This window comes from Gossypium hirsutum, chromosome D11 (assembly GCF_007990345.1).
Source record: "Gossypium hirsutum isolate 1008001.06 chromosome D11, Gossypium_hirsutum_v2.1, whole genome shotgun sequence".
Lineage (NCBI taxonomy): Eukaryota > Viridiplantae > Streptophyta > Magnoliopsida > Malvales > Malvaceae > Gossypium > Gossypium hirsutum.
Window position 1 is genome coordinate 68,220,356 of NC_053447.1, and position 60,948 is coordinate 68,281,303.

Here is a 60,948-nt window from a genome sequence, read left to right on the forward strand (position 1 = left end):
GTTCATCTCTTGTTGTTACAACGATTCGACTCCCTAAACCGAACCAATTACGCCCTCCAACCAAGCATTTCAAGTGTTGTACATTATCAACGTCATCAAGAACAATAAGAACTTTTTTACGAGACAAATTGTGGCTAATTACGGCATTCCCTTCATGGACATTGAAAAAACTAAAGCATTCATCTGGCAAGATTTGAGAAAGAAGTTGTTTTTGTAAAGAAACAAGTCCACATTTGTTTGAAACTTCTCGAATATCAGCAAGAAAGCTTTTACCTTCAAAATGAGGTGACATTTGGGTGTAAACAACCCTCGCAAGAGTTGTTTTACCGATGCCACCCATTCCGCAAATTCCTATAATGCGGACATCATCTTCCCCAATGTTTATTTTCGAATACAACTCCTTCAAAGGTAAGCTAATTCCAACCAATTCATCATGAACAATTGGATATGTCTCACGTAATCTGGCTGATATCTTCTTAACAATGTCTCCAATAAATTCCATTTCATGTCTACAAAGAAATAAAATTTAATTCTTTCAAATAATATTTTGTTGATATCTTTCAAAGGCTCTTTTTTTTCTATTTCAATGAACAATATAGTTTAGAAGCAAACAAAAAGCAAGATAACACAACTTGTTCTTCAGTAGAAAAATTAAACTTTACAATTAAACACATGTAATCCAAAGAATAACAATTTTGTAGTCATTAAAACTATAAAAGAAAGAATACCTGTTATTTAAATGCCATCCCCTGATGCTAGCCACTTCAGTCAAAGCCTTTCGCCACCTTTGGATCTTGTCTTTATCTTCCTTGCATCTCTCTTCGTGGTTGGCAAAGGCTTCATCAACTTTACCTTTCTGATTTTTAAAATCGGATGGATCAACATTGTAAAAAATTGGAAACACTTTATGACCATTTTTTCTTTGTTTAACAATCTCAGCAAGCTCCTCCAAGCAATAACCTGAAAAGGCATAAGTTTCCGAGAAAACGATTACCGAGCACCATGATTGCTGAACTGCTTTGAGAATTCCTGGTCTGATCTCTTCACCCGCCTCCAGCTTTAGATCATCTTTGAAAGTGACAATCCCACTTCTCCTTAGAGCATGATAGAGATGATCCGTGAAGTTCCAGCGGGTATCTTCACCTCTAAAACTCAAGAAAACATCATATTGCTTCCTAGAAATGGATGAGTGAATTGAAGCTAACGACATCATGACAATGTATGAGAAGAAATTTGCCGTTTAAAATCAGAGAACAAAACGCCCAATACCCAGAAAGGAACCAGCAACAATTAGTATTTATAAGCAACAGTTTTGTAAGCAAAAGTTCTCAATACATTTCTCACCTTCCCTCCTTCCAAGTAAAAACGCGTAGCAGTGGAAAGTGGGGTCATAGACGAAATATTTTCCGCGAAGAAACTCAGAAGGTGAGAGTTGACAAAGTGGAACCTACTTTAATTAAAGTGTTTGACGGTTTCTGTTGTTTTTTATTACAAACAATAATAAGTGAAGATATAATATTCTTCCGTATTAAAAAACAATAAAAAATTAAATATCTTTTATAGAAATTATTTTATGGTCATTTTTTAATTGTTTAATTTTTTATTATTGACATATAATTTTAATAATTTTTTAAGTTAAATTTCGAATTTAAACCTTGACCCTTAAACTTAGACTTAGAACCTTGAGCCTCAAATATGAACATGAACTCTGAATCTCAAATTGTAAACTTGTCTAAAGTTCAAGATTTTAAATTTGAGGTTTAGAGTTTATGATTCGAGTATGGGTTCGGGATTCAATATTTAAATTTATTATTTAGAGTTTAAGATTTAAAATTCAAGGTCAATGTTGTAAGTTCTTAGTTCAAGATTCAGTGTTTTAAGTTTAGAGTTCAAGGTAAAAAAAATTATCAAAATTATGCATCAATAACATTAAAAAAATTACTAAAGTATCATTATATAATTAGGAAGAGACCATGAATGATATGATGAGAAGGGTTCATAAAATAATTTCAAATATTTTAAGGATGACAAAACCCAAACCGTCCAATGATTCAAAACTGATGCTAAAAAAACTAGTCCAAAAAAACAGATTGAATGACTAATTGAACCAATTTTTTCAATTTTAATAATTTATTTAATTAAACCATGGAACGAAAATTGTTGGTCTAATCAATTCAACCAACAGACTAATTCAGAAAATCTTTCCTTTTGCAGGTTTCTGTAGAGACCAAAGTGAAAAGCAGATAGTATCACAGTTTCAATGCAGGCGTGAGAGGATTAATTATTTTAACATCGCAATCAAATCATTTTCACCAATAATCATTGCATGAACATTTTCCATCAACAAAGTGATGGAAACGGTTAGCATCTCTTACGATAATCTCCCTCTTTACCACCTTTGATATATATTTAGTCACTGTATGGCAATCACCACATACACGGAGGTTCTTACTGATCCTTATCAAGCTTCCTGCCGGTGTATGTAAAAGTCCGAAAGCGATAGCTAACCTCTCACTATGCCTCCACAGTGATTTGATCTTCATCGCCTCATCTACGTCACGAAGAACACAACTTGTATCCGGTACATAACCTAAAGCTTCAAGTTCTGATTTCAAGTTCTCAAGAATCCGATCGATTTCAACTGAGTTCGGATGTGAATCTTCACCAGCAAAAAATGCATGGAGCTGTTTTCCAACTTCAATCAGGCTGTATCCTGGTGTTTTTTTCAGTCCGCGTCCCCTCATGAGACCTCGAATATGATCTACTGCATCCCATCTCCTTGCTTCAGCATATATGTTTGATAACATGATGTAAATACCCGGGTTTGTTGCGTCCAAACTTAATAAATAGTCTGCAGCTTTTATGCCGATATCAATGTTCTTGTGCATTCTACATCCATTTAGCAATGCTTCGAAAACTTCACGGCTTGATTGAAAGGGCATCTGTTTGATCAATACCTCCGCTTCTTTGATATGTCCTGCTCTGCTAAGAAGATCGACATAGCAAGCATAGTGCTTCTCATTAGCCCTGATGTTATGGTCGCTTTCCATGCTCAGAAACAAACTTCTTCCTTGGTCCACAAGCCCCGAGTGACTACAAGCAGATAGAAGAGAGACAAATGTAGTTTTATTCGGCTTGAGTCCCTCCTCTAACATTCGGCGATAAAGATCAAGAGCTTTGTGTCCTTGACCATGCATGCCATAGCCTGTGATCATAGAATTCCATGATATAACATCTTTAAAAAAGGACACATCTTCGAACACCCTCTCAGCATAGTTAATGTTTCCACACTTAGCATACATATCGATCAAGGCTGTCCTGTTAACTACATCGAAAGCATAACCATACCGTAACAGTCGAGCATGGACACTCCTTCCTTTCTTCAACAAACCCAAGTGTGCACAACAGTGGACTAAACTAACCAGAGTTGTAGAATTTGCAGTGACTCCCTCTTCTTGCATCTTACCAAATAATCTTATGGCATCTTCGGCATGGCCATTTTGTGCTAATCCGACAAGCATAGCAGTCCATGTAATCACATTTCGATTCTTCATCCTATCAAACATAAAAGTTGCCTCCTTTAAGGCACCACACTTGGAATACAAATCTACCAATGCTGTACACAAAATAACGTTTATGTCGAGGCCTTTCCGGAAAATATAACCATGGAGAACCTTCCCACTTTCCAAATCTGCTACTTGAGCACAAGATTGGAGGAGGCTAATTATGGTTCCTGAATCGAAACCACCACCAGTTAATACTAATTTCTGAAACAGATCGAAAGCTTCATATACCAAACAATTCTGAACATACCCTGAGATGATAACATTCCATGAAACCAGAGTTTTTGCAGGCATGATATCGAAAACCGATCGAGCTCTTTCATGTTCACCCAACTTACTATACATATCAATCAATGCAGTATGCACCAAAACATCAGTTCCCAATCCGAATACGAGAACCAATCCATGAACACGTTTCCCTAGTTCTAAATCCCTCATTCCTCCACAAGCTTGAACCAAACTGACCATAGTTATAGCACTTGGCCTAACACCACAAAGAATCATCTCAAGAAACAAATCAAAAGCTGCAACATAGTAACATCCCTTTACATAACCACCAATCATTGAATTCCAACAAACAACATCTCTGCCGATCATCTGATTAAAAACCCGTCTCGCACTATTGAAATCACCGAATTTCATAAAGAAATTAATCATTGAACTTCCCAAAAACTTATCACCATCCACTCTATGATCCACAGCTCTCTTGATTATTTCCGTTCCCCTCTCATAATCTTCTAGTTCCATGCAAGCCTTCAACACAAAATTACACGAATAACTATCGAATCCCCAATCCGAAGCCCCCATTAATTCAAACAACTCAATAGTTTCCTTATAACACTGATTTCTCAAATACCCATTAAGCATTGAATTACAAAGAATGGGTTTTGGTTGAGGAATTTTATCGAACACTTTCCTGGCAAGCCCCAAACAACCCAGTTCGCTATAACTTCTAACCAAATTGGATGACAAAAACTGGTGTTTAGATACAGAATTCGTGATAATCTGGGCATGGATAGATTTAACAGACAAAAGGGTATTTGAGAATTCATGTAAAAGTGACAAGAATCTCTGAATATCGAGAGGGAGATGATTAAAGTTGGCATTTTTTATACTTGAAAAAGAGTGCAAAGAGAGAAACTTGAAGGGTACTTTGTGAAGAAAATTATGAGTATTAAGATTGGGGGAAGGCATAATGGAGATCATAAGAGAGTGGAATTTGAGTTAAAGTGCTTTCTTTTTAACTAAAGCCATTGAATTTCTTAAAGTTCTAAGGCCTAATAGTTTCATAGCAACCTAGGATTCATCCAACAACTGAATTTAGTGGATGAATTAACAATGAATTACTCTTATTAATGGTGCCGAAGAAAATAAGTGTATATAAGCTTCTTTTTTTTCATTAAAATTCTTATTTGAATTATTTTAATGCAGTTGAAACTCAATATGGTCACCAAATACTGAGATTTTAAGCAAAAGAAAACTAATACCATGGCCTACTTGTGTTTTTTAATGAGTTTTAAGTTGGTTGTGTTGGTCAAATATATCGTCTTTAGTACTCTCTTAAATTTATTATGATTAGCTAATCAGGGTTAGTTGTACTTATTAATTTTGATTAGAGTCTTTAATATAATTTTAACTTAATTTTTTATTTAACCGAAAATAATACTTACATGACCAATTTTGTCTTAATTTAATAATAATAAAAAACAATATCAAATGAGATATGGTAGTTCTTATTAGACACCATACTTTTTTTTCGAATAAAATGCGTACTTTTCAAGTAAAATATGCACCTTTTGAGTAAAATAAAACAAAATTGATAGTTTATTTACTTATATAAGAATTGAAGCATCGTAGTTATATCATAGTTTTTAGAGTAAACTATATTTAAAGTCACCGAATTACTAGTAAGTTAACGTTTTGGTTACTCAATTTCAAAAAGTTATAAAATTATCACTAAACCGTTCAAAAATTTTCGTTTAAATCATCCAGTTGTTCGAATTGTTATTGTATGATCTTCTCTATTCTCACCTCCAACACTAATTAAAAGTGCAGATTTCCCCTCCTCTTTTATGCTTTAGTTTTTTCTTTTTATAAAATAGTTTTAAAAGTTACAAATTTACAAACTAAAATCTAAATGATTTTCTTCTCCAATCTTCGATACCGACCATCAAATCAGCTTAAATTTGAGATATATTTTTCTACTCATTGATGGATATTATTTCACTATATCGATTGTCGAATAGTCACTCAAAACTTACTGATCGGACTTTTAAAAAATAAGCTTAACAATCCAATAACTTAAATGGACACATTTAAATAGTTCAATGATTATTTTATAACTTTTTAAAATTAAGTATATTTATTAATAGTTTAGCCACCTTTGAGTAATTTACCCTACTTTTTATTTTACTTTCAAATATAGGGTTGAACTTTTATTTTCAAAATGGATTGCCTTCTTTGGTCAGGAACCATAGGAGAGTGGGGAATTTAGTATTTTCTGTATTAATTTCATGTTCGTATTATTTTCGCGGACACGAATACATTTACGGTTGCTTCAATTTTATCAATATTGAAGAAATAAAGAATGCTACAATGGTCAATTACGATTAATATTGATGGTATATCGATAACAAAGAGAGCGTCGAAACCACGAAAAGACCTAAAATCACATTTCAACTGTGATTTAAATTCCGGGTTGTAAACCGATTGAATCTTAGCTCAATTGTTATCGACATTGTTGTCAGTGCAAAACGTGAATTCAAGTGCACTGAAGCGCATTATCCTCCTATTTAAGGGTTGAGAATGGGCTATGAGTAACTCTAGACATTGTATTAAAAATAGCAAATATGATAAAAATCTATAATGAGATTATTGTTAAAAAAAACCGGATTCTAAAATTAGGGTGAAAACAAAATCCAAGGAAAATCATATCTATTTCAATCCAGTAACATTCCAGTACAGTATCCTTCTTTCGATATAAGATTTTAAAAAAAAGTTACAAACAGAAATAATTAGAGCACCAAAAATGTCTTGAGAAAAGATGTATATACCAGGAATAGGGAACAGGGGTAACAAAAATTACGACTTAATTCCTTCTACCTTTGTTTTTCCGGGATGAGACTACAACCCAACCGTCTTCAGCTTCAGCTGACTGGTTTTGCTTTGGCTCATCTGTCAGCATACTGACTGGATTCAAACTTGACTGAGAGTTTGGTACATCCACCATCATGTTTGCCGCGATGTCTGCACTCATGCTATCATCTTCATCATCATCCTCATCCTCATCTTCGTCGTTACTCTAGGATAAAAATAATATGAATCCATGAGAAGAAGAATAAACAATTTCAACCCATAAATCTACATCTTATACGATGACTCGGTAATCTTTTGTTGGTAAGCAAAGAATCCATCATGTAAGAACCGATCATGGGAAGAATATTTGAGAGAGAGAACTGTAGGTGAAACCTTTTTAATAGTTCCATCATCCAAATGCAGTTGTTATTTTATGAGAGGCCATGCCATGCCGTTAAAATGGGGGGACAAGCAGAATAAACCATTCCATTTCAGAATATACCATCCATCATAAGAGATCTAAGGTTTTAATAGTATAAACCTTTCCACATCGAGAAGGGGATTGGAAGATGCGGAGTTGAAGGTAACCCCAGAAGTAGCAAGTATGAACCAACACTTTTTCTTTTCCTTTTTCATCTATTAATTTTATGTCAAGTTTTTAATATTAAGAAACAGAACTAAACTCGGAAAAGCAATAAAATAATCAGACTTCACAAATCAAATTGATGGTGAGACTCTGATCTCCTTGAAAATCACATAGTAATTGGTATCTTGCACCCTCTAAGACCACTGAAGAAATCTTTTTCATATGAACAATGCGACTTTCCTAACATGTCAATGTAGCTGCTAAGCATTGGAAACAAAAACAAAACAAAATCTAAAGAAAGCAAAGATAAACAGAAGCAAAATTCAACAGAGATAGTATGTAGTATATTATCTTTAAAACGAAACATATTAATAGGCATTAAAGGGTTTAAACAAGAAAATACCGGTCGGACATGAGCGACTGGAGGAGGATTCGTTGTCCTCAGTTTTTCAACAGATTGATAGTTACCTTCCAAACACTCTTCATGCATAATCATTAATTTCTCAGCCACCTGTAACAAGTCGAAGGAATTGAATTATCTCTAATGCATAATCATTATAGGAACTTGATAAGCCATTTTTTTGGCAATCTCCTATATCAATGTGAAGTGTCCAAGGTGAGCCGAACATAGACATGCTAGGTAAATAACAATTAAAAGTTGCATATTGAATAAATGAAAATATATATTCCGACAAAACACCACAAAGAACAACTCAAAATGTCTTAAACTTAGCTTGAACAAAGAATTTGACCTAAAATGTTGGCTTTTTAAATGTTAAAAACTGCCCCTTGGTATAGCTTACTCTGTAAAAAAACATTCAGAGACTAGTATGTCACAATGAGTTAAGGTGGCAACAACATCGAATAACAAAATTAGGAGGAACCAACCCGATTAAATCAATCATCAAAGGAAAGTATATATTCCGAAAAACACCCCGAAAGAACAATTCAACAAGTTGTTAAACTTAATTTGATCAAAGAATTTGAACCTAAACCGTTGGTTTTTAAAAAATCAAATTAAAAAAAAAAAAATACCCCTTGTTATAGTTCACTCTGTAAAATACACTAAAAAACCAAAGGAGCATCCATACTGTACACATTCATAAACTAATATATCACAATGTTCTTTAAGTGTCAGCAACATAGATTCGATTTGATTAAATTAAGGCAATTTTTGTATCAGTTGTACCAGATTTATAGCATCGAACATCATAAATAAGAGATTGAAATGACTATGGTATCCTGAATTGAAGCCAAGCCAAGATTAAGATTGAATATACCTCCTCAATGCTGCCATCTTCAACCAACGTATTAAGACTAAGCAAACCTTCCTCTAAAAGATTTTCCAAATCATCTATATAAAGCGGCTCCGCTGAGATAGTAAAAAAAATCAAATTTAATTACTGAATTTGGAAAATAAAAAAAGAAAATAACTGATTATAATATACATAAAAGTTACCTCTGGCTTCAGTGAAGAATGAGAAGACGTCGGTGCAGATGGCGTTGGCTTTGCCGAGAGAATCACGGCCGCCCCACTCGTTTTCAACGGCGGCGGTGAGAGCCGACCACCGAGTGAGGATTAAGCTTATTCCTTCCTGGAATACCGGGGCTGATTCCGCCGTTAGTTTCTTCGATTCCATTGATTTTTTTTTTTAATCCTTCTTTTCTTTTTCTCTGTTCGCCTTCTGTTTCTTTGCAATTTTAGTTTGTCTATGAGAGAACTAAAACCCTACGAGTTTTCAAAGTGATCGAAGATGGGATTGTTTGGATTTGAGGATAAAAGTATTCGGGTTATGGATAGAGGTGGAGTTTTAATGAAAATGGATTGGACCGGGTGTTAAAGTTGGGTTTTAATTGGGCTTTCGGAATTTAAAATTTCAATCTAAGCCCAACTAGGTGGAGCTATAGACGGTTCAGTTCAGTTCAATTTGATTTTTTTTAAAATTTACGATTAATTAGAAGTTTTATTACATGCATATGTGTGGAAACCAAAAATTTAAAACATAAATATGTGTTTAAAAATAACATACAATAAATAATGAAATATATGATTTGAAATTAATTTATAATAACACATGAAATATGTAAGTTATTAAAATGAAAAAATTAAATTGAATTGTTTATCATGGTATTTTTATCAATCTTGAGTCGGTGTCGAGTTAATTTATTGCACCAACTCAGTCAAATATATTATTAATATATACAATTGATGGAGGTAAAAAAGTGTGCATAATAAAATTAAAAAGTATAAGAATATCAAAATAAAGTTTTAGTAGAGTGGTGAATTAAAGGGTTTATTAATGCAATTGGAGTCCGTTTGAATCCCACTATATGTATATTTTTATTGGTTAAGTTTGTTTTAAAGTGAAAAGACTAAAATACTATTAAATACTATTACTTATTTTAATTACGGAAGGGTATTATTGTAATTTTTTAATCGAGTGGTGACCTAGTTGAGGGTGACACCAACTCAATTAAGAGTTTAAATAATAGTAAGTATAGATACACAACTGATGCAGATAATAAAGTGTGCATATTAAAATTAAAATGTATAAAAATAACAAAGTAAAACTTTAGTAGAATGGTAAATTAAAGGTTTTATTAATACAATTGATGTGGGTGTGAATCTTATACCATATGTATATTTTTATTGGTTTGTTTTAAAATGAAAAAAACTAAAATACCCTCAAATAGTATTATTTATTTTAATTACGAAAGGGCATTCCCATAATTTTTTAACCAAGTCAGTGACTCGATTGAGGGCAGAGACAGGTCTAGAAATACGATTTAGGGGAGGCAGGGGCAAAGTCAAAAAAATTTTTGGGGGGCGGAATTAAATTATATTTTTTTATTATAGTAAAAATGAAAATTCATCATTTTTATCTTTATAATTTTTAGAGGATTGAATTAATTTTTTATCATTTTAGGGGGACAAAGTGCAATTTTATCAGTACTAATTTCAAATTTTATAAATTATAAAGGGCTTAAAAGAAATTTTTTTTCATTTTAGGAGGAGTTGGGAGCCCTTCCAGCTCCCCCTAGATCCGCCCTTGATTAAGGGTGACACCAACGTTATCAAAAGTTTAAATAATAGTATAAATATCATTGGCCAATTTCATATCAATATTGCATGTATCAATTAGAATGTTTTGTTTTGATAGTAAATTAGAACAACAAAGTCTAGGTTTCATTTTGATATAAATTTTAATCGATACCTATTATATCAGTCATAACAATAGATTTCACTCATATCACTCGTAATACAACACATTTTTTTCTTCTATGTATGATTTTATGGAACTTGAATCTTGTATGTTTAGTATGGGATGATCTTGTTGTTTATTGTATATAACAATTTTTTTTCTTATTTATTTTAAATTTATTAAATAATGGATTATATTTATAAATATTTTGTATTTAAAATTTAATTAATCTCGTTTATATTCATTTGATATTTATAAATATTAATCATAAAAACTCATTTAAGAAATAATTGAGATTCCTATTAATTATATAAACTCATCTAAACCGAGTCCTCGCCTTTAAAGCAAAACTTGTGGAATATATTACATGGTCATATCCATTTTTATATTTAAATGTATGTTGGTAAATAAAATCCCGAGTCCAAGGAAATAGGAAATAATTAAGATGAATGTCATCAATCCATCTCACAATATACTCAAATATATATATATATATATATTTCTGTACTTTCCCGCAACTCTTTCATATTTATAAGGTATGGTTTTCTGATATGACATATTAGGGGATAATTAGGTGTCATATATATGACACGTTCTCTCTTTAGGTTTGACACATACCCTTAGACGTGTTTTCTGATGGTATTCGCACTCAAGTATCATTATAGGAAGCAAGACATGTGCTCCACCTTGTGAGGTGGTGACACGCGAGATGGGATCACCTCACGAGGTTGCCCTTATTGATGGGGTGCGAGGAGTGCTCGCACGTGAGGTGGCGAGATACGATGGGACGATCCATCTCGCGTGCTCAACCTCGCGAGGTGATGAGATGCGATGGGATCACTTCACGGGGTTGCCCTTATTGATGGGGGTATGAGGAGTGCTCGCACGTGAGATGACAAAATATAACAGGGAGATCTCCGCATCTTACAAGGACGTGATGAGGCATTCCACCTCATGATAAGAGTCGAATTCCAAGTCACAAAGATGAGTCGAATTTCGGGTCATGAAATATTCTATAACAACATTTAAATGTCAATAAATGAAACTTTTAAGTCATAATAACATACATATTTATGTATGTAATCATCAATCCATCTCAATATCAAGACCTTAACCTTACGAGAAAACACACATATACTAAATTATATATATTTATAAGATCGTATTCATTTCATGTTTAAATATATATCGATAAATGAAAATTTTAGTCTGGATAACATAAGTAAAGAGATAATCAAGATTTCTATGTTTGTAACAAACATATATATATATTTAAATCTCAAATTCAAGTAACATAGACCAAGTCATGATTATAACAAACACCAGTTGTCTTTGTCTTAATGGTCTTTGCTATTTCTGATCTCCAAACACAGACATTACACCATTTGTCCATTGAACCCAAACCCTCGTCTCATCACTTCGTAGCCACCCACGTTATCCAACTATTTGCATGATCCATGCACCTTATAAAACTAATTTTCTTCTAATAATTCCCGAAAATCTCTTTTACTTTCACAGTAAACCTTAAAAAAACCGAAATTTACAAATCAAAACTCTGAACAAAATTACTTAAATGCTAAGAAAATGAGCCAACAACAACCGGAGAGGCCCCAAGAACCAATCAATTACGGAGATAGCTTCTCCGGAAAAGGCGAGCTTGCCGAGAAGGCAGTGGCACCTAAAGCTGTTGCCATGATGCAGAAGGCGGGGAACTCCGTGATTGGTCAAACCCGGAAGGGTGGTGTCGATGCATCTATGCAATCTGCAACGTCGAAGAATGAGAGTTCGGGATTGGTTGGCCGCGAAAGAGTCAGTGCTGATTCCGGTGTTTATATTAAAGAGACCGAGTCCCCTAGAAAACGTGTAATCTCGGAGCACTTTGGTAAAGAGGTAAGAGGAGCAATCTACAGAGAGAGCTCTAATTTAATTTATGTTACCGCTTTTTAATTATATTTGTGGAGTTAAAAAATTATACCGTTAATATATTAAAAAATTATTCTTATATTATAGAAATGTCTGTTCGAATTAGGTTGGGCTAAGACTAAATACTGAGTCTATACTTAGTATTAATTTAATTCGACATATGAATTTTAAATTTTACTCAAATCTATTAATATTTATATGGCTAACTTACATATATTTACATCATCCATTTTCTTTAAATATGTTATTTTATTTAATTTATCTTTTTTATTAATTTTTAAAAATAAACAACCTTAAAATATTTTTAATATTTTTTATAATATTATATATTTATTTTTTATATGATATAAACTAAATAATATATAAAAAAATACCTTATAAATTAAAAAAAGAGCCCATTACATTTTATTTAACAATCTAATTTTTGTGTCCAACCCAAGGTTTTTAGAATTAGACAAGTAATCAGGTCGGTCAAAATATTGGTTCATTGATCCGATTGATTTGGTTAAAAAATCATTAAAATTTCATAAAATATTTAAAAATTTATTTCAGTTAGTCGGTTCTAATTCACAATTCAACTAATATGATACTATTCTCTAGATTAATACTTAATCTTATTTCTAGATTAATACTTAATCTTATTCGTGGGTCAATTAATCTAAACGACGAATCTAATCCGATTCAAAAATCATTGGTGGTACACAATTTCTAAGTCTAATACCTATGTCAAAACTCTCTTAAAGGTCGAACGGGTTTTCTAATTTAGAGGAATAAAATATATTGAAACAATGATAACACTCGACATGGATTTTCTTTTTAAAGATTGTAGGACGATATAGCCAAGGAGATTCATTCGCATCGGACACCGACTCGACGTCTGAACACTATGGTGGAATCACGATTGGGGAAGCACTTGAAGCCACTGCTCTTACAGCAGGAAAAAAACCGGTGGAATGGAGTGATGCCGCTGCAATACAGGCGGCGGAAGTGAGAGCCACCGGTCGAACCTCCATAATGCCCGGTGGCGTTGCAGCGGCCGCTCAATCAGCTGCCACGCTTAATGCCAGGGCAACCAGAGATGAAGACAAGACCAAATTGGGTGCTATTCTTGCGGTAATAAAAGTTTTACTAATGACTAAATTAACTTATTCGATTCGGCTAAAGTAATAGTTAATCACAAAAAATAATTTCACTCAGCAAAAAAAGATTTTGTTTAAACGAAAATCCATCGAATTAATCGAAACAATTTTGGGTTGGTTATATGTTTTATAATTTCAGTTAATTTAATTAATGAAAATTCGGTATAATTATTAATCAAATTGATTATGTCAATTAATGATCTGTTATAGAACGCGACAGCAAAGTTGCCGGCAGATAAGCCGGCAACACGGAAAGATGCAGAAGGGGTAATGGGTGCCGAGATGAGGAATGATCCTAACCTGACCACACATCCAGCCGGTGTTGCCGCCTCTGTGGCTGCCGCTGCAAGACTCAACCAGAGTCACAAATGAAAGTATAGCAAACACCAATGACTGTCATGCATGTCATATAATTTTGATATTTTTTTCGATGAAAGAATATAATTTTGATGTTGGTATACGTGTAATTACAAGAACTTCACTCGGCTTTGAATTGAGCTGGGTGAAGTCGAAATTGTTGATTAATTTTGTAATCATTTTCTAAAAATATATGTGAATAAACTGACTTGAGGAAATTGGAAAACAATTATGAGGCAAAATTAAGTAATTTGAATTTTTTTATTTATATCGAAAATTAAATATATATTATAGAATTATGTAAATATTAAAAATATGTTAAGTTGTTGATATTTAAAATTTTAATAAAATATATAATAGTAGTAAAATTTATATAGTAAATAAATATAATTATATTTTTAAAAGATAAAAAAAAATAGTAGGTGTAAATCAGTTTAGATTAATTATTTAAAAATATAGACAGATTTAGATAAAACTTAATATTCATATTTCGTGTCAAACTATGCTTAGCAAATATGTATGGTATTAATATCATGCATTCACCTGACCTGAACTCGATTTAGCTTAACCCATGAACATTTCTAAGCATATTTGACGATAAGTAAATTTTGACGAAAAATACAAACAATATAAAATATTGAATTAAAATTTTCAAATTAAAAAAAATGGTAAAAGGATTTATTTTTCACATTTTAAGTACAAAGAAATGGTTAATATGTTAGTTGGTGCTTGAATTTAGTTAGGGAAATAAGCCGATTTTGAAGAGAGAAAGTGAAAACTTGTCCCGCGTCACTTTCTTAAAAATTATTTTGTTTTTTTTTTCTTTTTTGGTTGCTGAAAATTTTGGATTTAAAGATTTATTTTTGTATGTGTTTGAGATAAACATTGTTATAGTTTTAAGGTATGTTTGAGTTTACGGTGATATGTGATGGCCCTCAAAGACTCACAAATTTCATCTGTCGGGTGAGGATGGAGTCATCACCTGAGAAGTCGGATCGCATTGCAACTCAAGCTCTCAATTCAAGGTGATTATACGGTCACGGGTTGAAGTGTAACTAAGGCTTAAAGTTTACAAAGGTTTTGCTATCAAGGGATGGAGTATAACTCAAGCCTCCAGTTGTTAGTGGTTTTGCAGGGACAAGATCAAGTTTTTCCTCATCAAAAGAAGATGATGCTTTATAAACCCCATGCAAAAGTCTAAGATCGTAATGATAGGGAAAAACATAGGGGTCTTCCAGTATAATCAGGTTATTCATTTTCCCCGTCTCCACTAAGGGCGGTGAGCCTATTACTATAACCTATGACAAACTTGGGGGCAAGAACACTTTCAAGGGGAAGGACTTATTGTGATGCTGGAGAAAAGATGAAACGCAACTCAGGACGGCAACAATTGTAGTTATTAATCATAGCAATCATTGCCGCCCCGAGTTGTGTTTCATCTTTTATCAACCGTCACAATAACTCCACCCTGCTGAAAGTCTTAGTTGCCCCCAACTTTGTCACAGGTTATTGAAACAAGGTCATCACCTTTAATGGAGATGTAAAAAATTAGTAAGTTGATTACACCAGAAAGCCCTTGTGTTTTTTCTTGTAAGTATGATCTTAAGCTTCTATATGAGATTTATAAAACATCATTTGCCTTTGATGAGGAGAAACTCAATCCTATGCTCGCATAACCACTACCGACTGTGGCCCAAGTTATACTTAATCCTTGACAGCAAAACATTTGCAAACTTTAAGCACTAGTTACATTTCAACCCGTGATCGTATAATCACCATCAACAAGGACCCTGAGTTGCAATGCGATCTTGGCTTCTAAGGTGTTGGTTCCATCCTCAAACAAATAAGCAGAATTGTCATTTAAAAAATTAAATTAAATATAATAAAATCGAAGAGATTAAGTTGAGAGAAAAAAATTAAAATGAAATTGTAGAGAGAATATGATCAAGAGAATTGAGATATTGGGGTTTGAATGAAAAATAATGGAATTGAAAGGGGTTTATATAGGAAAAAATATGGCTGTTGGGAATTCACTAGTTGGAATTTAGCCTTTGGAGGGGAAGTGACCGTTACCTGAAAACGTGTCTTATAGGGCGCGTTTTCACATTCTCTCTCTAAAAACAACCTATTTCCCTAAATAAAAAATATATAAAAATGATTTCTTTTATAACTCAATAAATTTATGGTAAAAGTGCCATAACCCATTTGCTAGGAATTGAATTTTATTTTGTCCCTTTTAGTAAAAAAATGAACAAATTAGTCATTGAATATTTTTTTTTATCAATCTCATTATAGGTGCTTTAGCATACTTGAACCCTTGTTCTCCTACATTGGCAATAATGCCCATGCCAATCGGGCTAAGACTCAAGTAACAATTAGTCATTGTATGTTAGATTAAAGGTTAAATTTGTTATTCTGTTAAAAAGATCATCTATTTCTACTGCTAAAATTTGGTCCCTATACATCATAATGAGGTACATCTAACACAACACGTGTAATTGTTTGATTATTCTATTAACCACGTTAATTTTTAACAATAGAAATGGATTAAATCTTTAATAGAAATGACCAGTTTGCACTTTGATCTAACGTACAAAGATTAATTTACCTTTTTTTAGTAAAAAGGTCAAAATATAATCTGACCCCTAATATAGGGGCCTCTATAATACTTTTACCAAAAAAATTAACATATGACGTCACTACATTAGTAATCATAATTCAGTACTGCAATATTGACATATTTAATTTTTATGGTCCAGAAATATATTTAATTTAAGTTAAAATATGACTCAAGTCTATATACTTTTAAAAAATTTGAGATTTAGTCTCTATATTTTTATTTTTAAGAATTTAGTTCATTTTAGATTTTAAAATTTTGATCCAAGTTTTAACATTGTTAAATCTTTTTGTTAAATTTATTGGTGTGATATTTTGAAATAAAAAAAAACTTACTTAATAGCCATGTAATTAAAAAATGACGTTGTAATGAATCTTAATTTAACAAAAAAAGTTTAACAATAGTTAGAACTGAACTTCAAAATTTGAAAAGTAAAAATAAAAGTAAAGAAACTAAATTCTAAGTTCCCAAAAAGTATAAGGACTTATTGCATATTTTACGTAAAATTTTAATTTTAATAAAAAATAAACTAAAAATTTAAGATAAGGTTTATAAAATAAAACCGTCTCCAGTTTTCTGGCCACAAAGAATATCCCCCCCCCCCCCACGCCCCCTCTAATTTCAGCATCACTCAGATTTTTCTTCCTTCAATTCTAAACCAAAAAAACAATAATAATAACATTTGTCTCACAAATATCTCCAATGGCGGCAACTACATCATCTTTGCTTCAAACCGACCCTTTAAAGCTAAAACAATGTCTTCCTCTTCGTTTACACCTCCCTACCCCCCCTCGCTTCACTAAATTCACCGGGAACTTCACTTTTCAAAGCCAAGACTTTGCTAAGTTTAACCTCAGATGTTTCTTCTCCAAGAGAAACCATTTAACGAGCTCGAATTTCAATACCAACCATTTTAATTTCACCCCAGATGATAAAACTAAAACCCCATTTGAGATCATTGCTGAAACGGTTTTGAAAGCTTTAAAGGCCTTGAAAAGGCCTGTTATAGCCGCGATTTTATTGGGTTTGTTGTTAATGTATGATCCTAATAGCACAGCATTAGCTGCTTCTGGTGGGAGGATGGGAGGGAGGTCTTTTTCTTCGAGGAGTTATTCAGTGCCTAGTAATGGAGGGTCGAGTTTTTCTTCTTATTCCGTTCCTTATTATGCGCCGGCTTCGTTTGGCGGCGGCGGTGGGTTTTATGTTGGGACTGCTGTTGGGGTCGGAGTTGGTGCTGGGTCGGGTTTTATGTTGATTATGATTGGGTTTTTTGCGTTTGTTTTGGTTTCCGGGTTTCTTTCGGATAGGTCCGAAAGTGGCGTGCTTACTGATATTGAAAGGACCAGTGTTCTTAAGCTTCAAGTGAGTGTTTCTTTTCTGTTGCGGGTTTATATATATATATATATCATAAATACAAGATTGGTCAACATGTGGAAAATTAGGAATGGAAATTGCATAGCTTGGATGTGAAGCAACATATAGGAGTGTTGCTTATATGTGGATTTTGGTTTGAGTCTTTAGATTCAGAAAATGCTAATTGAGTTTCTTCTTTGATTATATGAAGCTATGTTGCTCGGATTTAAGTTTGAGCATGGTACAAAAATGTGTCCAACATGAATATGTTCTGTTTTTTCTAAATTTTTTTGTGTACTTGGAGGGTTGTATCTTGGTAGTCATGTTCATATATGTGGACATGGGTATCGGATTCAAGTATTTCAAGAAAAATAAAGAGCTGGTGAAACATGTCATGGATTGGAGATCAACCGACACTGGCTAATTACGAATATTACTCAAATGTGAATTTTGGGCGAGCCTTTAGACTTAGATTCTGCTAATATGAATTGCTTCTTTTATCAAGTTTGAGACTTGATTTTATGAGAATAATCAAGAAGGTATGAGTTAGACAAGAAAATGAGATGGACATGAAGTTGTGCTGATTACCATCATAATTAGTGATTTATGGATTTGCAGTCTCACCATTTTTTTTTCCGCTTTTAGGTTGGGTTGTTGGGTACGGGACGATCTCTTCAAAGGGATCTGAATCGGATTGCTGAAGTTGCCGATACTTCTACATCTGAGGGGCTAGGCTTTGTATTAACAGGTAATGCTCTCTAAAATTGGTTACAGATAAAGCATTTTAAGTGATATATGGGATTAACTGGTAGATGTTTTGCATGATACGCACATTATGAATGGCAACGAATGAAAATGCTCTTCCCTTGTGATCATTGTAGCAATCAAATCCCTTGACACTTATCTCCCATCACCAATCCTTGTGTAACACAGACTTCAGTGTATGTGTCAGATACAACTAGTATTTGTCTCATAAGAGAAATGTTCAATTTTTTTCCGAAGGTTTTTCATTTATTTGAAGGATCTTTGGAAGAACATATCCCCATAGCCAATGCCATGTGCGGATATACGGCAAACATTTGCATGGGTCATGGATACTTCAAGAAAAGCAAAGAATCGGAGTAACTTAGATCAACCCTAATCACAAAAGAAAGATAATAACTTAAGAGGCAACGTATGAGCCTTATAGCTCTATAGCACAGGTATGATTGCTTGTTGTTCTGAAATCAGCTTAGAAAATAACAAATGTATGATATCTAATGAAATAGTTGATGTACAATTACAAGCAATAAGAGGTATAGACTTTGTCCCCCCTTTAGTAATTTATTTAGATTGGGATGGACATTGATGCCATTCATTGCATTGCTTTGTTTTATTTTTCTGTAAGTGTGAGCCTGTGATCCTTCTTCATTCTGTTTTTCTTTAGCAATACTTGTAGATTTATAAGGTACCTGGCAAGTTTATGTTCCACTAATTTCTTAAACATGCAAAGTCAGATGTCTGTTAGATAGATTATGTGTACCGAGGAAGTTTTTTAATGTGCCTTCGGTTTTTTGTAGAGACCTCGTTAGCTTTGCTTCGCCATCCTGATTATTGCATCTCGGGTTATTCATCTGTAAGTTTACCCTTTCTGAAATGGTTAGTTTTGTCTCTTTCAGTGAATGAATGTAGCTTGTGACTACGCTTTTTCTGACCTTTTGATTCTAGGAAAAATGTTCAACGATAGTCACATGCTTTACAATAGATATTAATATTTCTTTTTTGCCCGCCCATAATTCTCAACAAAATATAAGCCGTCATAGCTTCCTAGGCATTGAAAATTTATTAAGTTGGTAGGTTATAGGTTGAAACTCTTCAGCATGCTTTGTTAACTGGAATGTAAGAGTAGGGATTTACTCGGATTCAGATCCGAGTGATAAATGTGTCCTGGCAAAAAGAGTTGAATGTGTCTCACGTATATACCTTTACTAATTCGAAAGAAAAAAGAGAGAGAGAGAGAGAGAGAGTGAGAGAGATGGAGAGAATATGTTTGATTATCTAACAAATTGGGATGATTATATGAGGTATATTCTACAGGTGGATGTGAAACAGAGCATGGACAATGGTGAGAAACGCTTCAATCAACTCTCGATCGAAGAACGTGGTAAATTTGATGAGGAGACTCTAGTGAATGTGAGCAATATTAGAAGGCTAAGTACAACATTTCAGAAAGCTAGTGTATTTAACAACGAGTACATAGTGGTAAGGCCTAATTCCTTGCGTTAAAGCTACTGCAAACGTATTGTGTTGATGACATCATTTTGTTTTATGTGCTTACTTGGACTTGTAAGTGTTGGATATGGTATGTTTCCGTCACAGGCAACTTTTTCCAAGTTTCTTCTTTCATATATTTGGAGAATGATACCCCATACCCATGTCCAAATACGTGTCAAATACTGGCATTTTAGGAGACCTAAAGAGTCGAGCAACATACAGTACAAAGAGACATAGATGGCTTCATTAGGAATACTAATTAATTAGCACTGCAATTAAGGTATAAGGTACTTCAGCATTCGTATTGTCTATATTACAAACCTGTTATTCAAGATGCATAAACTACAGAACGAAAAACATATGAAAAGATCTTTCGGTTTTAAGTTTTTGGTAGAAGTAATTCAACTCACATCCGATTTCTATAATGTCAGATAACAATTTTGGTGGCTGCCGAAGGAGTGCATAAATTGCCCCTCATCAAAGGAAGTGGTGACTTAGCAGTGGCCTTGCAAAAGCTTGCATCCATTCCAACAAGCAAAATACTGGTAAGAATCGATTTATCCATAAATAATTACGTGTCAATATTGTTTATATGCTTAGTAGTGGATTAATGAGCCTAGCTCAAATCCTAAGAAGTTCGAGTTTGTGCTTGACTTGAATCTCAAGGCTTGAAGTTGGATATGATCTCAATCGAGTTTTACTTTTAAAACAAGCTTATTCGAGGTAAAACTGAATTTCTCAAGGTTGCACAGTTAGGCTTCAAGCATTAAGATACTCGAATTTATCTCACTTGAAAGTTTGTGCTCAACTAGACAATAACTGAGCCAAAATTGAGTTTCTTTCGAGTTTGGCTCAAGTAACTTGTGAGCACAGATGTCTCAATTACGATGTTGGAAATGCTGATATATCTTCAATTGTAATTCAGGCGGTCGAGATCTTATGGACGCCCCAGAACGAGAATGACACGTTATCGGAGCGGGAATTACTTGAAGACTACCCTCTTTTGAGGCCTCTTTAAAATTTTACAACTACATAGGTACTAATTAGTTGTTTGTAAATAATAATAGGGTATTGGGAATTTAGCATAAGAAGGTTCTCTAATAAATTGATTTTGTTACCATATAAAGAGATTTATAGAGGGTATATTTCAAAATAGGAGGATGTTTCGAGTGTGTTGAAATTCATTATATTTCTAAAGGTTGGCGAGGGGACTATAGGTAGTTCTAAACATTATATCAAAAAATAACATATATGATAATAACCTATAATGAGATTAAAGTTTAAAATTGAAGGTTAAATCAGTGGAATTGTCTCATTTCATTTGAGTCCTTGAAAATAAATCCAAAAAATTAGTTAAGCTTTTTGACATGGATGTATAAATTTATAAACTCACAGTTTTAAATGTAGAACCTAATTTTGAATTAGTTAGAGGTCAATATTTTAATTATAATAATTGCCTAAACTATTTGAATTAAATTCCTAATTTGATTAAGACTTGTTTATATGAAGAATAGATTTTGTTAAGGAAGTAATTAACTATATGAATGATTATCATTAATGCTATAAAATAAGATAATTATTAGGATTAATTAATGAAAAGGACCTCTCAATTTTGTCTTTGTTTGAACTAAGTAGACATGTTCTTTGGTCGGGTCAGATTGGGCTCAACAAAAAATTTAGGCCCATTAGTTAGGTTTGGGCTTAGTCTGGATAAAAATGTTATCGGGTTCAGCTCGTCTGTATTAATTTTTTGTATATAATTTTTTATAAAAATATAATACATTAAAAAAATTTAAAAAAATAGAAGTAACATATTGTGAAATAGTAGCAAAATAGTGAAAAGAAAAAAAATTAGCAAAAAAATAAAAAATAATTTTTTATATATTTGGACGGAACCAAGCTCGGGTCTAAAAGTCTCACCCAATGCCCGTGCCATTTGTCTGGCCACATCAATGGCAAAGATTTGTCAATTTGGATGGGCGATTGGGTGCGGTGAATTTAGCTTACTTTTTGTCTAACGCTACAGTATCTAATCTCACTGCCATCGCTATTTTTACACTAACCGCAGGTAAATGCACCACCCATCCAAAACCACCCTAAAGCAATCAATTCATTTGAGTGGATAAACTATATGAATTTTTTTTTTAATTTTTGCTCTTCAAAATTTTTATTATTTATAATAGGGGAAATGAAGGTGTGAAGCAAGTTAATTCAATTTGATTAGAATTATTATTTTATAAATTAATTTTATTTAAATTTAAATATTAATATAAGGAAAAAAAAAGATATTGAGATTGTGTGAGGCCCTGTCCAGTGTCCAATTTGAAGATCCCAATAAAGCCCTAAATTGAATTTTATACATTAATATTTTGACCTTTAAATTGTCAATTTTTTAGGGATGAAAAGGTACAATAAAAATAAATAAATAAATAAAAGCTGGAAAAGTGTTTGGATGTGTAATGATAATCAGATTTCATTAGAACAATGATGGCAAATGAATTATAATTTTCTTGTCTATAAAGATAACAAAAACAGTTAAATCATACCATGGATAATTCTTTTCTCCCAATAAAAGAAATATAAAATTCCAAAACTCTACAACAACCCCACAAATTTGTATTTAATTAGGTTCGAGATTTAAGATTTAGAATTGGGGTTTAAGGTTTAATGTTTCAAGTTCATGTTCGAGGTTTAGAGTTTGAATTTAGGGTTTAGGTTAAAAAATTATTAAAATTATATATCAATGAGATAGAAAAATTATTGGAACGCCATTAGATAATTAAAAAATGATATAGAATGACGTGACGTCTCCATTTCATGCAATCTTTTCTCTTATATATGACAGATATTTACAAGGAATTTTTAAATTTTTTAATGAAATAATATCTATCAATTTAGATTAATTTGACTAAGATTCTTTATTTAAATTTAAATATAAGATATATGTTCTTTTATGTGCTATATTTTTTATATCAAAGTTCGAAATTTCTTTTTATAATTTCATGGTTTTATTAATTTATAATTTTTTTAAAATCATATAATAATTTTATTATTTTTGAGAGGCCTCCTTATACTGTAGACTTTAATTTTTTGATATTATACATGTCCATTTTACGGTCTATATTTAGGGTTAATGACTATCCCTTTTAACAATGTTGTCTCCAAGGTTCGAACTTACATTCTCAATGGGAGTAATGTGCCTTACCATTACACCCAATTACTTATGAGTATTATCGTTTTTAATTATATTTTAATATCTTTTAAATGATAAAATTAAGTTATCATATTGAAAAAGAATGATATTCCAAGTAAATCCAACTCCACCCGTAAGTAACTCTATACCAAATTTCATATTTGGTAAAGCCTTAGAATATTTAAAAGCATCAAAGCATTGCTTCTAATAAATGACAAAAATTAATGAACCAAATTTGACTTAGAAAATGGTACAAAACAAAAGGTATGATAAAAGAAAAGAGGTGTAGGAGCAAGATTGAATGATGAAAAAGGGTGTCAAATGGCAAAGGCTAGGTTGGCAAAAATAAAAGATCATAAAAAAAGCTACTTAATTATCTTGTTTGCACCTTTTCTATTCTTTTTGTCCCCCATGAATTCCTTTGCATTCCATTTTCATTATGCCCACTCTCTATCCTTCTTTTTTTTCTGCCCCTAAAATTTAAAAGTAAAAAAAAAATAATGCAGTTGAAATTGGATTCATCCGTCAATTCAATTAATTAATTGAGTTTAATCGGTCCACTATATTATATGAAACCGACCGTAACAGTTTCCCAACCCATAAATAAGAAGATAATGTCCTTTTGCATTGATAATAATACTTATACCAATCGAATTAAGACTCAATCGACGAAATTATTTTTATTTTTATTCTACTATTTTAAAGGGAAAAAACAGGTAGGGTGGAAATATTAGAAAAACAAAGTAATATTTGTTTGAAAAAGTATGAATTTCATCTATGCTTTTGAAAATAAATTCATAATCAACAACAAGACAAGACACCCTTAAGTCTCAAGTCTTATAAGTATCAAATACTTAACCAAGTGAATGATTATTATTGAGGGTTCATTTGTTGAACGCTCAAATTTTTGAAAAGTTGATAAATTTATAAAATGGAAGTGCCTCGTTGAGTGGCGGAGAAGATTAAATATATATGTTACGCATGATTAAACTTAAACTCATGTCCTATAAAAAATAAGATATTTACGAGTTGAGGTAAAATTAGAAAAAAAAAATAAGATATTTATAATAATTGAAATGAATTGTACAATTTTAATAGTTTATATTTTTATAATATTTTAAAAGATTAAATTAAAATTTTATCATTCTTTTAAGCCAAAGTGTAATTTTTTATCATATACTAATTTTTAAATTTATAAATTTTAAAGAGTCAAATGTAAAAATTTTCATTTTAAGGAAACCGAGGCCCTTGTCAACTCCCTATCTACTGGTACATGAGAACCAAGGTAGTGGCATCAGTAGAGGAGTGTGTAGGTAGGGGTCTTATCCCTTAATCCCCTAAAATGAAAATTTTGTATTTTAACCCTTTAAAATTTCAAAAAAAATAGAATTTGATAAATGATAAATTTATATTTTAGTCCTCTAAATTAATAAAAATGTGTTCTAATCTTTCTAAAATTATATAAAAAGTTACATTTTGACTCATAAAATTTTTATTTGAATTTTGAATTTTTTTAAAAAATATGATTTCTTTATACCGAGTATCTGACCCTCAACAATTATACATTTTAATGAATTAAAAATCCTAAAAATCAAACTTAGAAATCATGATGCCAATAAAAACCAACAAAATCAATCAGATCTTTTAGATTCATAAATATTAAAAATTTAATCATTTGTTTTTTTTTTCTATTTCAATGGTAAAATCACAATTTTTTATTAAAAAATGTAAAAAAAAATGGCATTTGATATAATAGGCATTTCTTGATCATGCTTTTAACCTAATTTTTTAAAGATTTCAAAGTTATAAATTAGAGAGAGATGGAGAAAATAAATAATAAATAATGTACTTTATTGATCAAAATGGAAGATTACAATGCTTCATCAGAGTCTCTATTTATAGGCGTAAGAAGTATAAAAGAAGTAGAAATCTAATTCTAATAACTATTAGAATTTAAAGTACATTAAAACTTTATATTGATCATGATAGACATCTTCTTAATAAGATATTCATAACAAACTATATATAATTATCAATAAAAGAAAATTATTATTATGTTATTTCTTTTGTTTGAAATCATAAATTAGGTTATTTGATAATAGAGTTATCATAGATAAGGTTGAGCAAAGTTTGGGCCAAGCCCATGCATAGTATTAAGATCGTATATGTTTGTCTAGACTTGGTCTAACTTAAAATATCAACCTTAAATTTTGCCCAAAAACTCACTCATATTTAGTAATTATATATATATATTGTTTTATTAAACCTTTAAACATAAACAAATTAAAGAAAAAAAAGACAAATTACCATATATTTTAATATTTGCATTATAGAATTATATATTAAATTTTACATTATCTAAATTACAGAAGTTTGATATTTCTATTCAAATATCGAGTAGTCTTTCAAATTTAAACACCTAATTCGATCCTTAAACAGATCTACTGAACAAATATAAATTCGAACCAATATAAAATTTCAACATTAAATACATTTATATTTCTAGATCCCAATCCAATAAAGAGAATAAAAAAAAAACAAACTTAGGCCTCAAGTTTTATAAGTGTCAAATCCTTAACCATATTAAAAGGTTAAATATTTTATTTATAAGTACTTTAGTACTATAATGATTCATTATTACATTAAATAAAATGATTAAATTTACAAAGTATATAAATTAGAGAGAAAATTTAGATTAAGGGGCACTTGTAATCAATCGCAATGTATTTGATGTACCATGATTTATTTTATTAATGTAAATTAGTGTTAGGATTAACTTTTTTTTTGGCCCGATGATTGCGGCTATATGTGTCGGTCCAATTATTAATCATGGCAAATGTAATAATAATTAATAAAAAAGGACTAAAGTCTAAATAAATTAAAATAATATTAATTATATAAAGGTCCTGGTTTTGGGTTCATAATGGAATCCCATGCTTCATGAAATTATTGCACATATGGTCCTCTTGCCTTTGTTCGAGACCCTTATTACGTGGGGTTTTTTAATTTTACAAATTAATTAATAAATTATTAGATGGTTTATTTTTTAAAATTTCTGCAACATTTAAAAAGACATAGCAAAATCTCAATTTATTTGTGAAGTTAAAAATTTTCACCGGAACTGTATCAAAGAATTATTTTTGAAAAAAAATATACTAGCCAAAAATCAGTTTGTTTTAACTATTTATAAATATGATTGGACTTAAATGAAATGTAAAACTCATATTTTGGGTCGAATCGAGTATAAACAAACATAAAATATTCCAATAGTATTAATAGATTCGATTTGTACCCGATGTAACCTGGCCTTTGAGCATCTCTCGATGACATCAAATTCAATTGAGAATTTTTTTTTAATATTATAGATAGATACATGCAAACACCAATTATCCAAATTATGAATGACGATAAATAATGCGACTTCAAATACTTGTAGAGATTGGATTTATCTTTTACAAAATTAGATAATATTTGAATATTTAAAATATTTTTTAATTAAAATATACCTAACCCCTAAAATTTATTTCAACACTAATAATAAAAAAATACAAAAATATCAAATCTATTATTATCCAAATCCTAAAAATTGAAACGGGTCGGGTTTTAAAGACCCGATAGGGCAGAAGTGAACAAAAAGGTTGGACCCGACGGGCTGTAACGCACGCCAACTAAACACGGACAGCTGCACGTGAATTCCACGTCTTTATTCTCCTTAAAAACCTTTTAATTTTAAATTTTAAAATTTTAAAAAATCTTAAATATTTTCTCACACGCCATAATTGCACGTGAACAACACTTTCCTTTTTTTTCCTTAATAATTAAAAAAAAATCCTCCTTTCCTTTTCAAATTGATATTTACCTTAATCATCAATAAAATATCTTTTAGTGATTTTTAAAAAAAAATTTCTAGTAATAAAAAATAATTATGAGAAAAAAATAAAAAAGAAAATTTATTTAAAAAAATATTTAAAAAATTTATATGATAAATTTTTTCCTTAAATGTAAAATAATAAATTGATAATTTTATAGTAATATTTTTCATTAAATGTGGTAATTAATAGTTAATAATTGACTTTCGGTGCATTGAAAATTGATGTTTACTTTATGTAATGATGTCGAAAAGTGTCTTATTTACTTATTTTATCTAAGTATCTTGCTATTTACTTTTTTTTATATATAATGATTTGCTTCTTTTAGATTTTTATATAATTTTTAAATATATTTTTAAAAAATGTGTCACGTTAGCACTTAATTAATTTTAAAAATATTATATATATTTGAAAGTAAATTCAAGATATCTTAACTTTTCTATTCATTTTAGGATGATTTGACAAATAATATAAATTTAAAAGTTAAAAGACACGAAAAATTAAATAGGATTAAAATAATTTTTTTATAAAATTAAAGAACCAAATAAATCATTATATATATTTTTATTTTAAAATAATATTGATAACTCAAATTGAATCGATTTATAAAAAAAAAGGTATTCAAAGCCGAATTTATAAAGATCTAAAAGAGAACATAAAACATTGTCATATCTATTAACCGGAATTACTATAAATAGACATAACATATTTTATCGGAATCTCAACTTTAAAAATTAAATTGAAAAAATTATCAATTATTTAAAAAATAAAAAAAAATTTATGAATCAAAATAAGAAGTCAATTGAATTTTACTTTAATTGATATTAAAATTATTATCAATATAAGTAAGTTGAAAAATATTAACCTCCTCTATTAATTTTATCAAAAATCCACCCGACAATAAATATTATATGTCTTTATTATATTCCCACTGTCCAATGAAACTTCAAAAATTAGCCTCACAGCAATAACATGGCTAGCTCCCAAATCCCATCAATTTTTATGCTTAAAATTTGGGTATTCACTATAACATGTGACCATGTCAGCTAAAGCAAAAAAACCTTACTATCACAAAGAGTGGCTAAGCCTATAAAGACAGTTTCTTTTTCTATTTTATTCATTTTATTCAATTTCTTTTGGCTCTACTTTCTTTTGTCATTCAACAGCAATCCTCAGAATCCAGCCTTTTTCCAGCAATTACTCAATTTCTAAAATCCTTCAATTTTCCCTTTTTTTTAAATTTCTTTTTTCAAGCTGTCATTGTCTATAGAGGTAAAGTTCATTTCTTTAGGGAAAAAATAAATAGAATTTTGCATATTGATGTTTTGTATGATTGATAATGATAACAGTATAGCAGAGGAATTTACAGTGAAAGAACTCTGCTTTTTTTTTTTGTCTACTTGTCTCTCCTTATTGAAAGCTTCTACTTTACTTAAATTTGTCTTTAAATTTTGAAGCTGTAGACATTTTCCATTGATGAGTATTTGAGTTTTCCTGCAAAAAAGAAAAAAAAATGCAGTACCCCATATCAAAATCAAGCCTTGACAAGCAGTTTTGAGATTCAAGACAGTTTTTCTTTTATCAATTTAAAGGTAAGAGCTTTAGGTCCCATTTAGTTTCTGTTACTTTTTGCTGTTTTTAATGTTTCAAAGTCTCAGTTTTTTAAGATTGTGCGGTTTTTTTAGGGTTGCAAAAATGAGGGATTTCCCATCATGTTTTGGTGAAAATGGGGTTCAAGTAGCTGATTCATCATCATCAAACACAAGTAAAAATGGACAAAACATAGTTACTTGTGTTTATCAATGTCAAATCTTAGGTAGATCTTGTTTAATAACTGTGACTTGGAACAAGAGTTTAATGGGACAAGGCTTAAGTGTTGGTATTGATGATTCTACAAATCAATGTCTTTGTAAAGTTGATATAAAGCCATGGTTATTCTCTAAAAGAAAAGGGTCTAAGTCTTTAGAAGCATATTGTTGTAAATTAGACATATTTTGGGACCTTTCGACGGCGAAATTCAGTTCCGGACCGGAACCGTCGGAAGGGTTTTATGTTTGTGTCGTTGCTAATAAACAAATGGTATTGCGTCTTGGTGACATGAAAAAAGAAGCTTATAAAAAGACTAATGCTAGTCCTGTTCCTTTGGATGCCCTCTTCGTGGCCAAAAAGGAACATGTTTTCGGCAAAAGGGTGTTCGGTACTAAGGCACAGTTTTGCGATACCGGTCGGATTCATGATCTTGTGATTGAATGCGACATGATCGGGGTAAATGATCCGTGTCTTGTGATTCGTGTGGACGGCAAGAGTTTGATGCAAGTGAAGCGGCTACGATGGAAGTTTCGAGGGAATTATACTATTTTGGTTGATGGGATGGCTGTTGAAGTTTATTGGGATGTTCATAATTGGCTCTTCGGATCATCGGTCGGGAATGCTGTTTTTATGTTCAAGGCATTGCCTTCATCGGAGGAGAAGTTGTGGATTAGCCAATCGATCACTAATCCGAGTACGTTGCAATGGTCTTTCTCACAACGGTTTCAAGATTCGAAGACACGAAATCTCGGCTTTTCATTGGTTTTGTATGCTTGGAAGAATGAGTAGAAAAACAGACTATAGATTCTTCTTCAACTCTCTCAAAAGTGCTAACAAAAAAAAACTTTTATTGAGTGGTGATGTTTATATACACTTATGATCAAAGTTCGATTAATTCGACTGAAAAATCGATCCATTTGTTTTTCTTTTTCGTGTTCTTAGTCTGCTGTATATCCTTGATACATTAGTTTAATTATCGATATCTGTTATATGAATTGAAATTCTTCAATGGGTAGTTGTTCAAATCTCCTTACAGCTGCAGTTCGAGCTGGTTTTGCGGATGACAAGTTATTGACTAGCGGAGCTCAAATCTCCTCGAAGCATTAATGCATTAGCGGTATGTGTCTAACTGCAAGTATGCCTTAGTTGAAGTCAACATGAATCAGTTTAGTTCATTGGAAACTATATTACTTGTTATGGGCATATGATCCTACAAGGACTCTCTAAATGCATAGAAAAACTTGAAAAGAGAAAAACGAACAATATTCGTATTTGACACTTCCATTACACCCGAGTTCAAGTAGCATAGGTTCTTAGGAAACTTGTGATTCGGACTAATGCACAGAATATCTTGAGGTCAACTGTCGAAACTCAGAATGGTTGTATCATGATGTAGGGTTGAAGAGGATGGTCTAGTCCAAGATACGGATGCCGGCTTTTCCTAAGCTGTGGGAGGTGTTTAGTTTCATGACTTCTCGTTTGCGGAATTATTGGATTGAGGTGGTATTTCAACAACCAATAGAGGTAAGTCACTTCTGACATGAACTGAGACACCATTCAGTATCTGCAACACTTTCTTGATAGATTGCAGAGTGTGATAGGAAATTCAGCTTGTTTTTCACACCATGAAAGGTTTAAACTTTCAGAACTGCTTTACGGAGTTTAATCTTCCATTGAACTCTGAAGCATAATAACAAATGGATCTAAATTTCTCAGTTGATTTATATCTGTAGAACTAGAAAACGAAGGCGATATGTTCAACTTTATCCATCACCATATTCAAATGTTCAATTTTTGCAACTTATCTTCTGCCTGCCTGTAGCAAGAACTTGGGGCTTATCAAAGTCTTGGATATGAGCGGATTAAGTTTTAGGGTTAGCGATGCGATGATGTTTGATCCTTGCGAAAGAATCAAACAAGTTTCTTTTATGTTTTCTTCTTGGAACTCAAGATATCTTATGCTGCCAACAAAGACTTCTCTAACTTCGACTTCCTGCGACCTGCACTCAACTTTTGATGTATTGTTCGTTTCACCTTTTTGTTTCGTTTTCGAGTTTTGTTCACATATAGCCTCTCTTCACGACCCTAAAAGTCGATTCTTAATACATTTAAGATATTTTTGAGTTTTATCTGGATTTAATGTATCCCAGAACCCTAAATATCATTCTTGAATTATTTCCTAATCTCAATCCTAGAGAATGACTTGAACATTCTAACTGTGAACTTCATAATTTATGGGTAGCTTGGCAATGAACTTTTTGTACGGAAGAAAAAAGGGGACAAATGCACATTTTATGCATCCAAGTGCAAACCTATCATCTAGACTAAAAAAAATTCACCTAGATTAACCCAAATTTAAATCCGAGCCAATCTGATTTGATAAGTTAACAACTCAAATCCATTTTACCTGAACTTGAATTGACTTGAACTGAAATGGATTAAACTTGAAACTTATCTGGACTAAAAAAAATTAAATCGGAAATTACTCGAACTTGAAATGATTCAAACAAACAATACAAAATGATTTCAATCTAAATTCACATAATGATCTAAGTTGAAAAGCTTGAGCTTTAAACTTGAATAGTACAAACCCATAATGATTTGAACTCAAAATTGGTAGGACTTATCTAATTAACATGCGCAAACAAGTTCATATGAACAAATCTAGATTCCAAAAAAATTTCATTCTTTTTGGTGAAAATAATTTTTTAAAGGTTAAGACTTTATGAATTTTTAGATCTTAAAGTTGAAGTTTTAAGTTGAAGTAAAATTTTATGTAAATGTGTGGATTCTTCTTCAAATTAGAGACTGCAAAATTCAAATTGCCCAATAGATTCCCAATTGATTCATTCCAATCTTCAAAGGCTTTGATTTTATTTATCAATACTTTTAAGAGAGATCGATCGGATTCTAACAAAAATTGATCTCTTAGTCATTGAAAAAATATTTGTGTTCAAATCTTTAGTTGACACTAATATAAAGCTCAATCTTTGAATAATCGCCACAATTACTGGCTTAGATAAATTAAAACTGGACAAGCAGAACAAATCTGGTTTTCATTAATGAAATAGTGTCTTTCATTCCTAAGGAATTGAAAAATGACACATGTTGGTTAATATTATAGAAACAATCAATCATACAGGAATTAAAAGCAAGAAGAAAAAAAAGGAAAAAAAATCTTCTATTGGTACAGATACTGTGCCTCAAATTTTGGTTTGCTAAAAGAAAATAAACGCATTCAAAGAATCAGAGTAAAACCTTTGAAGTTTATTTCGTTTAGTTCATCTAATCATTGTTAACGTGCCATATCCATACGATCCGAAATTTAACTCTCAACATCTGACAAACCTCTTCTATTATCTCTGAACCCACAAACTCGAACTTTTCCCTTGAAGCCAAATGTCAACATCTAATGTGACAACCCAATTTGTTAAATGCTGCCATCAATTTTCCTATTGTGTGTATTTTCATTTAATTTGCCTCTGCATCCCACACTATCAGTATGATTGCATCACAGCACATGCTACAGCTTGTGCCCAATGCCTTAGATTGGTCTTTACTTGTTGAGGATTATCTCCTGAAAAAATTGGAAAATTTATTAATACGGGTACGTATGTAACACGAGCACATTCATTTCTATGTTATTCGAGCGAGAGTGTTAGATATGGATACATATATTAAATATGAATCGAATATTTCTTCTAACACAATGGCATTAAGACATTACCTGGGTTGCAAATTTTCCAATCCAATATACTTCTAGGGCTTTCAAACTCATTGCATGACGGCGTAAAGGCTGGACCTCCGCCATGAGGGCTTGAAACCGGACTCGACGATACCTGACGATTTACGGCAAAATAAAGATCTAAAGCCGGCAATGTTTGGCACAATTTTTGCCCTTGTTCTTCTTCGAATCCGAACCCTAGCTCGATGGACCCTTTAAGTTCATGCAGATCTTCATCTGTCAACTTTTTACCATCGGTTACGTCAATCCCCTTTCTTTCCCTCTGTTGCTTAAGCATCTGTTGCCGACGTCGCTCCCACGCGATGTCCCTTGACGCCTCGCACATCGATAATTGCCTCGACAAAGGCCGGTCGCTTTTCAATGATTTGGACGCTTTCAATGCCATGCGTCGCAATTCGTCTGGCTCCGATCCGCATGACGAAAACGTAATCGCTTTCCTTAATCTCATCTCTTCTTTCTTCGCCATTTCAACAGCAATCCTAAAAACCGCGACGGTATCAACAACGGTGACAGCGGAAAACTGAAGCGACGACGGAGGAAAATGAAATTGGGCTATGTTAGGAATTAGGTTATGAATTACAAGGTGTTTATCTATTTTTAGGTCAATATTTTGTGTTTTTTTTATAAAAAAAATTTAAGAAATTATGAAAAAAAAATTCAATAGCATCCCTGCTAGAAGGTGAAAATGATTGAGAGAGCTTTAATTGTGAAATAAAGGATTGGCTTTTGTTTAGGGGATTTAATACCATACATTTATAACTGTCACTTGGAAATCCCTCTAATTATTTTATGTATTTTTAGTGTCGGAAATTGTCGGGTTTTGGTTTGTTGCCAATGTGTTTTCTTCTACCATTTTGTTTATCAACATAACCATTGTTACAAATTACAGTTATAATGGTGGTTTTACTCCCATTTTTTCATTACGGTCGGTTCGGTTAATACCCGAATTGAATTACTCAAAATGTAAAAAATTTTCACCATTAATCGAACCGAAATATTTCGGTTAACCGAATTAATCAAAATTTATATATTTTTGTCTTTTGCTAATGTTCATTTGCTTTTATTCAATTGTTTAAAAAACTTTGAATGAAGGTGAAAATAACAAATAACACATTAGAAACACTACATAAGTATTGTAAATGACAAATATTTCGGTTAATTATCCGGTTTCGAAGCGAATTAACCGATAATTAAAATTTCAAAAAATCATTAACCGATCTTCGACTGAACTAAATTTGACCACCGATCAATTAACCGAATCAGATCGATTGGATCGGTTTACGGGATTTAATACCATACATTTATAACTGTCACTTGGAAACACTCAAACTATTTTATGTATTGCTAGTGTCGGTATTGGTTTAAATTGTGGTTGCCAATGGGTTTCTAGCTACTACCATTTGGTTGATCTCCATGACGATTGTGAAAAATTACTGTTGTAATTTGTGTTTTTACTCACTTTTTGTTGATTGTAATTAGGGAGACGAATATCAATGAAACAAAATTAGAACCCTAACTTAAACGTTAAATCTGAATGCATTTTGCTTTCTTCTGTATTGTGCAACTAGTGTGATGTTAACCATATCAAATTATAGGTTAATCCGAGTGATTTATATAATCATTTATAATATATATATTACGTTTAATAAGTTTAATGTTTAAATCTTAATAATAAAATTGTAAAAAACTCAAGTTTTTTTTTATTAATTTAGTTTAGAGTTGTCTATGGGCTGGGCCAAGTAAAAGATTTAGGCCCGACTTCAGCCCGGCCAGAAAATGTGCATAAAATTTTACCCAAGTCTGGCTCGGATAAAAATGCTAAAACCCAAGCTCGGCTAGTCTAGCCTGCTCATATTAAAAATTTTTATATAATTTTTTATATAAAAATAAATTTAAAAAATATAATGCATAAAATACACTAAAAACATTAAAATAAAAGTCTTCCAATAAATGAAAAAAAATTTAAAAAATATTTAATAATACTAAGATAAGTATAACTTAGCAAGTAAATACCTCTAAAATAGTAACAAAATTAATAATAAAATAAGGGTTATACAATATCTAAACAATAACAACAAAATAATAATAATAATAATATAATAGAGAAATTATAACAAAACAATGAAAAACAGTAGCAATTTTTTCTTCTTTTTTTTTTGCAAATTCAGGCCAGACCTAGGCTAAAAAAGGCTTACCTGAAGCTCGGCTGATTTAGAAAACGGGTCTTATTTTTTGTCTAAATATATTTTTTGAATCTATATTTTTATCCAAACCCTCTCATTTTTCGGACGGACCTTCAGTCCCAACCCATAAACAAGTCTAATTTAATTATCAGTTTAAGTATTAAATATCCATTTGTACTTAATTTAGAGCATATTTTAAATAATAATAATAAAACATAAGAAGGCATTTAATATAGCCAAGCTAACAAAAGGACATGATCTATACTATAATAATTTTTTGAGGACTTGATTAGATCATTTAAGAATTTGAGCATAATTTGAGGAGATTTAAAGGATATTAAACTTATTATTAATAACAAATTCAATAACTATATTGAACTTCGATTATATCTAAAGTCAAGTTGGGTTGAATTAAATTAAGGATAAATTACGTTATTTTTTCATTTACAAAACTCAAAACTTAAGATATTATTTAAAAGACAACAAACTCCTTATTACTCGATTTAATATCCGTTAATATTTTTTACATATTTAGATTTTAAAATTAGCATTTGTCTACAATCTTAAAAAATTCATAAATCTAATCATGCTATATAAAATTAAATCATTAAAAATATGAGTAAACTGCACTATTAGTCACTAAATTATAGGTAAATTTTCGTTTTGGTCACTTGATTAAAAAAGTTACAATTTGATCACTGAACTATTCAAAAGTTTTCATTTAAGCCACCAAACTATTAAAATCGATGCTACTTGACTTTCTTTATTCGCATTGCTTGCACTAATCAAAACCTAGCTCTCTTTTCCCTTTCCTTATACAATTCAACTTTTTTTTATAAAATAGCTTTGTATGTCACAAATCTGGGAGCCAAAATTCAAACAATTTTTTTCTCCAATCTCCGAAACTTACATCAGATCGACTTGGTTCTAAGGTATGTTCTTCCACTCGTTGACGAGTACTGATCCACTATATCGATCGTCGAATCGTTGCTTGGAGTTCACCAGCAAAATGTTTTTAGAAAAAAAAATTAAATAGTTTAATGACTTAAATGAAAACTTTCGAAAGTAATCAAATTATAATTTTTTTAATTAAGTGACCAAAACAAAAACTTTCTATGGTGTAGTTTGCCCTAAAATATTAATTTTCAATATATCAAATCTAATCCTAATTAAATTAAAAACTCTAATTATTCTTTAAAAACTTTACTAAAATTAAAACTAACTGAGGCCACTTTTTCTTTTTGGTATTTTTCCTTTTTATATTTTATTAATTCAGTTTTCATGTCAACCTAACCAACGAATTTCCTAAAAATATTAATTTCGAAATTACTCCCCCATTAAATATTGAAAATACAATTTAATCCCTAAATTAAACTAAAAATCCAAATAAATTCATTTAAAAAAACCAATATAAAAGGAATACTCAGAGAATTTTCATTAACACAAACACAAAAGACCAAATAAACAAAATTCATAATAATAATAATAAACAGATTCAAATATTACAAATATTCGATCTACTACCATCCCAAATACATCTAAAAAAAGAGAATTTTACAAGAAAAATAAAATAAAAAGACAATCCATCTTAAAAAATAATATTAGATGAAAACAAGGCACTTGAACCACATTAGAATCAATATAACTCATATATATATATTTATATATATAGATAACCTACAAAACAATATACAGTTCACATCAATGCAAACCATTAATGGTAAAAAGAAGACCAGATCTTCATGACTCAACAGTGATGTTTCCGTTACTCGGCTTCATGATTTTCGGAGCAGCAGCTTTCATTGTTGTCGTTACCGGTTTTGATCGCTCTTTCACCGTACCAGCTCCGTTACTGCTCTGCCCACCAACCCGACCCTTACTTTTAACCTCATTTGCAGTAGCGGATCGTTCTGTATGAGCACCTAAGCTGTGGCGGTGAGTCCGGCAGCATGTTTTCGCCTTTTCGTCCAGAGATGAGTGGACTACATCACCGCAGCTCTTTCTCCGAGAAAGATTTGGTGACTTTGGCCGAGTCAATGGTAACTGAAATGAAATAAAAGCAAGAATGAAAACGTTTCATTAAATCAATCACGGTGTGTTCGGGGTTATGTTGTATTGACAATACAAGGAGAAAGGCTTCAGTTACCTTCTTTGGTTCGACTTTTGGTGGAGGTCCTTCATAGTAGAAACTCGGTACCGGGTTTGCTTTGACAACCATGCTTTTTCTAAGCTGCTTAATGGCTGCTTGTTGCTCTTCCTACAAGAAATGTAAATAAATGTCACGGTTATAGCTCCCCGAGAAGACCTTACTTGAACACGAATCTTATGGAAGAGATAATTTTAAACGGCACGTACCTTTGTCCGAGCCTCGCACTGGCTTCTTTCAGCCTCTAAAGCTTGATGTTTTTCCTCTAACTTCAGGTAAAACTGGATGGCAAAAAAAATTATACATTTCGACAACTTGAAACCCGAAATATGGAAAATATAGGCTTCGAAGATCAGCCATTCAGATTAAGAACCTACCTGCTTCCGTCTCTCAGCACGTTCGGCACTTTTGAAAGTTGGAGCAGTTCCAATAGTTACCCTGGATCTAGAAGTACGAAAAGATGCAACCGTACTAGACACAGCTTAAGAAAACTCGAATAAAACAATAAAAACCCTTGTCGTAAAACGGTTAAAACAAATAGTATAGAGTTCGGATAGAGACTCCTAGCATCGTAACTTAACTTCTTAAAACCAAAGAGAGGATACGTGGATGCAACAGACCAATTATCCTCATCATCGGGATGCCTCCTTTCGAAAGGTTGAAATAGCTTCCTTGACATCGAAGGAGTCAGAGGAGAGCTTCGCTGAAAGAAATGCAAGATTGAAAAGTTCAACACCGTACATATATAACAATTAACATCAATTATCATAAACCAGACCATTAGTTTAGAACATCAATAATTCATATTATCAACAATGTCATTCAAAGCATGTCAAAAGACCATAACTTGTTAAGTCTCTCATATTGTGCATTGCTCATCCGAGTTGTCTAACAAAACTAAATCTCGAAAATTTTAGTTACCTCAAAATTCTTTGTAGCAATAGGAGAAGGTGTAGATTTAACACTTGCTATGCCGTTAGCACCAGCTTTTGAGTTATGGTGCACACGAATATCTCCGGCACCACCAGATTTAGATGCGACAGGGCTTAATTTCACACGGTCGGTGAACTTCTGATCTCCGATCGTTTCGTTTTTCTCATCAGGGATATCGGTACCAAAATTTGAGCTTTTGACACCCAACACATCTTCATTCACAGTACCATTATGGACAATCGAGTTCTCTTCAGTGCATTCCTTGACCTCGTAGTTCTTTGACTCAGTGTCTTCCAAAACTCTCAGAGCACCATTTGAATTCACCACACCGTTCGATTTCACAACACCGTTGGGCTTATCATCCATATGCACATCAGTGAGTTCCCTCCCCATCAAACTGCATTAGAAATAAGATGATCTTTTAGCTCGGAAAAGCCAAACTCAGCACAAGGGAACAAAGAAACCGAACAAGACCCTGAAAAACCATGGAAGATTGCAATTTCAAGTTGTCGAAACAAAGAACTGGACCGAGAAACGACAAGCACTACACAATTCCTAGTGCATATATATAACCCACATATAAAATAAAACATGATTTTTCATGTAGATCCATCCATGATCTGCAGTAAAAATTCAATACCCGAGCCGAGATCGAATGGTGATTACTTTTGCTCCTAGCAAAGAATTCACTTTCACTTTCACTTTCACTTTCACTTTTTTTTTTCCAAACATTGAAATGCTTTTACCTTTGTTTCACATTTGGGATACAAAAAAAAGGTCACCATTGTACTCTTCAAACAAGAATGCAGAAGAAGATTTATGGAATCATTTGGAAGTTCATATGAAAGATGTGATACCTTTAAGCACAAATTATGGAATTCAAGACTCTACTTTTTAATCCAAATTTGTCTTCTTTACATATAATTCTACCAAATATAAACCCACCCACCCACACACACAAAAACACTGAAAAGTTCATTCAAAGAAAGATAAAGAGAAGATTTAATTTAGCAAATATTAACCAAAAATTAAAATCCAAGAGAAAAATGGAAGCTTTAGTTAAAGCTCCATATTTCTTAGCATTCACATTCACATAAAGAAAAACAAAAATCACTTAAAAGAGCTTTTAAAAGAAACCCACAAATCCAGCAGTTCTAGACCAAACAAACAAACCCCAGAACTGCTTTAGGATAAAGAGAAAAAAAAAGGATAAATTTACTGAAAATGTTCATTTACTGGCACACATTTCACATAAAAACACCCCACATTACTATGATAAAAAAGTAAAAACCCAGAAAAAAAAACATGAAAATGAAGCAAAATACCTTGAAAAAGACAGCAACAAGAAAAAAAAAACCAGTTAAAATAGATCAAATCCCATTGCTTATGTTAAAACCAAAAATAGAAAGAAAAAAAATCCCCAGAAAGATAAACATTGATCACATATAAACATAATATATATATTCTCTTACTGTTATCTTCTAGCTTTGATCTGATAAGATCTTGAAACCCTCTTGTCCCTCGCTTCTCTGTTCTTCAGCTTGTGTTCTTTCCCTTACAGTTTCTCACACACTAAGTGATATTTTTGCTTTTATTTAGGTCTCTCAGTTTTATTTCATGGATTTTGCTAACCAGTGGTATTTAAGTACTGTTACTGTTGATTCCTTTTTTTTCCTTTTTTGAGTCACTATTAAATTATTTTGTTTTTTCCTTCATCCACTCGTTGCTATCTTTTTTCTCATAAGTTGATAAATTATATAGTAATAATTATATGTGTATGTATTAGTTGTTGGTAAGGCTGATCCATCTATGATATACCCCTCCATTACATTTTCTTTTCCGATATTATTATAATTTCTAATCATATTTATTATTTTTAATATAACGTTTAGAATTATTTAAGAGGGTAACATGTTGTAAATTTTAATTTATATATTCGTATATTAACAATAATTTTCATACCAATCGAACTAAGACTCGATCGATATTTTTTAATCAAATCTTAAATCAATTAATTTGTATTTATTAATGTGGTGATTGAAATTTAAATATTTTCAACTAATCAAATGTTATGTTATTTTCGTATTTATTAAAATGTTATATTTTGCGAAGTGTTACCATCATTCGCATATCCTGTAAGCACATTTCATTAGGTCACATTATTGACCTAATAAGGAAGATTTACACTACAAGATACTCAACCACAACCCATCAATCAAGAACCAACATTTCTTTTTTTTTTTAATACTTTTTTGAAACACGATTAAAGATAAATATTATAGTCTTCAATTTTCTTTTATATTTTTATTCTCTAAGAGTTATTTAAATTTTTCTTACTACTCTTGACTCATCGACTCATCGGGTTATTTCTCTTTAACCCATCTACAAGGTTTAAATTGAAGATTGAAATTATAATTATTCAAAATTTATGATTAAAGTTGTCGATTGAATTTTAACTTAATTAGTATTGACATTATTATCAATATAGGAGGACGTGGGTTCGAATGCGCTGAATCCTTCAGAATCTGTAATAAAGTTGTTGGTGAAAATTTGGTAAATCATTTTCATAAGTCCTTTGGAATTGTATCTAAAATTTTCAAGACAGATAATTCTTTGTGAAATTCCTTACTCCAAAGCCTTCCTTAGAATATTAAACAAGAGACAAATTTCACGTAAAAATATAATTAAAAAAATATATAAATACAAGATGGATATAACAATGAATCAAAATTTGTATAAAATGAAGATTTACCTAATAATATTTTTAAGAGTTTACAATATTTTATCGGAACAAATTTAAAGATTAATTTTTCACGTTCTGTAATTTTATTAATGAAATGAACGTTATCACGAATTTCAAAATTATTCTATACTCAAAATGAGAGTAGGAGCCTCGGAGTGTGAAAATAGTATCAATACTATTTATCGTATTTGATATGAAAGATAACCAAGTGAGAGGCTTTCGATTTAATGCATGTGTGAAAAAATAGCATCTAAACAATGCTTCAAATCTAGTCATCTTATCTAAAACTATTTAATGCTAGTCAAAGCTTTAGATTTTCTAATTGGAAAACAAAATATATTTTCCTTTTCTCTAAAAAAATATATATGGATTAATGCAGAGGCGAATTTGCGAGGGCTGGCAGGGGCTCGCCCCCCTTAAAATAAAAAAAAATTATTATTTAAGTCCTTAAATTTTTTTTAAAAATTTTAAATTAATAAATATAAAATATACTTTGACCCCTCTAAAATTATAAAAATTCGATATAATCTTTTAAAAATTATAAAGATATATATTATAAAAAATTAAAATTTCATTCAACCTCTTAAAAAAATTATTCTGACTTCACCCCTGGATTAATGCATGTTTAGCATTGAATAATTATATAATAATTGAAAATTAAACGAGTTATATCGTATGTATATGCATTAGTCGTAGGTTTTAATATTATGCAAACAAAAATTTTAATATTATATAAACAATTATTCAAGAATCTTTAAAATGATATGATTTTTATAGATATATAATTACCTGATGTGGAATTAGAGTCGATAATTGGGTTTGACGGAAAAGAACATTACGATAAATTTATTTCTCTCTCTTGACTTTTTTGCTTTTGTTACATAAATCCTAAGTTATAAAGCTATAAATTTACTACTGTTTTTAATTTTTAATTATCAATTTTTAATTGATATATTTAACTTCTATCAAATTGAATAACTTAATCACTTTAGATTAAATCATTTAATTTTAGATTTAATTGAGTTTGTAATATAAGCTAAAATCTTACCACTTCTAGTTTAAGCCTTGATTATGTTCATTGAACTTTGGATTGATTTATAAAGTAAGGTGATTAGTACTGTATCGGTGGATGCACTATTTTTCTGCTGAAACTAATATCGGTCTGTTTAGATGTATCTTTTCAAATTTATCAATATTTAGGAACACAATTTTAATACATGCATATAAAAATATTTACAAATTTTAAATGAATGATATTAAATAAATTTCAAATATAGAATATTCATGCATTAGTCCTTACACAGTGTTCTGGTCAATATTTTTATTATTTATTACCATAACAATAAAAGGTTAGAAATTTTATATCTTTTAACATTATTCATGTATCAACCGGTACTATTAGAATTGGGCGGAACGGATCAATGCAATCGATATGCATCAAAATTTTAAACGATACGGAAAAGAGAATTGATTGCACCAATTTATTATTAGAATAACGTGCATCAGTTGAAACCGATGCGGAACTGACTATATTACTATAAAGTTCCCCTATTAAATGTGATGGCAACCAAATTAACCTTAAGTCCAGATGTAGGGCTGTAACCGAGCTTGAACGAACAAACATCTGTTCATGTTCGTTTGTTATTCGTGTTTAGTTTCTGTTCGTTAAGATTTTTAAATTTTTTGTTCATGTTTGTTTATTTAAAATTTTGTGTTCAAGTTCGCTTGTTTAATGTTCACAAACATATTTATTTAATTTAATCGAACATGTTCACGAATAATGTTAATGAATAATAAACAAGCAAACAAACAATAAATATATACATACAGATATTATTTTAATATTTTTATAAGAAAATATCATTAATAAATAAACTAGTTATAAACGAGCTTGTTCGTGACCATAAACGAACCGAACACACCTCTGTTCATGTTCGTTTGTTTATTAAACGAACATAAAAAATCGTTCATACTCATTTATTTAGCTTAGTAAATGAACGTTATACGAACGGTTCACGAGAATGTTTAGTTCATTTACACCCCTATCTAGAAGTGGAGGGAGCAATTGACCTTAAAATTTATGGTAGTGAAATGAATAAAGTAAAACATGGAGGGACACATTGCTCAATTTTCTTTAATCCTTTTCTTATTGTCCCCTAATTAGGTGAATGAAAGAGCAATTTGAAAGGAATATTTAAGGTTTATAATTTATGTGCATGATGTGATTATTGTCCCCTAAGTAGGTGAATGAAGGACTAAATTTTAAACAAAGACTTAGGGTTTACAATTTATTTATTAATTTATTTGCATGATGGGAAAAGCCAAAGGCGACAACAAGCTAGCAATGAGGTGAATAAATGAAGTTGGGTTTAATACTAATAATAGTGAAAGTGGGTTCCATTAGAAGAAAAGGATAAAATTAGGCGATGCATAATTTTCTTAGTTTAAGTTTAGTTAAACTTTCAATTGATTATTTTCATTTACTTGTACAAAACAATTAGGGATAAAAAAATTTGTTCATTGATAGATTTGTTTATACTGTTAAAAGCATACAACAAAGACCGACAAATGATTGGGTGCAATGGCATCTCAAAGGGAGGATCAAGGTTCAAACATCGGAGACGATATTATTGGGAAGGGCAGCCAAGAACCCCGTACGTGAACCGTAAAACGAACATCAAGAATATAAAAAAACGTACAAAAATGAAAATGATTGAATTAAATTTCATTAATACAAATAATATTTGCAATAATAAAAAGTTCAATTAAAGTAATATTTATTTTTTAAAGCAATGCATTTTCATGTGTTTATTTCACGGAAAACAACTTGGTCAATGAAAAATAAGTCTTTTTTACATGTAAGATGATTTACCCTCTTCCGGAAAAGAGCTCATTTATGAGTAATTTTATTTTTATATAAAAATTAAGTTAAATCAAACCCAATATTATTATATTAATAATAAATTTTTATTTTTTAAAATTTTGATATTAAATATTATAATTTTTAATATTATTAAACATTTATATTTAATTATTTATTTTAATAATTTAATAAAGAATTAATTTAATAAAGTATTTAATATTAATTTTATTTTAATAATAAATTTTAAAAATAATATTCTTCATATATTATTGAAAAATATTTGTATTACTATTTTAATAATAGATATATATTACAATTATACATATATTAATAATAAATGTTTAAAATATGCCATAACTTCTATACTCTTCACAAATTTGAAATTTAGTCCCAGTACTTTTATTTTCAGGAATTTAGTCCCTCTACTTTTTAGATTTGAAAATCAAGTCCAATTGTTAACACTTATTAAATTTTTTTGTCAATTTTGTTGACGTGACATTTTAAAATAAAAAATACTCATTTGGTAGTCATGTAACTAGAAATGACGTTGTAATGAGCATGGATTTAACAAAATATTCTTAATAGTGTTAGTAATTAGATCTAAATTTTGAAATCTAAAAAGTATGACTAAATTTCCAAAATATGACTAAATTTCCAAAATAGAAGTATAGGGACTAAATTTCAAATTTATGAAGAACGTGGAGACTTATGACATATTTTAACCTAGTAAAAGATATAGATATTTTAATTATATAAATATGAGTACTTGTTTAAATAATGCTTAATTAGTTTTATTTATCCTTTTCAACCCTAATGTTTCAATACATATATACTCTCATATATATATAATATGTAAGTTAAATTAAGTTTTAATCGGACATTATTTATTATAAAGTTTATATATAATATTGATTATTACAAAATATTATCTTATTATAAGATAAATTTCAATTGTCAAAAAAAATTGCACTATAATATTTTGTAACAATATATTTATGTCGTATATATTTTACAAAGAACAACTTTTAGAAAATAATTTCAAGAAAATTTGTCAAATAAGAAAAAAATATTATACGCAAAATCATCCAAACACCAGAAATATATTAATTTGTCTAGAAAATTAATCTATTTTTTAAAAATTATTTTTTTAAAATTATTTTCAATGAAACAAACACAACCTAAAAAAATTCAGCATTCAAATGCTATATTACATGAATATTAATGTTATCTTATTTGGTAAATGCCTTTGGATAATTTATGCATCTTAATATATATATTTATATATGTGTGTGTGTGTGAGAGAGATTTTCATTAAACCGAAAACTTGTTCATAATTTAGGAGAATTGGATAACAATATTAACTTCGAGAAGTAGACGTGGGTAAAAAAAAAAATCTCGTTTAACATATAGGTTAGACTCATGCTTCAATACTCAAAGCATGAACTTGACCCGTATTTAAGTTCATAGTGTTTCTTTTTTTTAATTTTATTTTATGAATTATATAAATTATATAAATAAAAAAATAAATATACAATATTATAATGCAAGTATTAAAAAATGTACTAAGTTGTTTACTTTTATAAATTTAAAAGAATAAACATATAATAATAGTGTATATATAATTATTAAGTGTTAAATAAAAATAATTTTATTTTTAAAAATAAAAAAATATGGTTAAACTTAAATAAATATAAATGAACCGTTTTTAATTATGATTTAGAACCCATATACAAATTTAATTGATAATATTTTATTTTAAATATAGAATTAAAAAAATCTAAAACAGATATTGTTTTAACCATAAATTATTTAATTAAGTTTCTTAATTAATTGCGATAGTTATGGTGATTTAAAGATGTCTCACCAGTCATCACCATGTTAGAAAAAGGAGCAAGAAACTAAACTTATAACCAAAGCATAATAATCACATCATATGCGACACAAATTGAAGTGTCTTGTCTTGATTAAATCTCTAAACCCATTTTTTAAAGTTAGCTAAAACATTATTTTATCAATTCCGTATACATTTATATTATTTTCACTAAAATGGTATATTATCAATTTTAGTCCCTTTCATTTGTCAATATCTAATTTAAGCCATTTTTTAAAACATAATTTATACTTTTGACTCCTTCAATACCGAATTCGTAACTATGTATTAGCCAGATGTTAATGTTTCTAAATTTGTAATGCTCCATCTTTCAAGTAGATAGGAGCCAAAAATATTTAAATTTTATTGAAATAAAAAAAAGGGGTAAATAAAAAGCAATGATTAATTTTAGGGAGAATATTAATTAAAGGATTAGTTGTAACTTAAGTCTTTAGCAATGACATTGCTTAATGTAAAATTGCCTTTTGATAATGACATTCTTTTATTATTGTTGTTAGAGTTGTGTGACCCGAACCCCGTCACTTGTTAAATAAATAAAATCCGTATAGAACTACACTTATTCTATTTGACATTGATTAGAATATGATTTTTCAACGTTTAAATAGATGTTGTCGAAACTCCTCTTGCATTATTCGTTTTTCAACATTAGTGAAATTTCACCTTCTCTGATCGTGGTTTTTCCCAAAAGAATTTTCCACGAAAAATGTGTATGTCCTGATTTTCATTTCCTATTGCTTTACGATCGTTCTATTGTCATTATCCATGTTTATAATAACAAATGTGTATATATACAAAAAAATTATTATATTTAATTCAAAATACAAAAAAAATTGTTAAACTACAAAAATAGAATTTAGAAATTGATAGAAAATAAAATATTAAAAATATACTTTCATTGTTTTTAATTAAACAAATATGTATAGTCTTTTTTTAAAAAAATAATAATCTGTAATTTGTAATTTAAAAATAATAAAATATACAAATATTTTTATAAATGCATTATTGTTTATTTAAATTTAGATTTTATTTTTTAATTTCATTTTTCACTTAACTTACGACTGTAACATTAATTAAAATTTTATGACAATATAGATTAGATGTTGTATTAATACAAGAAAAAGATTAAAAATAAATGGTGACGATCTTTTTACCTTTGTCCGATTATAAAATTTTCACCATTAGCGAATAAATAAATGGACTTACTTTTGGAATATGTTTTTTTTTTAATCTCTTCGTATTTGGGTTTGTAATTATCTTTTTCAATATTATTTTTTCGAGATTCAAATCAACATTTTCTCTTTGATAGTGAATGTGCTTTATTATTGCACACAACACTTGTTGGTCACTCTAAAAATATGATTATCAAATAAACATACATGGTTTAGAGAATATTACTAAGGATGACAAAACTTGAACCACTAATGGATTTCGATCTGATCCACTCTGAATGAAGCAGATATTTTCTTTTAATAAGGGAATGCAAGGCAAGATAAGGTAGATTTTTTTTTTAGATAGTAGATATGGAGTGGGTATAATAGTTGCTTGCCCCATCCCGACCTGACCTGCTTCATTATATAAAATTACCATTTTATCATTATATACATATTATTAAAAGGGTAAAATGTAATAATGTAATATAGAAAAAAATCATATATTTTATGCCTAAATATTTTTTCAAGAATTATTTTTAAATATTTACTTTACTTTAAAAAATGAAAACATTCAAGATAAATAGAAAAAAAATTGAAATGAAGTGAAATAAGGTGGGGTCGGTGGTGAAACAAAGCGTGCTAATTGTGAAGTGATGTTGGATTTAACCATATTTGCCCCACCTCATTTCATTTTCATCCCTAAATATTGCAATAATTGAAAAAAAGTGACCATTTTAATTTTCCTTCAAATTTAAAAATCATGATTGTTGATTGAGTTAACTCGATTAATATTGGCATTGTTGCCGGGGTAGAAGGACATGAGTTCAAGTGCGTTGAAATGTAATAATTCTCCTATTTAAGGGTTGGAAAGGGGTTATCTGTAGTTCTGAAAAACAATACTCATTTTCTTACTTTAACGAGGAATTAATTGCATTCTTGAATGCTATTCCATTTCCACTCTCTTTGAGAGAGGTATCTAAACTTTATTTTATCCTACTTTAATAGTCGAACTATCATTTTTGTCTCATTTTACCCCAAAAATTTTCAACTTTCAATAAGAATGCATCACATTTCACAATTTTACTGACACTTTTTTTTTGTTTATTCTCAAGGTAAATTGAAATAAAAAAAATAGTTCAAATAATAAAATAAGACACAAAAATATAATTAAAAAATCAAATAGAAAATTAAGCATGTGTGAAATCTTAGCTAATTAAGTTTGATTTGCTGAAATAGAAAGGACAACAATTGCACTTGTGTGAGAAGCTTCATCAAATTTTGTCTTAATCATGAATCCAAATTGAAAGGTAACAAAGGTACAATGCATCTATTTCACCACAAATTGACACCACTCACTACTAAAGGAATTCTTTATTTACTCGTAACAAAACTACAAGGAGTAGTAACAATAACAATAATAACGTTATATGAAATAAGACAATTAAATTGTAATTCTTATAATAAAAAAACACAATTTTATTATTTTAATAGTCTATATTTTTATAATTTTTAAAAGATTAAATCAAATTTTTATCATTTTAAAGGGGTTAAAATATAATTTCAAGGAGGACTGGCCAGCGCCTATCTAAGCCCCTAGTTATATAGACATAAGAGTCAAATTATTGTAAGATAAGCCTAACTTAAATTGATTTTTTAAAATTTTTATTTATATCTCTATCATATTCAAATTCATTACAATGTTTTTCTTTTTGTTACATGACTACCATGTGAGTATTTAATTTTAATATATCACGCTAAAAAAAATAAAATAAAAAATAACAGCGTCAGTAATTAGACCTGAGATTAAATTCTTGAAAATAAAAATATGAAGACTAAATTCTAAATATATAAAAAAAAAATATAAGGACTCGGACCATAACCATAAAAAGTAATATATGTATGTGTGTGTGTGTGAGATTTCTTGGCAAATTTTGATTTCATGAAATATAAGGGACAACAATCACACTTGATTAAGAAGCTTCTTCAAAATTGGTCCTAACTAAAATTCCAAATAAAAGGTAAATATTCAATGTTATGTCTATTTCACTAAAAATTAACACAATTAGAAAACTACATATATAAATAGATATAGTGGAGAAGTTAAAAAAAATATGGGTTATATTTTTACTTTAACACTTTAATAGTACGATGTTTATAATTCTTAAAGGATTAAATTAAATTTTTATTATTTTTTGATAATTAAAATATAATTTTACTATTATTAATTTAAAATTTTATAAATTATAAAAGAATTTAAATGAAAATATTATCATTTTAGGAGATTAGGGGCGTGACTGTGTATATATTTATTTGTTTTTTGAACAAAGTTTACGATTTGCAATCATATAAAGAAATGAGTAAAAAGCTTCAATACATTGAAACAATTGCTCCAAATCGTTTGCTTCTTTTTGTTTTTACCTAGTAGCGGTGTTAGCTTCTGAGCTAGCTATCATCCGTCTTTTTCTCCCGCCCATCAACCCTTTTTTCTTTATTATTCTCATTCACTCCATGTGTCTTCTCTCTTTTCAGTTTACAAATCTATTTTGTGGATATCTTTGTTGTCTTCACAAGTTGTGATGGACAGATGAATGTGTCTATCATTTTTGAAACACCACCGACAGTTTCTTTTAGAAAGTGGGTAACTCTTCGTTGACTTCTTAATTTATTTTTGTTTTGAGAGTTTCAGAATAATAAATGATTTCATGAGTCAGTTTGGACTCGCGTTATATTAAGTTTTTTTTATGTTTTTCATTTATTTTTCCATTGTTTAATAAGTCTTCACTTTTAAAAGTTTTTGTCTACTCTTGTATTACGCTTTTTAGTCTTGCTTATACATGTAGTCTTGCTTTTGCAAGTAATTTGAGGGTTAGTTTTGTCGCTGTCCCCTCTAGTTTGGTGAATGCTTGATGCTTTTATCGATTTATGCTTGTTGCTTTGGATATTCCAGGGTTGATTTCCTTAATTAAGTGCTTGCAATCACTCCTAATATGTTGTGTTTGAGTTGTGACAGAGCCAATTGTCAACGTGCCATAATGTTCTATTGATGCTGAAGTTAAAATTTCTGTTATGTTGATCGAGCTTGTCCTTTAGCGCGTACAACAGGTGTTTATTATTTTCCCCCTGAATTATATAGTCTTATTCATTGAATAAATTGATGAATTTCTCTTAAAGAAATATTAAATCTTATATTTATATCGTATTTATCTTATGAAATGAAAAATCTTTTGATTTTATTCAAGTATGTGTAAAAATACACAAGGGTGGATCGAATGAAGTAGGTAAGGGCATTCATCCCGTTTGGAATTCAATAAAAAGAAAAACATTTTACCTCAAATTTTATAATTTTACTTCCATTCCTAAAGGAACATTTCTCGCTTGCCCCTAAAGATGCAAATATTTTTTTAATTATTATTTTACTTTTATATATAAATATTTTTTTAATAATTTCATTATAGGTTATGATAATATCGATTCTTTTTGACACAATACCTAGAACTACTCATAACCCCTCTTCAACCCAAAAATAGGAGCATAAATATTTCAGCGCACTCGAACTTACGTCATCCTACATCGACAACAATACCAATACCAATATCAATCAAACTTGTTGACACTATTTTTTGGATGAAAAACGGGGTCGACTTGGGTTTTGAAAAATGAAACGAAAATGAGAGTCGCCACCAATCCTTTTTGATGAGGTGTGATTGGGTCACCTCGTAAAAGTGGTTGTTTTGTAATAAACGATTTAATTTTATTAAAACGAGTTTGGCCCACGAAATTCAGAAAAACGGGTTCGGGAGTCGGTTACGCACGAGGAAGGATTAGCACCCTCAATACGCCCAAAATTGGTACCTAGTTGATTACTTAATGTCTTAATGTCGAAAATTGAAAACTTTGAAGAATTTAAAAATACGATCATTGTATTAAAAAGTTGAAATTTTTCAGGAAAAGGGCATGTTTCATGTTATTCGAGAAAGAGAATCATATCCAGTAAGTTAGGACACAATGTCTCAAATTCCCGATACGCGAATGAAAATGCTTGTTCAAAAGACATTTAACTATCTTGGATAAAAAAGGGATCACGACCAGTAAGTTAGGACACTATCCTTTTTTAATTCCCGATATCGTTTAAAACTTGAGTTTGAAAAGATTCGTATAATAAAGTTAAAAAGAATATTCAATTGTTTAGATCAAATGAAGAAATCGCAACCCAATACGTTAGGGCACAATTTATCAAAATATTAAACATTGAATATTACATTTATTTCGAAAAATCCTCGTTTCGGGAAAACAACGTGTCACATCCAATGCGTTAAGACACAACATATTGAATTCTCGATAACGAGCTTTTTATCATTTTAAAAGAGTAATCTCGGTTATTTAAGTTCAACGAAGAAAGTCGAAACCCAATACGTTAAGGCTCGATTCTCTCGAAGATCCAAAATACCGAATATTACTTATTTCTAAAATTTCTTTTTCGAAATCTAAATAAAAATGAGTGTAATGGAATAACGATGATAATGATGTAAGTAAAATAATAATACGAACAATAACATCAAAGATAAGATAAATAAATAAATAAATAAAAAGTACAAATCAATAACATACGAAATAGCAATGTATACAAACAAATAAAATTAAAGCATTCCTTCAAATCAATGATGAAAATGAAATAAATAAATAAGTAAAGAAATGAACAAGGCTATAAAAATATAAAAGATATATATATGTATATACGTAAAAATAAAACTAAGAAGAACATATATATATATATATTTAAAATCTTGAGATATAAATGTGCAAGTGTGTATGTGTATACGGGTGTATATATAAAGTATAAATAATAATATATGTAAGTATGTATATATATATAGAAAATAAATAAAATAAAATAAAAGTTTATAGACGTATATAAATAAATGTTTAATGAAGCTAGACATATATATAGCAAAACGTATGTATATATATAAGCTAGAAAATATTTAAAAAGAGATATAGGTATATATACATAATAAGATATAAAGATATTTATAATAAGGTATATATATATATATGTATATGAAAATTAAAAATGGCATATAAATATGTAATTATGTAAGTAAATCATAATATATAGAAATAATATACACGCATAAATGTAAAAAAGGAAGTAAGGCCTACTTATGATATGTTTTCTATACGTAGATACATATAGATATATAATAATCTTTTAGACATAAAAAAAATAAAAAAAATAAAATGAAAAAAGAAGAAAAAATACACAAATGAAATAAAGATAATAATATCAACAAGAAATAATAATACTATATAATAATACTAAAATATTTGATTTAATGGGGAGAATAAGTATAGTAGTCGATTTAGGATCAAATCGAAAAGAAAACAAAATTTTAGGGCCGTAATTAAAGATAAAAGAGAAAAAAAACTAAATTATAACGCGGATGAAAAGCGGAGGACCGAATAGGGAAATAACCCCTGTTGATTAAACGACGCCGTTCCAACGAAGTCAAAGCGCATGGTCTAAGGACCAAACTGAAACAGAAGCAAAATTCAATGCCAAAATTGCAAATATAAAAAAAACTGCATTGAATACGTAGCAAAAGAGGGAGGACCTATGGCGCAAATATCCCCCTAAGGCAAAACGCGCGGATCCTTCCCCCTGGGCCGGTCATCTCGCGGGTCAAGGGGTCTCAAAACGGCGCCGTTTTAATAGTATTATAAAAGCCAATTTTTTTTAAACCCTATTTTCAGCCTTTCTTCCAAAAAACAACAAAAAATCTCTCTAGTTTACTCTCCCCTTTCCGAACTCCGGCCCTAGGTCCGGTGAAGCTTCACCGTCGACGCCGTCGCTCCGAAAAATTCAAAAAGGTAAAAGTTTGCTTTTTTTTTACGTTTATACATTTTATATATATAGTTTTTAAAAATAAAAGAAAAATAAAAATAGAGAAAACAAACAGTTTCAAAAGGAAGAAAAAAATGAAGGGAAAAATAAAAAAAAAATAAAAGGGAAAATAGAGTTTATACAAAAAAAAAGGTTTTTGAATTTGTTTTCTTTGCCTTTCTATTTCTTGAAACCATGAAAGAGGGGCCGAACCCCTTACAATTTGTTTTGAATGGCCTTTTATAGCCATTTTTACAACCAAAATCCCTATTTTTCTACTGCTATTGTGTCTTTTCTTTTGCAGGTGGAGTAGGTGAGGGTGTCGGTGGCAAGTGGGCGTGGTGACGGGACGTATGCGGCGGCACCAGGCTAGGGGGCAGAGGGCTGCTGCGCCTAGGTCAAAGGCTAGGGTTTTTTTTTTTCTGAAAATATCTTAAGTGTTTGGGCTTGTTGGGCAGGGCAATATTGGGCTGTACAAAACTAATACTCGATCGACAAAAATATAAATATTTAATATTTAAAATTTACATATTTTTAAAATGTTATTTTTCAAAGTTGAAATCTGCCATACAATAGATGCTCATGTAAAGACAAGGCTTCAAAATTTTTAATTCTCTTATTTAATTTGATCCAAACAAATTGATGACTAGCTTTACCAGTCAAAAAAACCAAATTTTAAATAATTATTTTTATATTACTAATTATATTTGACAGTTAAATTTAAAAATATTTTTATTATTAAATAATAATTCAGATCCAACTCTTCTAATATTATAAACTCCTTATTTTAAGTCTTTTTTTAATTTAAAAAAAAAAAGAGAAACAATATTTAGCAATAATTCAAATTTCTTTAAAAAAAATGTTGCCATTTATTTGAAGTTAACGAGTTGAAAAGGTTCTAAGCCCTTAAAAATTTCAATTTAGATATTTTATAATTTATAAAATTTTAAATTAGTAATGGTAAAATTATATTTTGATCCCTTAAAAATGATACAAATTTGATTTAACCCTTTAAAAATTATAAAATAATTATTAAAATGATAAAATTATATTTTTACTATCGTGAAAATATATAATTTAATTCCGTTCTCTCAAAAAAATTTTCTGACTTCGCCATTGCACTTATGTTCCCTTTGCAAATGGTTGTGCACCACGTACAATCTGAATTGATGAGACGTTCTCACTTTACTTACCTTATCTTAAAATTAAGGTCTAAACATAGTCGAGAGACAAAATACCAACTCTCTAAATCATAAATCATAATCACATGGTATATTGCATAATCGTTGTGATAAAAACAAACAAATCATGTGTTGTATCTATTTCTGTGAGGAATCTCCGATGTTGGCAGATCCAATGATGAATTTATTTATATTAATATTTTCATTTTATAATTATAAATTTATTTTTTACATGCTATAATTAGTTTTCTTTATAAAAATAAACACGTGCATTAAAAAACCCAAAGAGATGTTATATATAAAAAAAACCAAAAAAGGCCACAAAATTTAAGCCCAAAGGAAACAGGCCCAGATAAAGTATAAGAAACCCAAGCCCAAATTACAGGGCTGTATTTTTCATTTAATTTTGGGTAATGACATATTTGGTCCCTGTACTTTTTCAAATATTTTAATGTGGTATAGTTTAAAATTATTAGGCTCTAAAAATAGATTTGGGCAAAAAAAAGTAGACCCGGCTAAAATATAGGCCGAGATAAAGTTTATTGACTAGACTCGTTTTTAAGTTTATAATGTACGTTTCATTTATTTTACATATTATGTAATTTGTTATAAGAATATTCAAACATACTATTATGTAAATATTAAAAAATGTTAGTTTTTATAAATTTTAATAAGATAAAATAATAGAATGATAGTTAAAAATAATAAAAAATGTTATTTTTTTAATTTTAATTTTAATTTTAATTTTAATAAAATAATATAATGATAGTTAAAGATATATATAATCTAATATATATGTTATAGCAATATGAAGTTACATATTAAAAAATAATTGAATGTGGCATAGAGATATATAGGCATTTGATATTCTAATAATTTATTATGTGTATTTATATTTCAAATTTGAAGACTTGATGTTAAATAATTAATTAATTATTAATATATATTTGTTAAAATTTAAGAAAAATATGTTAACATACTTAATCTTAAATATTTGAATTCTCAGTTGGGGAGCAATTGACAAGGAGTTGAATTTTCCTCAACACTGATGGTGCTCTTCAAATAGAATCAGGGAATGCAACAATTGGGCAAGTTATGTGCAATGAAAATGGAGACTGGGTCTTTGGATACAACCAATCCATAGGAAAATGCTCGGTTTTTCTTTATGCCGAATTGTGGGACATTTTAGATGGTCTAAACTTCATCCAACGAAGAGGTCATGACAAGGTGATAATCTAATCAGACAATTTGGAGGTTATTAAAGCCATACATGGAAGTGCTTCGAAGATTTCAAATTCCTCTTTGATTAGAAAAATACATTGTATACAGTCTTAAGAAGGACAATGGATATTACGCCACATTTCTAGGGAGTACAATTGAAGCTCAGATTATTTAGTCAAACTGGCCTTTACAAAAAAGGAGGATTTACAATTGATTGACATCTCTCCAAGAGAAGTACTTGACAAAAAAAAAAGATTTGATTAAAAAATCTTACCTTAAATAATTCATTTTAAAACATGTTATAATAAATAAATACATCAGGATTATGATTGAGTAAGAAAAAACGAAAAATTGAAAATCAACTTGGATCGAAGTGATTGAATAGTTTATGAAATACAAATTTAGAGATCGTGATTACTCAAAGTCAAATCAAATTTCATTAATTTTAATTTATTTATATAAAATCAAATATTTTATATTTAAAAGAGTAAAAATAATTTAGAAATATTTAAAAATAATATTCAAAAGTTATAACAAAATTGAGAAAAATAAAATTACACATAAATGGGTTTATAATTTTAACGCATTTTAATAATTTTCTTTTGTCTTTATATAATTATATATTCAAGAAGGAATCCGGATAAGGGGCAAAATTGTCCAATTGGAGGACAGAATTTTTTATAATCAGAAACAAACAAATGGAATCCCAGAATCCAAACATCTCCATTCCCAAAAATACCCCTAAAATACCGAAATAAAAAATAAATAAATATATCTTTGAGTAGTCAAACGTCAAAAGTCAATCATCTCAACTCCCCCAAATCTACATCCAACGGCCCATATTCAATTGCCCAAAATTAAAAAACCCTAAAAAAATCGAAATCAAATTAAAAAATTAAAAAATAAAAAAAAATCTGCAAAACCTCAAAAACAGCAAAAGCCAATGGAACTGAATGAAACCCAACAACACTACTTCACCAGCAACAACTCCAACACTGTCACCGCCACTCCCTCACCGGCCAATGGGTTTTTGCTACCTAATGACGGGGGAGGGTCCCACCATATGGTGTACCCACACTCTGTACCTTCGGCGGTTACGTCGGCTATGGAACCGGCGAGAAGGAAGAGAGGGAGGCCTAGGAAGTATGGGACTCCGGAACAGGCTATGGCAGCTAAGAAAACGGCGTCGTTGAGCTCCAAGGTACGGAGAGAACAGCAACAGCAGCAACAATTGGGTCTTGGTGGTGGTGGTGGGTCTTCTAAGAAGCCTCAGTTGGTTGCATTAGGTGGGTGTTTTTTTAATTAAAAAAGTTCGTTACTTTTGGGTTCCTTTTTTGTGAATTTGATGGGTTTTGGGGGGTTTTGTTGCAAATTTATTAGAAAGTGAGGGTTTTGGGTGCATTGTTGTGGGAACCTTTTTAAATGAATTTGAGAAGCTTTTGTTGCAAATTAGTTGGAATTGAGAAAGTTTTGTGTGCATTGCTTGCGAAAATGTTGCCTTTGTTTGCTCTGGTTGGATATTTTTGGTAAAAAGAAAAGATTCTTTCTTGAATGGTACCTAATCATGAATTTGATTTTTTTGGGGGTCTTGTTGTAAATTTCTTAAAATTGGGGGTGTTTTGGGGTGCATTGAGTATTAACCATTGCATTTGTTTGCTCTATGTGCTTCTTTTATTTACTTAATTCTTTTTTAAATAGTCTCCTACCTTTGGCATCTTTTTGTGAATTTGAAGATGTTTGAGGAGCTTGTTGCAAGTTTGTTGAAAATTGAGAAGGTTTTAGATGCTTTCTATTTTGTAATTTAATGTAACTTTTAGTTTATGATTTACTTTCTGGTCTTCAATCAATGTTCGGTATTGTGCATATATTTCAGTTTACCAATTTATTTTGTTCCTGCTTCTGTTGTCAAATTTGGAATCTATTAACCCTTTTTTTTTTTAAATAATTTTCAAAGCCTTTGGTTTCAGAGGCTTAAGTTGTAAAATTCTTGAATTTTTCATGGTTTTGTTGCATCATGTGCTAACCTGTTCTTAAATCTTTAAATTAGTACGTCATAGTTTGTTCAGTGTCCTCAACTTGCATGGTTGCATTGGTTCATTTTCATAGTGCATCTGTTTTAGTTTCTTAAACTAAAAGATCTGAGCCAAACACTGTTGAGCTGTGTGTTGTACATGTTGACTTGCTATTTAGTGGTAGCAGATAGAAGAAAATTACAAATCATACACTCGAATTCTTCAAGTCATGATAATCATAGAGAATGTAATATTCCTTTCCTTTTCTTTTTTTAGTATTGAACTTCTTTTATCTAATTGGTGAGCTTGTGTTAGGTAATTGTTTTGTCAAATTTGTAAATACATCAAACAATGGTGCTGGCAGCATGGTACAATGTTAAAATAAGGACATATAGATGCATATATTCGGTTTCATCTGCTTATTATTGGTTACGTTCACGGGTTATGGATCGAGTCACCAGCAAGTCGTAGGAAAGTCCGCTTTCCTATGTGGTGGTTCCTACCACAAGAATAATCTGTGATTAATGTATGGAACTTGTCAAGGGGAGCTCTTAACCTTAGACTCATTAGGAAGAGTGAGTCATAAACCTCTATAAGTTGGAATCACTCCTGTTTTATTTTATTACTAAGAATTGTCCTGTTAAATAGAGGTTACATACGATTTTATTCTTGTAGAATAATACGCATATTACTAAAATAAACTTTTTTTTCTTCTTTTCATTTTGGTGCTTTTGACTTCTTGTCTTGCCCACAAAGGCAACCGTAACACCCTCTAATCGATGCAGGCAATGCAGGTCAAGGTTTTACTCCGCATGTTGTTAATGTAGTTGCTGGAGAGGTATGGCATTAATTACTTTCGGAAGCTTTTATTAATATTTCGGATACATTGTTGGCATTGGTTATAATCCATATCCGTAGGGAACAGATTTGATGCATACCAGTTTCTTTGTCAATTTTATAATCTGTTAAAATGTGTTTTCCACATAGTCGATTTCCTTAAAAAAAGGGCATAGTTTGACTTTTTGTCACATCTTAAAGTTGGGTTTTTAGTCATGGTTCAGTTAAATAGGATGTCCTATTGATGTGATATTTACTGATATGATAAACGTGTAACTTTGTGTTTCTGATATAAAGTCCTTATCTTTTTCAATGTTATGATTCAACAAACAATACGAGGCCATGGTAGTCATTGTTGAAAGTTTAATGAGAGTGTTACTGAGATTTCTGGTTGGTTTTCTCTCTTTTTTATTCTCGTGTTTGAAGTTGAGAGTGTATATAAGAGATGGAGCTAGAGAATTTAACATATGCCATATTTGTTCCATTTCCTTGATCTTTTTACGGATGGTGGGAGGTTGGCGGATCAGACATTCTGTCATTCACCTTTATTGAAGCCTTGAAGAATGGCTTATCCTTTTGTGTGCTCTTGGTTATTATAGGTCTTTGGTTGCTTGTATATTTCATTTACAACAGTCGAGATTATTTATTGTTTCTATACGTAAATCCAAGTCTTTTCTCACCTTCTTGATGTGATCTATTGATTGAAATAGGATGTGGGCCAAAAATTAATGATGTTCATTCAACAAAGCAAGCGCGAAGTATGTATTCTGTCCGCATCCGGTACAATCTCGAATGTATCTCTCCGCCAACCAGCGACATCCGGCGGTAACATTGCATATGAGGTAACCACTACTTTTTTTCCACCCTATTATAATTATTTTTATATCAACAAGTTTGCTCCATGTTTGTACGATGCAATTGCCATCCCATATTCTTTAATGCTCTTATGCTTGCTTTGATATTAGTTTTTATTGGTTAAATCGGATTTTTACCGGTTCAGTTAACGTGCAACATTTTTGCCTGAAATATGTTGATTTGTATGTCAAAATATGATTTGTTTTCTTGATGATATGATATTAGGGTCGGTTTGAGATCGTTTCACTGTCAGGATCTTATGTTCGGAATGAAACCGGAGGGAGGACTGGCGGGCTCAGTGTATGTCTATCAAGTGGAGATGGCCAGATTATTGGTGGTGGGGTTGGTGGACCTCTAAAGGCCGCTGGCCCAGTTCAGGTATTAGTGGTTTTATTATTTGATTCGGGGATGGTCAGAAAAACTTGTAATGCTCAATTTATTGCTTGTACAGGTTATTGTTGGTATGTTTACTATCGAGAACAAGAAATACGTTAGTGCCGGTGCAAAAGGTGAAGCCTCTGGCAGCAAGTTGCCATCTCCGGTTGGAGGGACTTTGATATCTAACATTGGATTTCGCGCCGCTTTCGAAACTTCAGGAAGAAACCCGATTGTGGGAAATGATGATCATCAAAGTTTCGGAGGAAGTCATTTCATGATGCAACCACGAGGCATGCATATGGCAGCTCAGTCCACAGATTGGAGAATTGCTCTAGATGATAGAACCGGGTTTGAATTAACAGGTTAGAGTCTTGCATGCACACACATATATACATGCATGCTCACGCATTGATAAATGCTAAAAGTAAATATCTATTACAGGAAAAACAGGTCATGGAGCTCATCAATCTCCGGAAAACGGGGACTACGATCGGATCACTGGATAGACATTTGTTTCACGGTTGAAAGCACTGTTTTCCCCACTTTCTCTTTTTTTTTTTTTTACGAAGACCTAATTGATGTGCAACTCCATGGCCCTTCCTCCTTTCACAGAGTGTAACATGATATACATGTACAGGTCGGCTCGTTACTATTTCGGTAGGCTCTATTTGGAGTACGGTGGGAAGGTCCAATTGTAAACTGACATCCAGTAACGTGCGATTCGTCTCACCGTGCTACTGAATAGAGCATTACATGATATCAGTTACAATGGTATTGGATATCGGATGCTCTCACCGTGGTCGGAAATCGAGCCCTGTAATATGAAGCATGAAGTGAGGGGATAGTGCTTTGGAGATCCTAGTCCTTTGTTTAGTTGTTGAAATGTTTATGGTTGAAAACTTTGAGCTTGAATCTTCTGATTAAAATAGGAGAAAAAAGAAAAAAAAACTTGTAATTATTGTTTGGATTTAGATTAATGTGTAATTATTGTATACTAATTTTCCTCCTTTTAAATATATTAACTGAATTATAATGAAATTTAGTGTGGCATAATATTAAACTCTATTTAGTCAATTTATGTATCAATTTATCATATATTTTCCATAATTTTGTCCTTGTGATATAATTATTTATTTTTTTAATGTTATCAGTGTGATGTATGAATTTATAATTTAAAAATTTTAATTTTTATATTTTAATTTAGTTCCTATATTTTTATAATGTTAATATACAATATGGTTTGAATCTACTAAAAATTTTAAAAATTGATATGTGGTTTATACTAAAATAAGATAATGGTCAAATTTTAATTGACCCCTAGATTACGCTAAAATTTTTGCATAATTTGTCCCTTTACTTTTATAACGTCATTAATACATTTAAATAGTTAATACTGTTAAATTTAATAAAATGTTGTTAATTTTTCTTAAAAATATTATTCAAACAGAAAAAAAAATATTTTATCATGAAGAGTTTGAATAGACATTTTCTTTAAGAAAATTATTAATATTTTAAGTGTCATTTTTTTATTTTTACATGATTACCAAGTGAATATTTTTCTTTAATTTCAAAATGTTATTCCAGAGAATTTAATAGAAGAATTTTAATGAGGATAAAAACTAAACTTGACCCTTTAAATCTGAACGTAGAAGAATAAAATTTCAAATGTACGAAGTGTATAGGGATTTAAAGCATAATTTAGCCTTCAAACTTTTATTTCATAATTTAACATAAATAAATAATCAATTCAACGTGAATCATGGATCGAGAACTATACTAGTATGATTATAATTGTAAAATTAATGCTAAAATATGATATAAATCATTGTACTTTTTTACAATTTCAGAATTCAATCTTTATACTTTTTATTTTCAAGAATTTAGTCCTTTTATTTTTTAGATATCAAAATTTAAATTCAATTATTAACAGAGTTAAATTTTTAGTCTGACATTTCGAAAAAAAAATCATTAGACAAGTAACTAAAAAA

At 30.3% G+C, this 60,948-nt stretch overlaps 9 protein-coding genes across 15 annotated transcripts in view; 4 read left to right on the top strand and 5 right to left on the bottom strand.

The window, feature by feature from the left end:
- Positions 1-4,780, bottom strand: part of LOC107937887 (disease resistance protein RUN1) — a 12,013-nt gene extending 7,233 nt beyond the window's left edge. For both annotated transcript variants that reach the window (XM_041104985.1, XM_016870878.2), the window contains exons 1-2: positions 729-4,780; positions 1-509 (exon numbers count right to left, since the gene is read on the bottom strand). The exon at positions 1-509 is cut by the window's left edge and continues 590 nt beyond it. In XM_041104985.1, coding sequence (XP_040960919.1) covers positions 1-509; positions 729-1,213 — 994 coding nt within the window. In that variant the 5' untranslated portion in view covers positions 1,214-4,780. The remainder of the gene's footprint in view (positions 510-728) is intronic.
- LOC107937867 (pentatricopeptide repeat-containing protein At3g12770) lies at positions 2,282-4,769 on the bottom strand. Its single transcript, XM_016870860.2, has one exon. It carries the CDS (start codon positions 4,767-4,769, stop codon positions 2,310-2,312), a length of 2,460 nt encoding a protein of 819 aa, XP_016726349.2. The 3' UTR covers positions 2,282-2,309.
- A 1,689-nt stretch (positions 4,781-6,469) lies between the features above and the next one.
- LOC107937892 (pre-rRNA-processing protein TSR2) lies at positions 6,470-9,010 on the bottom strand. The gene is made up of 4 exons (XM_016870883.2): positions 8,684-9,010; positions 8,505-8,596; positions 7,628-7,735; positions 6,470-6,864 (listed from the first exon to the last, which is right to left on the bottom strand). The coding sequence occupies exons 1-4, from the start codon at positions 8,862-8,864 to the stop codon at positions 6,652-6,654; spliced, it is 594 nt and encodes a 197-aa protein (XP_016726372.2). The 5' UTR covers positions 8,865-9,010; the 3' UTR covers positions 6,470-6,651.
- A 2,928-nt stretch (positions 9,011-11,938) lies between these two features.
- On the top strand, positions 11,939-14,075 carry LOC107937891 (late embryogenesis abundant protein 47). The gene is made up of 3 exons (XM_016870881.2): positions 11,939-12,317; positions 13,173-13,463; positions 13,700-14,075. The coding sequence occupies exons 1-3, from the start codon at positions 12,012-12,014 to the stop codon at positions 13,859-13,861; spliced, it is 759 nt and encodes a 252-aa protein (XP_016726370.2). The 5' UTR covers positions 11,939-12,011; the 3' UTR covers positions 13,862-14,075.
- Positions 14,076-17,027: 2,952 nt separating this feature from the next.
- Positions 17,028-21,222, top strand: LOC107937890 (uncharacterized). 3 transcript variants are annotated; one of them, XM_016870880.2, is made up of 6 exons: positions 17,028-17,825; positions 18,462-18,564; positions 19,376-19,431; positions 19,893-20,057; positions 20,501-20,614; positions 20,995-21,222. In XM_016870880.2, the coding sequence occupies exons 1-6, from the start codon at positions 17,166-17,168 to the stop codon at positions 21,085-21,087; spliced, it is 1,191 nt and encodes a 396-aa protein (XP_016726369.2). In that variant the 5' UTR covers positions 17,028-17,165; the 3' UTR covers positions 21,088-21,222. The 3 variants fall into 3 exon arrangements, 2 of the variants coding, with proteins under 2 accessions (XP_016726369.2, XP_040960921.1); XR_005920802.1 differs by lacking the exon at positions 20,995-21,222 and adding an exon at positions 20,175-20,356 and having other exon boundaries at positions 17,067-17,825; positions 20,501-20,578; XM_041104987.1 differs by lacking the exon at positions 20,995-21,222 and adding an exon at positions 20,175-20,349 and having other exon boundaries at positions 17,067-17,825; positions 20,501-20,578.
- A 6,963-nt stretch (positions 21,223-28,185) lies between these two features.
- LOC107937896 (uncharacterized) lies at positions 28,186-29,949 on the top strand. Of its 2 annotated transcripts, XM_041104988.1 has the most exons (3): positions 28,186-28,403; positions 28,589-28,723; positions 28,817-29,949. In XM_041104988.1, exon 3 carries the CDS (start codon positions 28,827-28,829, stop codon positions 29,727-29,729), a length of 903 nt encoding a protein of 300 aa, XP_040960922.1. In that variant the 5' UTR covers positions 28,186-28,403; positions 28,589-28,723; positions 28,817-28,826; the 3' UTR covers positions 29,730-29,949. The 2 variants fall into 2 exon arrangements, with proteins under 2 accessions (XP_040960922.1, XP_016726376.2); XM_016870887.2 differs by having other exon boundaries at positions 28,212-28,403; positions 28,589-29,949.
- A 1,363-nt stretch (positions 29,950-31,312) lies between these two features.
- Positions 31,313-33,151, bottom strand: LOC107937888 (uncharacterized). The gene is made up of 2 exons (XM_016870879.2): positions 32,668-33,151; positions 31,313-32,517 (listed from the first exon to the last, which is right to left on the bottom strand). The coding sequence occupies exons 1-2, from the start codon at positions 33,149-33,151 to the stop codon at positions 32,438-32,440; spliced, it is 564 nt and encodes a 187-aa protein (XP_016726368.1). The 3' UTR covers positions 31,313-32,437.
- A 3,178-nt stretch (positions 33,152-36,329) lies between these two features.
- LOC107937866 (protein WAVE-DAMPENED 2) lies at positions 36,330-39,670 on the bottom strand. 2 transcript variants are annotated; one of them, XM_041104990.1, is made up of 7 exons: positions 39,420-39,670; positions 37,936-38,422; positions 37,620-37,717; positions 37,392-37,485; positions 37,224-37,295; positions 37,015-37,125; positions 36,330-36,911 (listed from the first exon to the last, which is right to left on the bottom strand). In XM_041104990.1, exons 2-7 carry the CDS (start codon positions 38,338-38,340, stop codon positions 36,609-36,611), a joined length of 1,083 nt encoding a protein of 360 aa, XP_040960924.1. In that variant the 5' UTR covers positions 38,341-38,422; positions 39,420-39,670; the 3' UTR covers positions 36,330-36,608. The 2 variants fall into 2 exon arrangements, with proteins under 2 accessions (XP_040960924.1, XP_040960923.1); XM_041104989.1 differs by lacking the exon at positions 39,420-39,670 and adding an exon at positions 38,588-38,747 and having other exon boundaries at positions 37,936-38,344.
- Positions 39,671-55,732: 16,062 nt separating this feature from the next.
- Positions 55,733-59,998, top strand: LOC107962969 (AT-hook motif nuclear-localized protein 14). 2 transcript variants are annotated; one of them, XM_016899568.2, is made up of 7 exons: positions 55,733-56,164; positions 57,676-57,728; positions 58,438-58,569; positions 58,808-58,960; positions 59,034-59,322; positions 59,402-59,480; positions 59,598-59,998. In XM_016899568.2, exons 1-6 carry the CDS (start codon positions 55,822-55,824, stop codon positions 59,464-59,466), a joined length of 1,035 nt encoding a protein of 344 aa, XP_016755057.2. In that variant the 5' UTR covers positions 55,733-55,821; the 3' UTR covers positions 59,467-59,480; positions 59,598-59,998. The 2 variants fall into 2 exon arrangements, with proteins under 2 accessions (XP_016755057.2, XP_016755048.2); XM_016899559.2 differs by having other exon boundaries at positions 59,402-59,998.
- The last annotated feature ends 950 nt before the right edge of the window (positions 59,999-60,948 follow it).

What these genes read in the sequence shown, in the direction of transcription:
- LOC107937867 (XM_016870860.2), bottom strand. Translation starts at nt 4,769, where the DNA reads ATGATCTCCATTATGCCTTCCCCCAATCTTAATACTCATAATTTTCTT.
- LOC107937892 (XM_016870883.2), bottom strand. Translation starts at nt 8,864, where the DNA reads ATGGAATCGAAGAAACTAACGGCGGAATCAGCCCCGGTATTCCAGGAA. An exon ending in ATTCTTCACTGAAGCCAGAG is followed by an intron (nt 8,597 to 8,683) that starts GTAACTTTTATG and finishes TTACTATCTCAG; the next exon opens with CGGAGCCGCTTTATATAGAT. An exon ending in AAGATGGCAGCATTGAGGAG is followed by an intron (nt 7,736 to 8,504) that starts GTATATTCAATC and finishes GACTTGTTACAG; the next exon opens with GTGGCTGAGAAATTAATGAT.
- LOC107937891 (XM_016870881.2), top strand. Translation starts at nt 12,012, where the DNA reads ATGAGCCAACAACAACCGGAGAGGCCCCAAGAACCAATCAATTACGGA. An exon ending in CGGAGCACTTTGGTAAAGAG is followed by an intron (nt 12,318 to 13,172) that starts GTAAGAGGAGCA and finishes TTCTTTTTAAAG; the next exon opens with ATTGTAGGACGATATAGCCA. An exon ending in AATTGGGTGCTATTCTTGCG is followed by an intron (nt 13,464 to 13,699) that starts GTAATAAAAGTT and finishes GATCTGTTATAG; the next exon opens with AACGCGACAGCAAAGTTGCC.
- LOC107937890 (XM_016870880.2), top strand. Translation starts at nt 17,166, where the DNA reads ATGGCGGCAACTACATCATCTTTGCTTCAAACCGACCCTTTAAAGCTA. An exon ending in GCTAGGCTTTGTATTAACAG is followed by an intron (nt 18,565 to 19,375) that starts GTAATGCTCTCT and finishes GGTTTTTTGTAG; the next exon opens with AGACCTCGTTAGCTTTGCTT. An exon ending in TTAACAACGAGTACATAGTG is followed by an intron (nt 20,058 to 20,500) that starts GTAAGGCCTAAT and finishes CTATAATGTCAG; the next exon opens with ATAACAATTTTGGTGGCTGC.
- LOC107937896 (XM_016870887.2), top strand. Translation starts at nt 28,773, where the DNA reads ATGTTTCAAAGTCTCAGTTTTTTAAGATTGTGCGGTTTTTTTAGGGTT.
- LOC107937888 (XM_016870879.2), bottom strand. Translation starts at nt 33,151, where the DNA reads ATGGCGAAGAAAGAAGAGATGAGATTAAGGAAAGCGATTACGTTTTCG. An exon ending in TTGGAAAATTTGCAACCCAG is followed by an intron (nt 32,518 to 32,667) that starts GTAATGTCTTAA and finishes CAATTTTTTCAG; the next exon opens with GAGATAATCCTCAACAAGTA.
- LOC107937866 (XM_041104989.1), bottom strand. Translation starts at nt 38,679, where the DNA reads ATGTTTGGAAAAAAAAAAGTGAAAGTGAAAGTGAAAGTGAAAGTGAAT. An exon ending in ACCATTCGATCTCGGCTCGG is followed by an intron (nt 38,345 to 38,587) that starts GTATTGAATTTT and finishes TTTCTAATGCAG; the next exon opens with TTTGATGGGGAGGGAACTCA. An exon ending in TTGCTACAAAGAATTTTGAG is followed by an intron (nt 37,718 to 37,935) that starts GTAACTAAAATT and finishes CATTTCTTTCAG; the next exon opens with CGAAGCTCTCCTCTGACTCC.
- LOC107962969 (XM_016899559.2), top strand. Translation starts at nt 55,822, where the DNA reads ATGGAACTGAATGAAACCCAACAACACTACTTCACCAGCAACAACTCC. An exon ending in GCCTCAGTTGGTTGCATTAG is followed by an intron (nt 56,165 to 57,675) that starts GTGGGTGTTTTT and finishes TAATCGATGCAG; the next exon opens with GCAATGCAGGTCAAGGTTTT. An exon ending in GCGGTAACATTGCATATGAG is followed by an intron (nt 58,570 to 58,807) that starts GTAACCACTACT and finishes ATATGATATTAG; the next exon opens with GGTCGGTTTGAGATCGTTTC.